At 39.8% G+C, this 72,089-nt stretch overlaps 1 protein-coding gene across 2 annotated transcripts; it reads right to left on the reverse strand.

Annotated features, from left to right (window-relative positions):
* Window positions 1-11,388: 11,388 nt before the first annotated feature.
* TXNL1 (thioredoxin like 1) lies at window positions 11,389-54,525 on the reverse strand. Of its 2 annotated transcripts, XM_061400299.1 has the most exons (9): window positions 54,156-54,458; window positions 43,753-43,849; window positions 41,697-41,870; window positions 23,783-23,905; window positions 22,058-22,127; window positions 20,024-20,196; window positions 17,619-17,723; window positions 12,965-13,007; window positions 11,389-11,546 (listed from the first exon to the last, which is right to left on the reverse strand). In XM_061400299.1, the coding sequence occupies exons 1-8, from the start codon at window positions 54,251-54,253 to the stop codon at window positions 12,969-12,971; spliced, it is 879 nt and encodes a 292-aa protein (XP_061256283.1). In that variant the 5' UTR covers window positions 54,254-54,458; the 3' UTR covers window positions 11,389-11,546; window positions 12,965-12,968. The 2 variants fall into 2 exon arrangements, with proteins under 2 accessions (XP_061256283.1, XP_061256284.1); XM_061400300.1 differs by lacking the exon at window positions 12,965-13,007 and having other exon boundaries at window positions 54,156-54,525.
* Between the last annotated feature and the right edge of the window lie 17,564 nt (window positions 54,526-72,089).

The raw sequence follows: 72,089 nt of genomic DNA on the forward strand, positions 1-72,089 counted from the left end.
GCCCCGAGCCTGGCTCCGTGGGAGCTGGCCTTGAGGTTGGGGCTCTGAGGGCTGGCTGGGCACTGGGGTGGGTGACAAGACTGGTTGCCGAGCCTGTGTTCTCAGGAGCCCGCCTGGAGCCTGGTGTCCACGGAGCTGGTCACCTCTAGGGTTGGCGAGGAGCTTGGGATCCTGGGGAAATCTTTTGGGTGCCTGAGGCTACAGGAGTCCAAGGGCGCTGGGATACATGGGGGTCTAGGAGTCCCCTGGGAGCCGGGGGACCCTGAAGCTAGGAGGGCTTCTGGTGCTGGCGGGCCCCGGTGGACCAGCAGCCTGGGTCTGTGGAGGAGGGAAGTCCGGCGCGTGGGAGCCAGCCTGGCTTGGGCGCACACGTTCCGGTCCCCTGCTCCCATGGGGAGGGTCTCTCTCTCACTGGACTATCCAGGCCTAGGGCCAGGGACGAGGGGAGGGGGCAGCTTGAATCTCTTTCCCATCCGCCTCCGTGCAGCTTTTCTTGGGTCTGTGCCTCACCCAGCACTGTAAGCCCTCACTTGGTACCCTTGGCTCTTGCAAAGGTATTTTCGAGTGCAGATGGTTTCTGAGGGAGCAGCGGCATGGCATGGTGAGCACTAGAAATTTCTATGACTGCCAGTTTGCCGACTTTCGTATTAATAACATAACTCAATAATAAAACTACAAATAAAATTTTAAATAAAGAGTCCTATACTAAAGACATTCCTCCAACAAACTGGCTAATAAGCACATGAAGAGAGGCTAGACATCACGAATCATCAGAGAAAGGCACATCAAAACCACCATGAGGCATCACTTTGCACCTACTAGGATAACTACAATCAAAAAGTCTTACAATAACAAGTTTTGGTGAGGGTATGGAAAACCAGGGCTTTTCTAGGTGGCACTAGTGGTAAAGAACATAGGAGACACAGGTTCGATTCCTGGGTCAGGAAGATCCCCTGGAAGACGGCATGCCAACCTGCTCCAGTATTCTTGCCTGGAGAATTTCATGGACAGGAGCCTGGAAGGCTATAGCCATGCGGTCACAAACAGCCAGACACGACTGAGTGACTGAGCACTTACCGAGAACCAAGGGCCCTCATACTGTTGCTAGGGGTGTAAAATGACGTAGCCACTGAGGAAAAGAGCCTGGTTAAGCATAGAATTACCATATGAACCAGCAACTCCATTCCAAGGTATACACCCAAGAGAAATGAAAATATATGTCTACACACACGCTGCTGCTGCTGCTAAGTCGCTTCAGTCGTGTCCGACTCTGTGCAACCCCATAGACGGCAGCCCACCAGGCTCCCCCGTCCCTAGGCTTCTCCAGGCAAGAACACTGGAGTGGGTTGCCATTTCCTTCTCCAATGCATGAAGGTGAAAAGTGAAAGTGAAAGTGAATTCGTTCAGTTGTGTCCGACTCTTCACGACCCCACGGACTGCAGCCTACCAGGCTCCTCCGTCCGTGGGATTTTCCAGGCGAGAGTACTGGAGTGGGGTGCCATTGCGTTCTCCGTCTACACATACACTTGTACAAAAACTTGTACATAGATGTGCATAGCAGCGCTATTTACAACAGGCAAACATGGAAGCCTCCCAAATATCCATCAGTAGTGAATGCATGAATGAATGTGGTACAGCCATACAACAGACTACTATTCAGCTACAGAAAGAGAGTGTGTACTGACACATACAGATGCCCCTTGAAAAGATGCTAAGTCAAAGAAGCCAGCCACAAAGACCGCATATGATGTGCCTCCATGTATAGGAAATGCCCAGAACAGAGAAATCTATCTAATATAAAGGCAGAAAGTAGATTAGTAGTTATGAGGAGTCATTGTAATGAAGGGATGGGATGTTGAGAGCCAAAGGGAATGGAGCTTCTTTTTGAGGTGATGAGTATGTTCTAAAATTGACTATAATGATGGCTGCACTTTGTGACTATACCAAAAGCCATGGAAGTGTACAAGTTAAATGAGTGAATTGGATGGTACACGAATTATATCTTAAAGCTGTTGTGTGTTTTAAGTATCTTTAAAAGTTTCTCCTATCCGAATCCATTCCATCACAAGTACATGCATCTTTCCAATTTGAATATTTCCATTTTCTTGTAGTATTTCGAAACCTTATTTTTCATGAACATAAATTTTTACTCACCTAAAGGATGGTTAAAATATAGCTAGCGTTAAGGGACCTGACTTCAGATTCAAAACTGTTTTTTTACCATGGACGAAACAATCTCAGGCACAGTTTATACAAAACTGCCTTTATCTGAAACTTCTCCTTCCTATAATGACCCCCCAGGTAGTTCAGTTGAGCCGCTCACTGGTGACAACTAAAAATGCTAGACAAAATTTTAACAAATTCTTGAAACTATCAAAAAAGATTAGGTCAAATCAGCAAGGCCAGTGTGCCCCAGGGGAATTTGCCCATCCTGGGGGAGAAGCCGTGTGACTGAGCTGCATTCCTGCATCCTCTGGTGGAAGTAGATGTGAAACCCGAGCATGTCAAAGGTAAGAACGATCAGAAACCAGCCCCAGACCTAGGCAGGAACTGCAAGGACATGGTCCTTGGGGGAGGAGGGGGAAGAAGGCTTGAAATAGAAGTAAATGTACGCTAGTCGAAAGAAAGATAATATACGACATTAAAAACACACCAACTAAACTTTAAAGCAAAAAAGCATAATTAGAAACTAAATTCACTCCCTAAATATAAGGGTTCAATTTAGAAGGACATTAGGATGATACAGCAGCTCTAAATGTATCCAGTAATATGACATCAAAGCTAGAAATTAAACTCACCATACATGTATATCTATGGCTGAGTCCCCTGGCTGTCCACCTGAAACTGTCACAGCGTTGTTAATCAGCTGTACCCCCAATGCAAAATGAAAAGGTTAAAGTTTCAGAAAATTAATTCAATAAATAAGCAAAACAAAACAAACACACGCACAAAAGACTGTTATACGTAACAGTAGGCAGATCTGCAGAACAGAACAAACTGTCCAAAAGCAGGCTTGTACAGTCCCTTCATTTCAGCGAAGGATATCAAGTTACATGTCTGTAAAAACAGCTAATTCCTGCAGTGTCATGGACGCACTGAAGAGTTCTGATAACAATTGCATTAGAGTACTATGACAAATGGGCTTCCCAGGCGGCCCTAGCAGTAAAGAACCTGCTTGCCAATGCAGGAAATGCAAGACATAGGTTGGATCCCTGGGTCAGGAAGATCCCCTGGAGGAGGGCATAGCAACCCACTCCAGTATCCCCGCCTGGAGAATCCCAACGACAGAGTAGCCTGGTGGGCTACAGTCCATGGGGTCACAGAGAGTTGGACGAGGCTGAGCACACACACGCACTTACCAGGCCCTCTGCCAGTTGCCCTTTTTTGAGTTAAATAACCCCTTTCAAACTTAAAAGTCACCTGCAGTAAAGGCTACTTCTCATTCCTAATGCTGTCGCTGTGCTCACTCACTCCTTTGAGAGAATTGTGTGGTCAGGGAAGTAAAACTGCCCCACTATTTTAAAGTGCTTGGTCACAGGAAATCATAGGGACCCAGGGAAGGAGTTCTGTCTGCATCAATGACTGGAAAATGCAGAAAAGCAGGTTTTGACCATTTGCACATTCAATACTGCCCTACAATATTAGAAATCTTATCACTAAGGAATGACCCATCCGAGACTCTGACAGAGGAATCATCTTTGTGAAATTAAAAACTTCCAAGAGAATAAAAGCAGTCATGAAAGAATGTGCTAGAATGACAGATGGGACAGAATTTATAATTACAATCAAAATACAGGAGGAAAAGCACCTGATTATAAGGAAAGACTAAAGCCTTTAATGGCATCTTCAAAGCCGTGTTTTATATTCCTCTTATGGAACGTTGCCATCCATCCCCACGCCTTACTAATTGTCATGTAAAACTGTGTTCAGTGGTAGACCATGAAAGCTCAGGATTCCTTTGCCGGAAGCGTTTCAGAATCCAGCTGTCTGCTAATGCTACCTTCAACCAAAAGATTATTAATATAATTAATGGTTCTAATAATTAAGCACTACAAAGGTTGTTACCACAACTTACTGGGTTGACAATTGGATATCCTCACCAATTTCACTATTTCTACTTTTGATAATGACTACCCCCTCTTGAATTTAAAACCATTTTAACTCCTCCTGTTTTTCCATCCTGCTTAAGTCTGCTTTCAGACTCCTCTTTCCCTAATTCTATAATATTTTTTAGTATTTCCTAGTATTTGCTGCGTAGTTTCCTTCTCCCCTTTTCTATTCTCTCTAGACACTGCCGATCATACACCTATTTCAACTTCAGTGTCTAAATGATTCCCAGTTCCCTAACTCTAGCCCTAAGATCTAAGACCACATTCCTGCTGAAAAGGAGTGGGATCCTATGGTCCTTGCCCCACGTCCTCAGTCGATCTTTTGTCTGTGGAAAAACTTTAACCAAAGAGCTAGTTTAATCAGAGAAGTGAGAAAATGCAGAGAAAAAGGAAAACAGCCAAAGGAAATCAAATAATAAAAGTTTAGTCCGTAAGCATGGTCAAAGACGTTTAGTTCCTTCTCAAGGGCTATATACACTATTCTGAACCGTATCCTGGGAGCTGTCTTATAGATACCAAAATTCCCACCAAATGGAGAAATTAATGCCATGATGACCAGACTGTAGCCATGATATCAGTTCAGTTCAGTTCAGTCGCTCAGTCGTGTCCGACTCTTTGCGACCCTATGAATTGCAGCACGCCAGGCCTCCCTGTCCATCACCAACTCCCAGAGTTCACTCAGACTCACGTCCATCGAGTCAGTGATGCCACCCAGCCATCTTATCCTCTCATCCCCTTCTCCTCCTGCCCCCAATCCCTCCCAGCATCAGAGTCTTTTCCAATGAGTCAACTCTTCGCATGAGGTGGCCAAAGTACTGGAGTTTCAGCTTTAGCATCATTCCTTCCAAGGAAATCCCAGGGCTGATCTCCTTCAGAATGGACTGGTTGGATCTCCTTGCAGTCCAAGGGACTCTCAAGAGTCTTCTCCAACACCACAGTTCAAAAGCATCAATTCTTCGGCACTCAGCTTTCTTCACAGTCCAACTCTCACATCCATAACATGATCACAGGAAAAACCATAGCCTTGACTAGACGGACCTTTGTTGGCAAAGTACTGTCTCTGCTTTTGAATATGCTATCTAGGTTGGTCATAACTTTCCTTCCAAGGAGTAAGCATCTTTTAATTTCATGGCTGCAGTCACCATCTGCAGTGATTTTGGAGCCCAGAAAAATAAAGTCTGGCACTGTTTTCACTGTTTCCCCATCTATTTCCCATGAAGTGATGGGACCAGATGCCATGATCTTCGTTTTCTGAATGTTGAGCTTTAAGCCAACTTTTTCACTCTCCACTTTCACTTTCATCAAGAGGCTTTTGAGTTCCTCTTCACTTTCTGCCATAAGGGTGGTGTCATCTGCATATCTGAGGTTATTGATATTTCTCCCAGCAATCTTGATTCCAGCTTGTGCGTCTTCCAGCCCAGCATTTCTCATGATGTACTCTGCAGAGAAGTTAAATAAGCAGGGTGACAATATACAGCCTTGATGAACTCCTTTTCCTATTTGGAACCAGTCTGTTGTTCCATGTCCAGTTCTAACTGTTGCTTCCTGACCTGCATATAGGTTTCTCAAGAGGCAGGTCAGGTGGTCTGATATTTCCATCTCTTTCAGAATTTTCCACAGTTTATTGTGATCCACACAGTCAAAGGCTTTGGCATAGTCAATAAAGCAGAAATAGATGTTTTTCTGGAAACTTCTTGCTTTTTCCATGATCCATTGGATGTTGGCAATTTGATCTCTGGTTCCTCTGCCTTTTCTAAATCCAGCTTGAACATGAGGAAGTTCACGGTTCACGTATTGCTGAAGCCTGGCTTGGAGAATTTTGAGCATTACTTTACTAGCATGTGAGATGAGTGCAATTGTGCAGTAGTTTGAGCATTCTTTGGCATTGCCTTTCTTTGGGATTGGAATGAAAACTGACCTTTTCCAGTCCTGTGGCCACTGCTGAGTTTTCCAAATTTGCTGGCATATTGAGTGCAGCACTCTCACAGCATCATCTTTCAGGATTTGGAATAGCTCAACTGGAATTCCATCACCTCCACTAGCTTTGTTCGTAGTGATGCTTTCTAAGGTCCACTTGACTTCACATTCCAGCATGTCTGGCTCTAGGTCAGTGATCACACCATTGTGATTATCTGGGTCATGAATATCTTTTTTGTACAGTTCTTCTGTGTATTCTTGCCATCTCTTTTTAGTATCTCCTGCTTCTGTTAGGTCCATACCATTTCTGTCCTTTATTGAGCCCATCTTTGCATGAAATGTTCCCTTGGTATCTCTAATTTTCTTGACGAGATCTCTAGTCTTTCCCACTCTGTTGTTTTCCTCTATTTTTTTGCATTGATCACTGAGGAAGGCTTTCTTATCTATATAAGCTGCCACAATTTGAGAGCTGGCCTCAAGAAATGGAGATAAAGTGACGCTGGAACTGAAGACTAACTGTACTTAATCAAGATGATGCCAGTCAGATCACCAATGACCAACTTCAGGATGACTGTCAGAGCTGACTGTACTGTTTCTGCCTGTAGCCCCCACCTTCAGCCTATAAAATCTCATGCCCACGGATTGTCAGTGGCAGGGGAGCTGGCCTCCGGACAGGCATTCCCCCCACCAACCCTGGTTGCTGGCGTCCAAAACAAATTTCCATTCCATTTCACCCTCCTGGCCTCTTTATTGGCTTTTGAGTGGCAAGCAGCCGGGCCTGGGTTTGATTACACACGCTATGTACCTAATAGACATTTCCACATTAATTCAAAAAAACACACAAAAAAACAAAAAAAGCATCTGATACATCATTGCTCAAGGCAATGTTGTACCCCAAGCTGTATTTCTCTTCCCTTCCCAACTTGCTGCTTTTCCTAAGAACCAGTATGCCTACCACATGTATCCAAGTCACTGTGGACTCCCCTCTCTGCTTCTTCTCTCCTCCCATAAACTGAAGACAGCCTGATCCCCTTTCACAAGCCAATGGTTTCCTCTTGCTCTTCTAGCTTCATCTCCTCCCTCATCTAAGAAATCTTATTTAATTCTCAGTCCTTTTATGTACACAGCATGCGCTTATTCCGTTTTTCAGTCGCCCAGTCATGTCTGATTCTTTGCGACCCTGTGGACTGCAGCATAGCAGGCCTCCCTGTCCCTCACCATCTCCCCAAATTTGCCCAAGTTCATGTCCATTGTATTGGTGATGCCCTCTTCTCCTTCTGCCCTCAATCTTTCCCAGCATCAGGGAGTTTTCCAACGAGTCAGCTCTTCGCATCAGGTGACCAAAATACTGGAGCTTCAGCTTCACCATCAGTCCTTCCAACGAGTATACAGGGTTGATTTCCCTTCACTGGTTTGACCTTCTTGCTGTCCAGGGGACTTTGTCCAGCACCACAGTTCCTTACTTCTGCTAAATTCTCTTCCTTACCTTGTTAAAGTGCAAATTCCTACATTCTCTCAGATGTACCTCAAGCATCTCCCCTTGGAACCTGAGAATTTGTTCAGTATGTTTATTGACGACAGAGATCAAAGTAACTTAGTTTGGCACTAGGAACAAGTCCTTGCACTACTCCTCATAAGCCTGGTAAATAAGAGCCTACTTCCCGCTCTGGACCAGGAAGAAGTGACCACAGGGTGCTACGGCAGCAAAGGAGGCATACAGTCACTAGTGCGAACTTCTTTCCGTTTTTCTTGTACTGAGCCTTGTAGATAAGCAGGAACTGGACAGGTGAACGTTAGGTCAGAGGAAGGCATTAGTTATCAGAGCACATGCTGGTAACTGCTAGTAAGGTGCACCACGCGAGGGGAAATGGGTGGAGGTCAGGGCACAGGGAAGGCTGGGGAGGGAGGGCCCACGCGAAGAAATCCACAAGCAAACTAGCAGCCATGTGGAGGACACGGGGTGGAGGCCAGGTCAGAGGCAAGGAGACAGAAAGGAGGCTGCTGCACCCTGCTTAGCAAAAACCAACGCCCCAAAGCTGCGGCAGCGGGATGGAGGGACAGGGCAGGGAGGACGCCTTATCCTTGTTCGATCGAAGTAACACACATTTCATCTTCAGAACAAGCCTAAAAAGTTATGTCTTGACCCACTTTTCCTCAAGAGGAAACTAAAGCTCTTGGACTACTTGTTCAACATGACACAGCTTACAAGTAGGATGAGCAGAGTCAAACTTCAGGACCCTGCTCCTGAGTAGCACAATGTGCATCTCAAATGCACATCCCAGTGTAAGGAGTAAGTCATGTTTCACAAATAAATCTGGCCTGTTCAACTTATAAAATTCATAAATAAACTTCCTCAGAGAAATACTCTGGCAGGTTTAGGGTAGTAATCAGGATTTTAATATTACTCCAAGCTGTGTACAATTTGAGAATACAGGAATTCTACAGCGATCCTATGGACCTAGTTCCACCTTCTCCACTTCTTAATGTGGCATGGACCAGAGTTTAAAAGTATCTTACTAACCTGTAAAATCACTCTGCCCATTTAATCTTATCGAGGTAGGGCATCTTTTTTAAAAGCACTGATCTAAAAATAAAACAGTGCAGAAAACAAAGTTAACGTTTACCAGGGGGTAAAGGGGCGAATTGGGAGACCAAGCCTGACATACACACACCACTGCGTATAGAACTGACGACCTGCGGTACAGCACAGGGAGCTCGGCACTCGGTAGGGGCCTGCAGGTGAAAAGAATCTTTAAAAAGCGGGGCCTTCTCGGGCAGTCTAGTATTGAAGACTTGGCCCTCCAGTGCAGCGGGTGTGGGTTCAATCCCTGATCTCTGGCAGGGAGCTAGGATCCCACATGCCTCTCGGGCAAAAAACCAACATAAAACGGAAGCAATACTGAAAAAATTCAGTCAAGACTGAAAAAATGGTCCACATTAAAAAGAAATCTAAAAAATAAGAAGGTAGATATATGCATAACTGATACCCTTTGCTATCCACGTAAAACTAACACATTATAGATCAACTATATGCCAATAAAATTTTTTTAAATACATTTAAAAAAATCTAAAAACCTGAAGTTAAAAGATGCTTAAGATGAGATCAATATTCTGCCATAGGCAATAGGCTTTAGTGAAGGAATAAAACATTTGTATGTTAAAATCACTTACCTAACATACTATATATTACAAAATACAATGTGTTTGGCAAACTTTATAGAATACACTTTCACTTCTAAAAATGAGGTGTTAGAGCTAAGTGAACACAGTATTCCTGTTTTCCTTTAGTATGTAGTATATGGCCTCCAGCCTTGAGACAAAGATAGCAGACTGTTTTCAACTCACAGATTAAGTAGTTTCTAGAACACAATGCAAGCCTAGGGGAAAATTTGGTCAAAATGGACCATAAATGTCTGCCACAGGCCTAAGAGTAAGATAGCCTGTCTGTTACTCCTGCCCTCAGCCTCAGGGTGACAAAGACTGTGTATTGAAATATTTTTGTTTCTGTTATAGATAGGCTATTTCATTATTGTTTCACACCAGATAATGCATGCATCCTGATGTAAAATGTAAGTAAAATCAAAAGAACAGTTTTGTGAGTTGTTTGTGGTTGTTTTTTGCTACGTCTGACAAACAATAAACTTGCTGTTTTCTAGAAAATACTATCTATGGATGGTTTCAGTTACAATAACTAGGGTTACATTTTTTAAATGCTCTTCCTATTCATTTGAAAAATTCAGTGTTACATATACAAATGTATGTACGTATGTGTGTGTGGTATACACACACAGTTATAGGAGAAACATCAGCATTTCAGATTGGTAATTTATGTCAACTACGCATGTTTATTTGTAAAACTTCCTGTAGTGAAACATGCTACAGTTACCTATAAACATTCACTTCTCACTGTTTACAATTTGAATAATTATGAAATGTTTGTATTATGCAATCAACTGAGTTATAGGAAATTCACATAAACAATATAAATCTGATGTCCAATCCTGTACAAATATGAAATTATTTTCACTGGACTTTCAAATTGGTAAGCATAAATAAAATGAGGTCAGCAATACTTAAGGTGAGGCAGTTTCAACAATTACCCGAAGAGGTTTTGTTAAATGTACAAACTGTAAAACAAAACTTCTGATATTAATCTCGCCCTTAATTCCAGGCATGATTAATCTGAGATGGTCTCTACTAAGCAGTGTTTTATAAACTTTTATTTATTTTATTTCTTGCCTTTCTGTTTCCATTTGATCCAAGGCAACATAATCAGGAAATACAGATACTATGTAGACATCACCACAGACCAGCTCATGTGCTTCCATACAAAGAAACTAAACATTACTTAGCGACACTAGGGTTTCAGAAAGTGATTACCACAAAAACTTGGACATAATTTTTATTTTTCAGAAACACGTATAAATACATTGGTGTCTCAAAGGCAAATCAGTATCTTGATCATAGTCCTAGACAAATAGGCCCTCAAATTTACTATTAACTGAATCAAAATTAAGTCTTATATATTCTTTTCAAACACTGAATTTTTAAAATACTCAGAGAAATTTAAAAATCAAATTTTAGTTTTAAAAATATAAAAATTAAAAAATTAATCCTTTCTAGATTATAGTTTAAGATTCTTAAGTCATACGGAACAGATGGTCTTGCCAGCCTTTTGTAAAAGACCTTTTAAACATACACGTGGCCAATTCATTTTCAACCTTAAACCAAGTTCTCTGTATATTTACACTGCATCATTTGGTAGTTAAAATAATAAATACTTCATTAAAAGATATCAATTCCTGCTGCTTCATGAATGCACAGTACTTTTATTTTTTCCTACTGTTGGATTTCAACATGTATTTTCAACATACCTTTCAACATACGTTGATAAAGATGACTCAAGTTTTAAGTCTATCCAAAAGGGTATCAAATCTGTGCTCCCTCTGACAGTCTTAGGTGGGAACAGTTAAGTCTCGTTAAACTAATCTATTTCTGGTAGTTTATAATGTGGGTGTTTTCTATAGCCCAGATGCCCAACTGCTGTTGAACAAACTATGAGTCTAACACAGTTAGCCTTTCCAAGTCCACCTGTCAGAATCACGTGCTGTGCGCACATGAACGCGCACACACGCCTCAGTTCCTAAAGCACTTCTGCTCCTCTAAGGAGGGAAACAGGCTTTTGATCAACACACTATCAGACACTGAAGTCTCTGCTAAAATCAGAAGGTGTCCAATTTTCACATAAATGGAAAGAGAAAATACTTATTTAGAACAACAAAAATTAAGCTTGGCAAAAGTAGTTATTTTTATTTACAACTGCATGTATTAAGGTTACAAGAGAAACACTAGTGATACCATCTGAACAAAAGCAATGATTTATTGGTAATGGAAATGAATGAAATATTGAAAGTCTCTGGCGAGAATCAAGCAATTATCCAGGAGCTGTAGATCTGATTGCAACATGGTCTTCCAGTGTCTTCTGTACCTTTAGTGGCTTTCTCCTTTTTTTCCAACTACCTAGGAAGAACAAAAATAACTTTATATATACCTCTTATTGATTTAGACACACGAGTTATTTTCAAAATACTACTGTTATCATTTTTAAAACCTATATTAATTTTTGTATTTGCATTTCTTTGGCATGCAGTGTATCTTCACTGTTGAAGCAAACCGTGACACTCCCTCCCCTCCCAGCCTCTAGAAATTAAAACTAAAATACATGCAGGCTATTTTTGGTATTTCACACTGTTTTAAGAAAAAGTAATGCAACTTTTCAAAACAAGGTTGACAGTTTAGAGAAGTTAATAAAAAGATGATGCTACATGAGTGAAACATATTGGCATACTATTTTTAGGCAATTAGATATCAAATGTTGATCACAAAATAATGTAGAATTAGAAGAGTATGCTAAACTTATGTCTTCATGCCCAAGATGACAGGTTTCTAGACTTTTCTATCAATATGTAGACATGCAATGAAAACAGATTAAAAATGACTAATTTTGCCTAGTTTCTATTTAAAAAAAATCCTGGTTACTAAAATATACTACTAAAATATAAAGAATAAATATAGGTTCAGTCAATGATTAGAAAAATTTTCTATGGGAAGGTTTAAAAAATGTCCTAGGTTGCTATAAACGTGGTAGCATGAAACTGTAATGAATAAATCTGATTTCTAACAATGGTTCTAGAAAACAAAGCCTCTATGGGAAGGTTCTAAAACTACATTCTAATCAAACAATTTACTTTAAACCTAAAGTTCATAATAATGTATTCTCATGGCAGAAATGCCTCTAAGGAAATCTACTTGCAAGCCACTGAACATATATTTACATATAACAAAATTTCTATGTACATTTGTAAGTACAATTTTCATATTTTAAATGGACTCTGATCCAAAAGGCAGTGTCTGAATCAAGCAAAACTCACAAAGATCTTCAGTACAAATCTCGTCTAAAACAGAACTTGGGATTCTGGGAATCCCAGATTCATGGGAAAAGATGATAAAAACCCATCCTACTGAATTCCTAATCACATTTTACAAGAAATGCTGTTTTCCCCATCTTGAGGAAAAACACTTTTATTGCTTTAAAATAACTCCTCTTTAATCCAAGGAAACCACGTGCTACAAAGTCCAAAAAGCCAAAAACGACACAGAAGACAGTCTCATAAAAGAGTATGTAGACGAGAGTAAGAAGTTCAGGTTTTAAGAGCCGGGGGAGGAGGGAGTCTTCCTAAGAAAGAAGGGGAGGTGGCGCTATTTGTACCACAAATGAATTTAAGCAGATAAACACTGAAAGCATTGTTGATCATTATATCACTTGGGAACACACAAACACAGAGCTATTAGATTAAGCAAAAGAAAACAAAAACAATTAATATTAAAAATTAACATTTTAGCAGATGTGATACAGTAGAAGACATGAATCTGCATACTGTTTCACAGGCTGATAACTCTCAACTTGCCAATGTGTATTCTCTGGAAAAAAGAAGAAATTCAGCATTCCAATAAGGAGTTTCTCACCCCAACAGTAAAGCTCTTTTATTCACTTTAAAGTCTTTATATTACACCTCTGACAAACAAAAGTTTTGGTACATCAAAATTAGGTGTCAAAAATATTTATTCAATAGAGTCCATTGATTGTCTATGTTAATATTTTAACTCAGCCTAACTTTTAGTCCGTAAGTCTTTCAACTGGCCTTGAACTCACTTGTGTTGGCAAAGCAGAGGACAGGCCCATAATTAATCAGCAAAAAGATTCTAGGGCTACAGTTCCAATGAGAAAACCCGTATCTCTCAATTTCAGCCTAATCAATATATTACACTAGCTCTGATGTAAAAGAACTTGGTGAAACTGCTCATATTTCATTTCCAAAATGATTCTACCGTTTCTAAAAAATACAAACTTTAGATCGGATTAAAACATTATCCAACTATTTAAAAATATTTATGACAATGTAAGTTTCACTGCAATATTATTTCTCAAAATGTAGTACAAAATTAAATGAAACAGGAGAAAGTAAAAACAAACAAAAAGTTGGGTGAGTAACCTGGTATGGTAATGAAACTAAAGCGCCCAGTTGCAAGATCAGAACAAAAACTCAAACTAAATAAAGCGAACTGAGAAACATCGACTAGAAGAGATCTGAAGACAGAGATGGTTGAGGCAATCTAGGTAACAAGGGGGTTGATCCAGATGACAGAAGCTGTAGAAATCTTGCCCCAGCAATGGCGAGAACGTGAGAAGGGTGAGAGCAGACAGGTGCTAGATGAGCAGAGAAGCAAGGAGGGGAGTAGAGTGAGATAAGGTCAATCTTTATATTACTTCATTTTTAAAAATCTTCTGATTTTAGTTCATTTGAGTTGGATTAAAAAAGCTGAAAAATAAAGACAAAAATGTTACAAAAATAGCTGATACGGTGAATGGCCAGTTAAGAAAAGTCTATTTCTATTACCACGACAGAAAATCTGCTTTGCTGTTCACATGCACCTCATTCCCTAAGAAGCAGAAGCCCCTTCACTTTTGCTCAGTTCTGAATACTTCTATTACTTTTGTATTAAAATAAAGCAAACCATGTGACGAGCATATTTTTGCAAAGAAAACATCTACTTCCAATTTAAATGGCAAGCTTTCTTCATGCTGCAATATACAGAATACATTTACTACAACAACAGATAGCCTAAATATATATTATAATCTGAGCACAATGCCTCCTATGAGCCAAAAACAGAAAAACAGAAGGTATGTTCTAGCCTCCCAAATCTGCCAAGTATGACCTTCTAACACTGTAAGAGTAGGCGAGGTGGTCTAAGACTTCTCTCCACAACCAAGACTCAACAGCATTACCTTAGCTTCTGTCATCTTAATAACCTAAGGAGAATATCAATGACATTCTGAGAACTAAAATTAACTAGGAACAACTCATGCAACATAAAAACAGAAACTGAAAATGCTACATAATTCTATTTTATCATTCATTAAAATCATTTTATACAATTCTCTTCACTACACAGAGAGGTAACTCTCCTGTCTGTGCTGATAAAACACTTGCCAAATCTATATTGAAATTTTAAATTCTAATTACTGTGTGGAATGCCTTTAAAAGTCAAACTGACTAAATAAGTAAAGAGAAAGTGCCACACTTGACTTGTCCTTGAATGAAGGACTTGCACCATCTCAGTTCCATGCCCAGGGTTCCTGTTTTCCATTCTACCTAGAGTGCCCACTGCTGCCCTGAACTAAGCTTTGATTTATATTGATTAACATTCCAAACATTAGGGCATTACCCTTTAACAATATAAACTTGTTACTATCAGAGATTATGACTACACATAACACAGTACCACAGGGACTACAAGGATCAGAGCACAGATCTATTACTTCCTTCACTAGAATCCAAACTCACTGATGGCTTTTAATAAGTGACTCTCAATAAGGCCAATTTCAGTTAAACATAAGCTGCTTTTTAACTGTAGCTTTCCTACACTAAAGTTGCTGGCTTAGCACAATATGAAAACTACTAAAATATTAGCTTACTTTTGAGAAATAACACTACAGGACAATGAAGGACACAAGCAGTGCAATCTCATTCAGAAACTACTGGAACAAAATGTAACATTAATATACATAAGAAAACCATTCAAACAAAATTTTTCAGACATTATAAAAGCAAAAGATTAAGAAGTCCAGAACACCAAGAAGGAAGTCCATTACACTGTTACATAATTTTTGCAGCAGTTCTCAGTGTGATCCAAGCTGGGTGACCTTGAAACCCATTCAGGGAGTCTTCAAGGTTAAAAGTGCTTTTATAATCATGCTCAATAAACTGTTATTTGCCTCTTTAACTCTCATTGTCTCACAATATACAATGAAGTTTTCCAGAGGCTACATCACTTATGATAGCAAAACTGACTGAATGCAGAAGCAAATATGAGAATGAGAGAATTCTACTAGACTGTATACAGTAATTTGTCAAAATGTACAACAATGTTCTTCTCACAAAATTGGTTTTTGTTTTGGAAAATAAGTATTTTAATTTTAAAAAATCACTTGTGCTAACACAATAATTTTAATAAATGTTGTTTAAATTTCCCAGTTTTAACTTCTAAGATGGTAAGTATTAGATAAATACTGGCCCACAACAATCTTTAACAGTGTAAAGGTGGCCTGGGACCATGAAGTTTTGAGTACTACTGTTCTACAGTCATTTTTAATAAGGTAAAAAAAGTACCTAGTTAAACATATAGTATTATAGAACAAACAGAAATACTCTCAAGAAGAAAAGAAAAATACCTCTACTATCCTAAAGAGTCAAAAAAGGTAGTTTGGTAGTCAAAAAAGAGAATAGGCTGGAAGAGATGTGAACTGTTGTTCAGTTGCTACATCATGTCAGACTCTTTTGTGACCTCATGGACTGTAGCCACCAGGCTCCTCCGTCCATGGGGTTTCCCAGGCAAGAATACTGGAGTGGGTTGCCGTTTCCTTCTCCAGAGGATCTTCCTGAACTAGGGATTGAACCGCATCTTTTGCATTGGCAGGTGGATTCTTTACCACTAAGCCACCAGGGAAGAGCTAGGGATAGGAGAGGGGATGTTAAAGAGGTGGACGCACCCTGAGATGGGCAATTATTAATGCACACTAGAAAAGCTGTAACTGGATGGCAGGCTGGTAAGAAGATAAGTAAGTGTAGGGGTTACCTGGAGGAAACATGGAAATCAAGTAGCATAAGCTGAGGTGAGAAGCCAGGAAACCAGAGGAAATAATGGGATTTAGAGTAACAGATCTTAGGAAAGAACTGCGCTAGAAGCAAACTACGCAAGGCACGGTTAAAGCCAAATCCAACGGCATCTGACTCAAACAAGCAAAGGAGCAGAGCAGGCAGCCAGAACGTCTTTGCTGCTCACAGTTTCCCAGTGCAGCACACTTCGTATCATAAAAGCGTAGATGTTTAATCTCTGCTTCTTCTGACCTGTCATTATGCGTATGTCAAACATCCCACATGACAGATCTAAGAACAAAACTGTTCCTACAGCTCCCAAAAGTTAACTACGCTGTGAGACAGGAAGACAGCAGTTGGAAAACGATGTTAAAATATCTATTGTCAGTGTCCAGTTTCATAAGTTCATCCACTGTTAAGAAATTTTATTTTCCTGCAACTGAATTAAAATCAAACCTCATCAAAAAGAATGAGTTTTCTGGGTGTTTCATGGCTTCAATTCCCAAAACAGGGGTCTAAATTGGTAAACCAGGTGCCTCTTCCTCCACACACTGGCAGCCCTGGGGAAACGCTTATGTGCTTCCTCTCTTAGTAATCATCCCAAGTTCTAGACCACCTGCCAGATGCAGCCATCGGAAATACTGCAATACCTACATCTCATGTGCTGCTGCACACTTAATCTGAGTACAGCAACTGGGTTCTGTACTGATAAAGTTCTTGATGGCACATCTATGCTCTGTGGTTGTATATTTTAAGAGTCATCCTCAGGAATCGTTACCAGCTAGAAGTACAATGCTCTCATTTCTAAAGGTCCCATGGTAACATAAATTCTTATGCAAACCTTAGGAGTATGTCCTCAAAAACAAAAACCAAACCAAAAAAGCCACTGAACACATATGCCTGTTCACTGAAGAGTTATTTGCTGAAATGTGTTCTTCAGCACAAAGACATGGTTTGAAAGCATATCGGTGAAGCAAAGGAGCCCATTCTTCTTGATTAAAATCATTGTCATTTTAAATGTTTTCATCAGAAACAATGATAATCAAAATCTTAATATAAGCAAGCAAAAGTTCTTAAAAAGTCACTAATAATGACTTAATGTACTCCAATTTTTCACTATCCCTAACTACCTTCTATAACAAAACAATAATTTATACCTTCTTATCTGGATGCCATTCATTAATAGACACTGTGTCAATGAGACTTATCTTTATTAGAGACTTCTCTTAGTAAGAAATCTAAAAATGTGATTAGAAGACCCTACTGTTCTGTTTATAAGATTTCATGATATAATATGATTTTGATAATTTTAAAATTATTTCTTTAAAATTACTATTTTTATTTCTCCTAGATATCATTTAAACAAACTTACTCGTTTGAAGTCATTCATATTTGTTGCCTGGACTGGAGTCCCAATAAAAGTAAAATATGAAATTCTTGTTGTTTCTTCTTCACCTTGATTGGACTGAACAAATATCTACACACACAAATAATTTTACCATTAATGATTACACTTCTTTTTTGATAAACATGCTCAAACATTTAATCAATTTTCTTAGGTTATTAATAAAAATACCTTCCATTCTTTATAAGGATTAGTCCAAATTACATTTACACTAGGATTCCTATAGCATCATTAATTCTTCTGTCTGCTCAGCTGTTCTTACCTTGTCCAGGGGGATCATGGCAGGATACTTATATATGTAAGCTCTGCATGATTTGGCATGATAATGTTGAAGGGTCAAAATTAAATTATTTACAGGGAATACTGAAAGAGTATGAAACTCAAGATTACAATGGGCAGAATGTTACTGAAATTTTACCAAAATCACAATTTTTACTGAAGAAAATCTTGGCAGTTATATTCTTTCTGATACGCCATCATTCATTCTATTCCCTAAAATGTTAAAAGAAAAAAGAGCATGCTGGAAATCAGTTCCTAAAACTACCCTCTGCTTCTCATGTTTTTTTAAGCTCATCTCTGTACGTGTTCAGTAGCTTCAATCGTGTCTGACTCTCTGAGACCCCGTGGACTGTAGTCCACCAGGCTCCTCTATCCATGGATTCTCCAGGCAAGAATACAGGAGTGGGTTGCCATGTCCTTCTCCAGGAGATCTTTCCAACCCAGGGATCAAACCTGCGCTTTCTGCATTGCAGGCAGATTCTTCACCCACTGAGCCACCTGGGAAGCCCATACTGTGCCTTGCATGTTTTATTAAGCTTGCTTCTTTTATACTTTCTATTTAAAATTTCCCTCAGCATGTTAGGAGACAGACGCTTTACTCATAGGTTCTTCTTCAATACACTGGATTATTTAAATTTGCTCCATTTTTAAAAATAATACTCAAGATGCTGTCTACTTAAGAATATTGCCTCTCTTGATTTGGGCAACATTCTTTTTCCATTTTCAGATGAAAATCAGTTTTGTTGCTTTTTTAGGCAACCACAGGTTCATCTCGAATTGAGCTGATCAATTAAAAACTTCAAGTCTATAATAAGCAGACTATTAAAGTAGTTCTCTATTTATTTGCAATGCTTTTTTAATCTAAGCACAACAGTTTATATTTACTCTTTTAAAAATTCATATACTTATTTTGATTAGACTTTCTGATCAAAACTGTCTCTTCGATTTCAACTTTATCATCAAAAGTGACAGGTGTGCTTTGTGTGTCTGGACTTAAGTCACTGACTAAAATGCTGAGTTTAAAGTATGATTTAATAGGACACAGTAAAGACTGTGAACCTATCACAAAGTAACTATGTTCAATGATCTCAACGACAGAAGAGATTACATTAGGATATCTGGGTTTAAAGGGCTTTTTCCAATAAGCAAATGCCTTCCTCCCATCACTACATAAAGCAATAGGTGTTATTAATTGAATGCTACAAATATGTAACAAATATTTGTAAATATGTTACAAATGAATAAAGTCAAGAAAATATTTCATAACCAGTGTTCCAGTTTGATATAACCATTTTCTTTAATTTCATCCAGGTAAAATACTTCTACTCAAAACTCAATATAATCCTTTATCTTACCACTAAGTATATTCTGTGAAATTCCACTGAAAGCTTCCCAAAATGAACACAGCTATAGCATTCTTCTAATTTACAAAACCGGAATCTACTGACACAAAGAAATTACACTCCTTTGGCAAGTCTGTACTCCGGTGACTCTGTGCTGGTTCCAACTCCTTTTTCTCGGCATTCTACTCTAACCCTCCTAAACCCCGGCTCTGATGGAATGGGCTCTGGTTGACAGGTGGTTTAGAAGCATGTGCTGGGTTTAATACTAGAATTCAAAAAAGCAATTAGTAACTGCTAAAAAGCTGCTGATTTTGTAATGTAAATTAAGGTAATACAAAATTATGCTTTTAAAAAGTCAGTTTTTACTGAGATCATGGCCACTACACGATTCAAAAGTAAATTGGATTTTAGAAACGTATCCTCACTCATTACCAGGTACGAAGGAAGAATGAGTATCTGGTTTAAGAATAAATGTCCTAGCATAAACTTTTAACAAAAGTTGGCATATACATGCCATATATATATATGTTTGACAAACCTATAAATTAAAAAAATCCACCTTCCTTTTTAGGGCACACAGATGAATTAAAAAGAAGAAAATTCAATTAGCTCATTAGACATTTTTATGCATTTCAAGCCAAATGGACAGTGAACCATTTTTAAGAATAACTTGAATCAGCTAGGACACTGAAGATGGCATAAATTGTCACCCACAACCCGTTGCATACATCTGAATGAAACACTACTTACGGTTACACTGTTAACGTTCTGAAACTTAACGTAACGAAGAGGGACAATACCATCTTCTTTAATATCATCCTCTGTTAGTTCCAGAGCTTGAGTTGGCTCACTTCTTTCTGCCTCTTCAAAATCCATAGATCGCGGTAGATTGATAAAAATTTTTACGTATTTAGGACCCTGACCTATAGAAAGGTAGAATAAAATTAAATGCTAACATCAAACATATAATACTTTGTCCTCTTTATCATGATGTTCACTCTATACAGACGTGCCCACATATGCACACACCTACCTCTCTTTAGAAATTTTAGGAATGTCTGAGTATTTTCACAGCCATACTCCTCCTTTCTCAACAGACATTTAGTGGTATATTCTTGGCCTGCTGAAACTACACTAACTACTAGGAATACCAGATTAAAACACACATACACACATGCACACGCAAACATATACACAGAGTTCCTGCCCTCAACTGTAAGAGACAGGCAATGAGGGATGTACAGCTCCCAGGGAGGAGGTACTGGCAAGGCGGCAGTGGAGTCTGACAGCACATGCAGGATGATGAGAAGTTTCATAAAAGAAACACTGAGCTGCGTCTTGCAGTTGCCATCAGCTGGCACCTTTTGTTGTTTAGGAGAAAAGCATTATCAGTGACAATATTTAGCCAGAGGAAATTAACTACACAAACTGCCAAATTTCGTCTTAGGGATTAGGCTGTGCTCAGTGCTAAAACCACTCTGTAGAATGTCTTAGTCTCTCTAGCTTCAGACCAGTATCCTGTGACTGACTGAGGAATCTTAGCATAGCCACACTGCTTACATACTCATTTCTATGGCATTTGCTTTTACAAATACTTTGTATTTTCAGAATAAATTAACAATTTTATTAGTGAAAAAATCATTAACCCATGGAAACTTAGAATAGTAAATGACTTAAGGGAATGCCATCTGATGAACAGGGTTCTCTCAATCAACTAAGAAAGCAACAACAAATCCTAGCCCCATCTCCCCACCTCAGGCCCTCTCCCATGTCCATTCCCAGCAGCAAAAAAAAAAAAAAAAAAGAAGAAGAAACAGAAAAAAGGGGGTGGGGTGAGTAAGGCCAACTATGTATTGAACAAAATGAGAAATGCCAAATTTGCACAATCATGTTTGCAGCATCATAATATGTATAAAGAAAATGCAACTATAATTAGCGCACACACAGGAGGATCTAGGGCCTTAGTTTTATCACCTATAACAGGAAGAATGTGAAATAAGTCTCCCCCAGTTCCCACCCCGAGAACCAGCTACCTCAAACCTAGAACTCTTAGTTGGAAGAAAGGACTCCCTTGTTTTCAGATGAAGAGGAAAACGGTAAAAGTTGACTTTTTTTCAAATTACTTTTGGCCCAATAATCTTACATTATATGTCACTGCTTTGTTCCAAGAACAATTTCACTCTTTCCCAAAACAAGAGCTCTCTACCTCCATTTAATAACAAGTTTTAACCTAAGGGACCAGTAACAGGATGGATAAAGAAGACGGAGTATATACACATACACAATGAACTACTACTCAACAAGAAGGAATGAAATTCTGCCATTTGCAGCAACATGGATGGACTTATTATGCTCAGTGGAACAAGTCAGAGAGAAAAAGACAAATACTGCATGGTGTCGCTTATTATGTAGAATCTAAAAATAAAACTAGTGCATCTAACAAAAAAGATACAGACTCCGAAATAAAGAAAACAAGCTATTTACTAGGAGGGAAGAGGGGAAGGGGACAAGCAAGATAGTGTTAGGGAATTCAAGAGGTACAAACAACTATGTATAAAATAAATAAGCTACAAGGATACACACAGGGAATACAGCCAATATGTTAGAATGACTGTAACTGGAGTATAATCCTTAAAAACTGTAATCACTATGTTGTACGCTTGAAACTTACATACTGCTGCACATCAACTATGCATCAATTTAAAACAAAGAAAAGTTTTAAATATAAGCCAGCAGGTCTATAGAGCAGAAAGTTACTTTATAGAAAAGCTGCCCATTACTCACCGTTATCTGGCCCTTGAAATTTCATTGAATAAAGCTTAACAGGCTGATTGAATGCCACAGTAATAAGAAGCTGTGAAAAAAATAATTGTCTTATTTTTAAAGGCCTGTTAAACATCTTAAGTAACACAACAGCTAAGGAGAATTAAAATCATTAAACAGAAAAAATTTAATTCACCTAATATAACCAATGTAATACAGAATATCAGTAAGCTGAAAGTAACTTGATTAGTTTGACATTTGAGAAATACAATAATCTATTCTTTTTATAAAGGAATAACAACAAAATTTAACAGAATTAATTAAAATTATATGTTAAGAACCTAAGGCCTCATGACCTAAAAACTGGCAACATCCACCCTGCCCCGAAAAACAAATTAAACAAAACCCCCAAATTAAAACTTAAACTATGTATTTTAACATATTAAGCTTAATATTTCCTGCAACAGTTTATCTGTGGCTGCATCTACCCATGTCACTTGACAATCTGGAGACGATGCACACAGGTTATGTGGAAAGACCAGATCTCAAATGGACTCTATTTGATTCAAAACTCAAGACAACAGGACTCACAGCTCTATCAGTCACCTCTAAACTGCCATCCTAAATGAATCTGACTCACTGAATCTGGAAAGCCACCCGAGGGAACTGAAATACAAAACTGCTGAGACGCCTCTCTCTGATTCATTCACTCAATCTTCCTTCCACCAAAACTGTCTGATGAAGATACCTCTACGTTTCCACCCTGGGAAGAAGGTTTCCTCAGCAGGAAGATTTCAGGGAAGCTGTAGCCAGCCCTTCTGATACACATCATCACATTACGTTTAGGGCACCATTTACAAGGTGCACAACATGACGGTATTTTCAAGCAATAAAATAAGATAGTTCTGGTTGGAGCAAAGGAAGATGGCATTTAGATTTATTTCAAATCACTGTGGTCTATTTGCTTAAGAAAATACTTAGACTACTCTCTTTAGTTATGTAAGTACTTTTAATACTTGACCTGTATTTGGGTGTCAGGAGATAAACATGACCCATTTAGGGACCTGAACCATAGGTGAAGAGGATATGAGAGTAGAAAGCTGGAAGTAGATAAAGTTAGTAAGCATATGACATCCTCTTCCTGAAGCCACTGAAGAATCATTTGACTCTTTTAAGAAATCAGAATATAAATACAATTTATATTTTAGAGAAGTAACTTTTGTGAACATATAAAAGATATACTGGAATGGGGACAAAGCAGAGGCAATGGTACAGTAATTAAATAAGAAAAAAATTTTTAAGAATAAAATTTTAAATAACAGCTAAGATAGAGACAGCGTGATCAAGGCAGAACTACACTACCCCACTTCCTCTGTGACAACACTGCAGGAAAATACAGGGAAACACAACAGGTTTACACTGGGAGTGAGGGCTAGACATAAAAGGAATGTCTCATTTAGGTGGGTAGAAAGTATGAAGGCAGCTCAAGAATGAACAAAAGGACTTAAGAATAGTGAAGGCTCAACCCAGGCTTCCGGACAGTCCAAGACTTCTGTGATTCTCTGCAGCGCAGCTGGCATAAACAAACGAAGAAAGGGGGTGAGGTGACAGGGTCAGAGGACAGAGGTGGTTATAAAAAGTAAGAAAAAAGTGATCATCTGGAAAGGAGAGACATGAAACCATGAGATGGAAACGTGTGTGGACACAAATACTGATAATCTCTACAAGCCCTAAGCATTCAGTTACCTGTTCATCACAATCAGATTCCAAGAAGGTCATGTCTTTTCGTAAACAGTTGTCAAATCCATGCTCATCACTTTCATTCAGACATTCACAGCCAGCTTTGTTAATAAAAGGCATTAAATCCATCTGAAAATTTAAACCAAAACTTTAGGCAAAGCATTTGGATTTGGTATAAAAATCTTAGTAAGAAATGTAAATATGTAATTCTCTTTTAAACTCTAAAAAATTATGTTTTCAGTGTACAACACCTGTGGTTAACAATTTTTAATGGTTATTTTCCACTTATCTTTTTAATAACCTGTACTGTATTGACTTTATCCCCTGTGCTGTACAATACATCCTTGTGATTCTCTTTTTTTTAAACGTTTTATTTGTATTGGAGTAATTCTCTCTTGACTTAAAAAATTGCTATCTCATTTAAAAGTTACTAAAACTTTTGTAATAACCCTTTTGTCTAAACTTCTGATATCTACCACTAATAATTAAAGCCAAATTGAGGCTTAGCCCACTTAATAAGTATCTAAAACCAAGTCTTTAAAACAAAGATTATTAAATGCTAACTTACACTTTTTTAGTAACAGTGTTTGGCAGTGTAAAATATGCAAATTAAAATAAATATCTACAAAATATCTAAAGAAAGCCTACCTCCCTCTTCTAGTGATAATGCACTCTTTAAACCTATATCCAAGAAGAGTTTAGATTAAAGATGAACTAGGGACTTCGCTGGTGGTCCAGTGGCTAAGACTCCGAGCTCCCAGTGCAGGGGGCTCGCGTTCCATCCTTACTCAGGGGAACTAGATCCCACACGCTGCAACTGAAGATCCTGCATGCTGCAACTAAGACCCCAGCACAAGCCAAAGAAATAAAATAAATGGTTAAAAAAAAAAAGGATGACTAGCAAATAAGTACTTAAATTATGTAACAGAAAAGTGTAAACATACATAAACAGACCAACACAGTGATCCTCAGGTGCCCGCTTCCTGGATACAACAATCAGCAATTCCCAGCCACTCTGGTTTCACCTTTACTCTGCAACCAGTCCCAACCTTCTTCCCGATTATTTTCATGTAAATTTTAGACGTTTTTCTCATGTTATTCATGAACACTTCAGTGTGTTCATAGCATTTCATAAAACATGTCTTTAAAAAAAGAATCCTCAATATCATTACCATGACCGTAACACTGGTAATGTTTTAGTATCATCAATATCAATGTTCAAATTTCTTCAACTGTTTCAAATATTTTACAGTTGAATCAGTTTAGACTCAGAATAAGAATCCAAGAAAAGTATAAACAAGTATATTTGGTTAATGTCTCTTAAATCTCTTTTAATCCAGTCATTCGGCCTAGCGATTTCTCCTATTTGGATTTTGCTAACTGCTCCCTGTGGCGTCCTTTAGCATTTTCCAGCGTTACGTGCTGGCTAACGCCTCCGACACCACACCACAGAGTACAGTGACGGTGGGCATCCCTGCCCTGTTTCTGACTTCAGTGAGAATGTCTCCAGTGCCTTCCCATTAAAATTTTACTGAATGCTTTAGGAATAAATGGATATTGCATTCTGTCACATATTTTTTCTGGGGCTTCCCTGGTGGCTCAGTGGTAAAGAACTCACCTGCCAATGCAGAAGACACAGGTTCGATTCTTGATCTGGGAAGATCCCATATGCTGTGGAGCAGCTAAGCCTGTCTGCCACTACTGAGCCTGTGCTCTAGAGCCCCGAGGCGGCAACCAGTGAACCCAGGAGCCACAACTACTGAAGACCACGTGCCCTGGAGTCCGTGCTACGAGGCGGCAACGAGAGAAGTGTCAGGAAGCATTTAACAGGAGGCTTCCTGTGTGCTGTTTTGGATCTGTCATGAATCCTCTGTTCAAGAGGGGTGGCAAACCGCTCCCGGGCCGAGGAATGCATGCATTTCCTTCCTTAGTTTTTCCATATGGTGATAAGTAACTATGCTCTTCCTTTTTATGAACCATACGGTAAAAGTGATTATTTACAACCCTCTCTCTTTGATATGGATTGCCTTATGTTTCCTTGATAATCTGTAAGTCTGGACTTTTGATCTTTATCTTTGCTGAAAATAGCTGCCTTGTAAGACAGTATATATACCCACACTATGTTAAATAAAACACCTTTGCTCCATCAGAGCTTGGGTCCCCGTGTCTGTCTGTCTTTCTCTCACTCTCTCTCCACCCAGCTAATTCTCTGGAGGGTAGAACCCCATTGTGCTCACTCTCCTGCCTGGGCTTCTAAGACCCTCTCAAGAAGGCGCACTGTGCCTTCACCCCCTCGAGAGGGCGCCCGGTGCCTTCGTGAGCGACACAAGCCCTGTGTCAAGAACTTTATTGGTTTTCTGCGTAAACCAGGGAATGTCGGCCTCTCTCTCTCTCTTTCTTATTGCTGACTCCGGACCACCAGGTTCCAGTCCATTAAACGACCTCAACAAGTGGCGCCCGAACAGGGGCCTGGTACCCATGGCAGGTTTGAACGGAGTGACCCCAAGGGCCTATTGAGGTCGGTAAGTACTAAGACATGGGTCAAACAGCTGGAAAGCCCCATCACTTTTCTACTTTACTTCATCACTTATTTAAAGTTCAGGGACTTCCAGTTTCACGCCAGCGAATAGAAGCTTGCCTTCAGACAGTGGTTGAATGTAACCCTTGGTTTCCTGATGAAGGTAGTTTTGATTTAGAAATTTGGCACCGGGTCAAAGAGAATGTTGAACGAGCCACCAGACAGGGAAAAAATATTCCGATAGATTTCTGGCCCCTGTGGGCTCTCATTAAAGCTGTGATTCTGCCATTTCAAGGTAATTCTAGTCCTCCTGATATTCGTCAACAGGCAGAACACTTATTATATGAATATGAATTTGATGATGAAACCTTACAAAAGGCACAATTAGAACAACATAAAATATTTTAGATTTTCCTACAAGCCCTGCCCCAGTTGCTCCAAGCGCTCCTCCCCTGCCAGGGGGCAGAAATCTCAAAGTCTCTCTCTTGCTAGAAGCCATTAGCTTCTGGCAATGACTCTCCTAAGACACCTTTTGACATTAAAACTGACAACACCTTTCTGAATAACAATAATAAGTTTTTAACACATTCTCTTAATTGTAAGAATTTGCTACCTACTCACTCTCCTTCACAACAGAGGCTTTCTGAATTGCTGGCTTTGCAATCACAAGTCTCTGAAGCGCGTGGTTTTTCCGCCTTTCCAGTTTTTAGAAATCCTGATGCTCAAGGGCACATAATACCTCAATATGAGGGTATTAACTTTTATCACAAGCAACAAATTTAAAAATCTATAACTATGTACTGCCCACATTCATCTTTTACTAAAGCACTTCTAAATTCTATAACATCCTCTATTGGAAATTTTATTCCCCATGATTGGCGAACTTTAATAAAAGCTCTCCTTAAACCAGGATAATATCTTCAATGGATAACGTGCTAGCAGAGATCAGGCTAACAGAAATGCTCGAGCTGGTGCTCCCCAAATGCTAACTGGTACAGGACAATTTGACAATATAAGAAGCTCAAATACAGTGCCATCCTTTGTTACATGAACAATTAAAACAGTAGCCCTTGAAGCTTAGGATCAAATTACTCCACAAGGGGAGCCTACAGGTAGCTACACTAAAATATTGCAAGGACCTAATGAAACGTATGCTGATTTTCTAGCTAGATTAGAAACTGCTATTTCCTGTAATGTAATTGGAGAAGCCAAAAGGCAACTAGAGAAATTACCTGCTTCAGTTCAGTTCAGTCGCTCAGTCATGTCCGACTCTGCAACCCCATGAATTGCAGCACGCCAGGCCTCCCTGTCCATCACCAACTCCCAGAGTTCACCCAGACTCACGTCCATCGAGTCAGTGATGCCATCCAGCCATCTCATCCTCTCGTCCCCTTCTCCTCCTGCCCCCAATCCCTCCCAGCATCAGAGTCTTTTCCAATGAGTCAACTCTTCGCATGAGGTGGCCAAAGTACTGGAGTTTCAGCTTTAGCATCATTCCTTCCAAAGAAATCCCAGGGCTAATCTCCTTCAGAATGGACTGGTTGGATCTCCTTGCAGTCCAAGGGACTCTCAAGAGTCTTCTCCAACACCACACTTCAAAAGCATCAATTCTTTGGCACTCAGCTTTCTTCACAGTCCAACTCTCACATCCATACACGACCACTGGAAAAACCATAGCCTTGACTAGCCAGACCTTTGTTGGCAAAGTAATATCTCTGCTTTTCAATATACTATCTAGCTTGGTCATAACTTTTCTTCCAAGGAGTAAGCATCTTTTAAATTTTATGGCTGCAGTCACCATCTGCAGTCATTTTGGAGCCCCCAAAAATAAAGTCTGACACTGTTTCCACTGTTTCCCCATCTATTTCCCATGAAGTGATGGGACCAGATGCCATGATCTTCGTTTTCTGAATGTTGAGTTTTAAGCCAACTTTTTCACTCTCTTTTTCACTTTCATCAAGAGGCTTTTTAGTTCCTTTTCACTTTCTGCCATAAGGGTAGTGTCATCTGCCTATCTGAGGTGATTGATACTTCTCCCGGCAATCTTGCTTCTTCCAGCCCAGCATTTCTCATGATGTACTCTGCAGAGAAGTTAAATAAGCAGGGTGACAATATACAGCCTTGACGTACTCCTTTTCCTATTTGGAACCAGTCTGTTGTTCCATGTCCAGTTCTAACTGTTGCTTCCTGACCTGCATACAAATTTCTCAAGAGGCAGGTCAGGTAGTCTGGTATTCCCATCTCTTGAAGAATTTTCCACAGTCTACTGTGATCCACACAGTCAAAGGCTTTGGCATAGTCAATAAAGCAGAAATAGATGTTCTGGAACTCTTGCTTTTTCGATGATCCAGCAGATGTTGGCAATTTGTTCTCTGGCTCCTCTGCCTTTTCTAAAACCAGCTTGAACATCTGGAAGTTCACAGTTCACGTATTGCTGAAGCCTGGCTTGGAGAATTTTGAGCATTACTTTACTAGCGTGTGAGATGAATGCAATTGTGCGATAGTTTGAGCATTCTTTGGCATTGCCTTTCTTTGGGATTGGAATGAAAACTGACCTTTTCCAGTCCTATGGCCACTGCCGAGTTTTCCAAATTTGCTGGCAAATTGAGTACAGCACTTTCACAGCATCATCTTTCAGGATTTGGAATAGCTCAACTGGAATTCCATCACCTCCACTAGCTTTGTTACTATTGATGCTTCCTAAGGCCCCCTTGACTTCACATTCCAGGATGTCTGGCTCTAGGTTAGTGATCACACACCATTGTGATTATCTGGGTTGTAAAGATCTTTTTTGTAGTTCTTCTGTGTATTCTTGCCACCTCTTCTTAATATCTTCTGCTTCTGTGAGGTCCATACCATTTCTGTCCTTTATCGAGCCCATCTTTGCATGAAATGTTCCCTTGGTATCTCTAATTTTCTTGAAGAGATCTCTAGTCTTTCCCATTCTGTTGTTTTCCTCTATTTCTTTGCATTCATCACTGAGGAAAGCTTTCTTATCTCTTCTTGCTAGTCTCTGGAACTCTGCATTCAGATGCTTTTATCTTTCCTCTTCTCCTTTCCTTTTCGCTTCTCTTCTTTTCACAGCTATTTGTAAGGCCTGCCCAGATAGCCTTTTTGCTTTTTCGCATTTCTTTTCCATGGGAACGGTCTTGATCCCTGTCTCCTGTACAATGTCACAAACCTCAGTCCATAGTTCATCAGGCACTCTATCTACCTACCTATCAGATCTAATCCCTTAAATTACGTGCTTATGAAAATGCAAATCAGGAATATCAAAAGGCTATAGCTCCAATTCGTGAGACAGGGACTATTATTGATTATTTGAAGGCTTGTCGCAATCTAGGATCTGAAACTCAAAAGATGCAAATACTGGCTGAAACAATGGTCGCTGCCTTAAGAAAGGGAAATGAAGGATGCTTTACATGTGGAGATAGGAACCATTTAAAAAGGGACTGCCCTAAGAAAGCTGGAGGAGGGAAGAGGGTTCAGGATGGGGAACACGTGTATACCTGTGGTGGATTCATGTTGATATATGGCAAAACCAATACAATATTGTAAAGTTAAATAATAAAATAAAGTTTAAAAAAGAAATAAAATAAAAGTTAGAAAAGAAAAAAAAATACTTCCAAAAATCTGCCCTTGCTGCCGTAGAGGAATGCACTGGGCCAAAGACTGTAAATCTAAATTTGACATTGAAGGGAAACCTATTCTGGGAAACTCCAAGCAGGGGACCCCCTCCCACCCCGCCCCCCGCCCAGGTCCCCTTCAACAAAAACCAGGGGCAAATTCCATCTTCTCCCTCAAACCCTCAACATCCAGCAGTGCTGCCGTCCGATACGCCAGGCCTAAATGACCTTCTCCTTTGCCTCCAACCATCCCCTCTAGAATACCTACTCGACTTTTTGGACCCCTGCCTCCACAAACCTTCGGTCTTTTACTTGGCAGATCTAGTTTGACTTCTAAAGGAACTACTGTTCACCCTGGAGTAATTGATTCAGATTATAAAGGAGAAATTCAAATTATGATGTTATCTCAGACTTTACGGCAACTCAAAAGGGGGATAAAATTGCTCAATTACTTCTTTTACCTTACATTTCTATCGACACCTCTAATGATGTACAGACAGGCGGATTCGGCAGTACAGATCAAAAACAGCCCTTTTGGACATCATTAGTATCTGAATTTGCCTGACTGACTATAAATATCAAAATTAATGGTAAAAGATTTTCTGGTCTCCTCAACACTGGATCTGATATTACTATTATTTCCAAACATTTATGGCCCCAATCCTGGCCTGTACAAAAAATTTCTTGCCAAATTGCAGGGATTTCTTAAACCAAAGTACAAGAGGTTTATCAGAGTACTCAAATCTATCCATGTGAGGGACCAGAAGGCCAACCTGCAACATTAAGACCTTATGTGATAGATGCACCCCTTAATCTAATAGGAAGGGACTGACTTATGCAATGGGAAACTCAGATATACATTTCACATTTTTCCTAGGGGCCACTGCTTATTTAACAAACAATACAATTATTAAAATAACTTGGAAGAATGACGAGCCTATTTGGACAGAGCAGTGGCCCCTCACAAAAGAGAAATTATAGGCGGCAAAGGAACTTATAGATACACAACTAGAATTAAAGCATATTGAGGAATCTTGTTCTCCTTGGAACTCTATTTTTGTTATAAAAAAGAAATCTAACAAATGGCATCTCCTAACAGACCTTAGAAAAGTTAATGCATCTATGAAACCTATGGGTGCATTATAACCAGGAATCCCATCACCTACCATTATTTATCAAAATTGGCACATTATTATTATTGATTTACAAGATTGCTTTTTTAATATACCTTCACACCCTTTAGACAGAGCCAGATTTGCTTTCTCCCTCCCTTACCCTAATCACATCAGACCTCGTAACCGGTACCAGTGGACTGCACCGCCACAGGGATGACGGATTCTCCCGCCACGTGTCAGTCTACGTAGCCAAAGCCCCGGAGCCTGTGAGGAAACACTTCCCTAACTTTCTTGTTATTCACTATATGGATGATATATCATTTTTGGCTCCATCTATCTTAGAAACTCAACACGTTTGATATAGCTCAACTATGCTTAAAAAATTCTGGATTAATCACTGTCCCTTAAAAAATTTAAACCTTACCATTACTTGGGGTTTGTTGTTAATAGGCAACATATTACTCCCCAACTAACTCAGATCCATACTGATAAATTATCAACCTTAAATGATTTTCAAAAGCTCTTAGGCGATATAAATTGGATTAGACCTTCTTTAGGCATTGCTAATTATCAACTGAATAACCTATTTAATACTTTAAAAGGAGATCCTGATTTAAATAGCCCTTGTTCACATTCTCAAGAGGCAGGAGAGGAACTCTATTTAGTGCAAAATAAATTACAAAAACAATTTCTTACGCTCATCAAACTAGATTTACCTCTAGAATTATTTATACTCCCCTCTCTTCATTCTCCCACAGGACTTCTTGCCCAAAAAGAACACCCAGTAGAATGGATCTATACCTGTTTTAGGGGAATAAAGTCACTTACACCCTACCTTGATTTAATTGCTCTAGATCATTATCAATGGAAGAAATAGGATTAAAACTCTAATTGGCTCTGATCCTCATAAAATTGTAATACCTATCAATAAATCTCAATTTGAGAACGCATTACAAACTTCTACCGATTTCCAAATAGCTTTTTTGGAATATTATGGAGAAATTTCATTTCATTATCCTTCCGGTAAGCTGTGGAATTTCTTCAAAAATACTGAATTTATTATTTCTCGCATTATCAGCTCACAGCCTATACCACAAGCTGAGGTTTTTTTATACAGATGGGACTAAAAGCACCAAAGCTTCATTCTGGTCTCTTAAGGAATGAAAGTCTTTTATACTAAATTTCATTCTGCTCAACAAAATGAATTATATGTTCTTATTCAATTTATTTGCCTACATCCTTACCCCATTAATATAGTCTGACTCTATACATTAAATTTTTGTATTAAAAAATATAGAAACCTCCACCACAAACTCCAATCAACCTATTTTTCAACAACTCTTTTTTGAACTACAATCTGTTGTTAGAAACCTCAATTCTCCCATTTATATTACACATATTCAAGCACATTCTTGCCTTCCTGGCCGCATGACTTACAGTACTGAGCAGGCTGATAAAACTGGTTTCCTTTGCTACTCGCAAGGAACAGCATGCTCTGTTGCATAACAACGCTGGCTCCCTACACAAGCTATGGACGATCCCATACCGCCAGGCTAAAGAAATTATTAGTAACTGCTCTACTTGTAGACCCCTACATCTTTGACCGATCGCACAAGGTATTAATCCTAGTGGTTTGCAACCTAATGAACTATAGCAAATGGATGTAACTCATTGCCCTGAACTTTCTCCATTTTCTTTCTTGCATGTCTGTATCTACACTAATTCTTTTATTTGGGCCACACCTCTTCGCGGTGAGGCTATAGAATATGTTATAACTCACTTACTAGCTTGTTTTGCTGTAATGAGAACTCCTAGTTCTATAAAAACAGACAATGGCCCTGCCTATACTTCTAGGCACTTTAAACAATTTTTACAATCTTTTTCTATTAAACATATTACAGGTATTTCTTATAATCCACAGGCACAAGGCATAGTCAAACGTGTACATCACACACTAAAGTTGCAAATAAAAAAATTAAAAAAGGGGGAATACACAGGAACACTACTGTCTTCCTTATATAAAGCAGACTTTACTAGATTCCAACATATTTCCTAAACCTCTAACTATTATTAATACAGCTTTATTTGTTTTAAATTTTTTAAACTTACCACAGGGAGATACCTTAACAAGAGCAGAAAGGCATTTTGAGGAACTGAAGGACACTTCTCTTCCTCTGCCCATTTGGTACCAAGATGGGTTAATGTAACAACAGAAATCTGGGAAGCTAATCTTACAGGGAAAGGGGTATGCTTGTATTTCCCCAGATGGATCCAACGAACTCACATGGCTTCTTCTTCGGAAGATTCAACCCAAGGGGGGCCCCTGGCCTTCAAAATGGAGATGGGACAACAAGGACCCCAGGAGGAAGAAATTCCAATACGGGCCATGGCGGCTCTAAAGATCTCCAGGAAGCGCCGCCCTTGGAGGCATCAACCTTCCGATCTCCCCAATTGGGGACGAATAAAAACCCTTACTAATGGAGCTGAAAATTTGGTCTCTCAACAGGGAATGCCTCGGAGTCCTGAATATACTCTCCTGGCAATGCTCAGTCTCTTGACCTGTGCCTCCCCTGTTCGAGCTTTAACTAATCATACTTACTGGGCTTACATACCCAATGCCCCTCTACTACAGGTAGTCGAAAGGAAAGAGAGAGGACCAATCGTTTCAACTAATGACTCTATTCATATGCCTTCTCCCTGGAGCATTATAGGGCCCTCACACCCTGAAGAAGAAGGAAAACTACGTAATATTTCTCTAGGTTATGAAGTGCTTCCTTTGTGCATGGGCCTAGCAGAATTATGCATAAATGTTAGCCAACAAACTTGGGCTTTCGCCCTGTTTCCCAAAAAGGATTTTTGGATGTTGTTTGGATTATTTACTGCCCTTTCTTTGTCTGTGAACCATGTTTATACTACTGAGACTTGTGGGAAAGAGTTAGGGAAAGAACAAAGAACATTATGCAAAGTGTTTACTTATAACAACTTTACACATACTCCTGTTCGTTGGGACAAATGTCAAACCAAAACAGGAAAATTAATGTTTGTGGCTAAATCATCCAATTGTTGATTGGGGACCCCGTGGTATGTGGTTATCTAACTGCTCAGAAGATGTTAACAGCTGTGTGTGTGACTATGCTACTCAAGTCGCATGGAACATTAATGACACTACAATGGAGCATTACCATGACAAAGGACTTCTTGGGTGGCTTGATGGTGGATTAGCCCCACCTCATCCTAGGATCATCCTCGATAAACAGAGTGGGCCTGAACAATGGGACATTTGGAAACTTATTGCACTGAAGAACTTGGGACTTGGACCAGACATTTCACAGGGACAAGTCGTAGTCATAGTAACTATTTCTTTCACTATAATCAGTCATATTTTATATAGGCTTGTGTCCCACTTCCTTTTGTTATAGCCATAGGAAATTTACAATTCAATAAGACTTTACGTTCTGTAACTTGTATTAATTGCAAACTATATACTTGTCTTAACTCCTCTATCTCTTTAAGAAATGATTCCCTTTTGATTCTTCGATCTCAACGAAATGTGTGGTTATCAATAAATCTCCAACGACCCTGGGAAGATGGTCCCAGGGCTGGACTTGCTTCCAGATTACTTACTAAACTGCTCCAACAATCTAAACGATTCGTTGGATGGCCGATTCTTGGCATTGTGGGGTTAACAGCTATTTGCACCACTGCTGCCGTTGCCGGTGCTGCTTTACATACCACGATTCAAACACATAATTTTATCCAAAACTGGACTGAAGATGCTCATAATATGTGGGCTACTCAGGCTCAGGTAGATGAGGGTATTCAAGAGGAAATACAGGAACTAAAAACAGCCATCAAATGGGTCGGAGATCAATTAATAGATTTGCAAAAACAAGTGATACTAAAATGTGATTGGAATTCTACTCAATTTTGTGTTGCTGCTGCTGCTGCTGCTAAGTCGCTTCAGTCGTGTCCGACTCTGTGCGACCCCATGGACTGCAGCCTACCAGACTTCTCCGTCCATGGGATTGTCCAGGCAAGAACACTGGAGTGGGTTGCCATTTCCTTCTCCACAATTTTGTGTGTGTGTGTGTGTTACTCCTGTTCATTTCAATCATAGTGCCTACAACTGGGAACAAATCAAATTTCATTTACAAAACATACATGATAATGCCTCTCTGAATGTACAATTATTGCAAAAGGAAATCTTTGAAACCTTTTATAAACGTCTGACCTCTTCCACTAATTTGGAAACTTTAGCTGAACAACTAGTTGATCAATTATCTGGACTAGACCCACTAGGATGGTTTCAAAGTATTACCCACAGCACTGGGTCTGGAACTGTAAATTTGGTGATTGTCTTGGTAATTATATTTGTTATTTATCATTGACTTTCTATAAAGTTGGTTAATACTAAACAAACTCAATTGGTCAGGACCTTTTTTACAAATACAATAAAATAGGGGAAATTGTCAGGAAGCATTTAACAGGAGCTTCCTGTGTGCTGTTTTGGATCTGTCATGAATCCTCTGTTCCTTATTAATAGGAATTAAGAGGGGTGGCAAACCGCTCCTGGGCTGAAGAATGCATGCATTTCCTTTGTTAGTTTTCCCATACGGTGGTAAGTAACTATTTCCCACCCTCTTCCTTTTTATGAACCATACGCTAAAAATGATTATTTACAACCCTCTCTCTTTGATATGGATTGCCTCATATTTCCTTGATAATTTGTAAGTCTGGACTTTTGATCTTTATCTTTGCTGAAAATAGCTGCCTTGAAGGTATACCTTCAAGCTACCTTGAAGACAGTATATATACCCACGCTATGTTGAATAAAACATCTTTGCTCCATCAGAGCTTGGGTCCCCATGTCTGTCTTTCTTTCTCTCTCTTTCTTTCCACACAGCTAATTCTCTGGAGCGTAGAATCCCGTCGTGCTCACTCTCCTGCCTGGGCTTCTAAGACCCTCTCGAGAGGGCGCACTGTGCCTTCACCCCCTCGAGAGGGCTCCTGGTGCCTTCGTGAGCAACACAAGCCCTGTGTCAAGGACTTTACTGGTTTTCTGCGTAAACCAGGGAATATCAGCCTCTTTCTCTCTTTTACTTTCTTATCGTCGACTCCGGACCACCAGGTTCCAGTCCAGTAAAGGACCTCAACAGAGAAGCCACCACAGTGAGAGCCCATACAGCACAACTAGAGTAGCCCCTGCCCAATGTAGCTAGCGACAAGCCAGTGCAGCAGCAAAGACCCAGTACAGCCAAATATAAATGAACAAAAAATTCTTAAATGCTTTTCCTGCATATTAGTAGATCATAAATTTTCTCCTCTAGATTGCTGGATTTTGTTTACTAATATTTTATATAAGATTTTTACACCAATATTCCTAACTGGAACTGGTTGGTAACTTTTTTTGTTTTTACAAACTCTGTCAGATTCTGGGATCAATGTCATACTTCAAAAATAAATTTGGAAGTTTTCTCTTTTGATATGGTCTTAAGTAATTGCAGTAACACTAGACTACCTGATCTTCATAGAGATTTGCTAGAATTTCCCTGTGAAGTCATCCTGGTATTTATGGAAGGGCTCTGTTACTATTTTCTCTATTTCCTCAGTGGTGACTTATCTATTTAGGAGTTCTGCTTCTAGAGGAACTGATTTTGATAAACCATTTTTCTAGAAAAGTATCCATTTCTTTGACTAAACAAGAACTGCTTTAAAGTTTACCAAGTAATAAAGTTTACCAAGTATCAGCTGCATGTTCTATCAGTCTTCATTAATAATACTAATATATACACTAATACATGTGTATACAGTTCTGAAAGACTAAAGAAACAAATTTTTACAGGTCAAATAATTATGAATATGGTAAAAAGTCATTAGAATAGACCCTTAACTATGCACAGACTAGCCTAAATGCTTACAAAGCCAAAATATTCTATTATATAAATGTTATACTGCATTAGATGTTAAATATATTAGTCAGGGTAACATATTGTAACTAATTCAAAAAGAGAGGTAGGAAGAAAAGGAGCATTACAGAGCCAAGTTCTACTTCTATATTATTCTGAACTCCATAAACATGTCTTGAAAATGTGACAAAATCTTACAAACATTTAAATGTCTACCATCCTACCATGATGCCTCTTCATACTGTATGTAGGATCAAGACCTCAAGCTTGAAGGCAACATTGCAGTCATACTTCCAATACTTTAATGATGAAAATAAACTAAATAATTTAAATTGTTTTTTAATTTATCTTGGGACACACAAAATAAGTAGTGTAGCTGAACAGTTGCATTAAGTGCTCTGTTAGTCAACACTATCTGGGACAAACTGGCATAATATTATATATTTGACATAATTGCAAATTTACATATTCTGGAAACATGTTACTGGAAATAAATATTACTACTTATGCAATCAACTTGCCAATAATGAGGAAAGAATCATGAGAAAACAATCTCATAAATCCAGATTGTGGGACAGTGCATAAGACAGATGGTCCAGACCTGCACTGTACAATGAGACAGCCATTAGCCACATGTGTCAATTCAAAATTAATTAAAAATAGATAAAATGGAAAATTCAGTGCCTCAGATGCCCTAGTCACATAAAAAATGCCACATGTGTCTAGCAGCTATTGTGGTAGACTGGTGCTGTTTTAAACTTTTCAAAAAGGCAGTCATGAAAGGAAAAAAGGTATAGAGAAGTTTCTAGACTAAAGAACACTAAAGAGACTGACAAAAGCAATGCATGACCCTTCCAAAATCACTGTAGATGGTGACTGCAGTCATGAAATTAAAAGACACTTACTCCTTGGAAGGAAAGTTAGGACCAACCTAGACAGCATATTCAAAAGCAGGTATTACTTTCCAACAAAGGTCCGTCTAGTCAAGGCTATGGTTTTTCAGTGGTCATGTATGGATGTGAGAGTTGGACTGTGAAGAAAGCTGAGTGCCGAAGAATTGATGCTTTTGAACTGTGGTGTTGGAGAGGACTCTTGAGAATCCCTTGGACTGCAAGGAGACCCAACCAGTCCATCCTAAAGGAGATCAGTCCTGGGTGTTCACTGGAAGGACTGATGCTAAAGCTGAAACTCCAATACTTTGGCCACCTCACGCGAAGAGTTGACTCATTGGAAAAGACTCTGATGCTGGGAGGGATTGGGGGCAGGAGGAGAAGGGGGCGACAGAGGATGAGATGGCTGGATGGCATCACTGACTCGATGCACATGAGTTTGGGTGAACTCCAGGAGTTGCTGATGGACAGGGAGGCCTGGCGTGCTGTGATTCATGGGGTCGCGGAGTCGGACACAACTGAGCAACTGAACTGAACTGAACTGGGGAAAAAAGCTATGAAGTACATTTCAGAGACAATTAAGGAAATTTTAATATAAGCTGTACATTATGGCACCCCACTCCAGTGTTCTTGCCTGGAGAATCCCAGGGACAGGGGAGCCTGGTGGGCTTCCGTCTACAGGGTCGCACAGAGTTGGACAGGACTGAAGTGACTTAGCAGCAGCAGCAGCAGCAGCAGGGATAAGTGAATCAATGTTAAATTTCTTAGAAGTGATAATGGCATCATGGTTATACCAGAGAATGTCCTTATTCTTAGGAACTACGTGCTGAAATATTTACACATGAACCATCATGATGTTTGTAACTTATTTTGCAAATGATGCCGCAAAAACCAAAGCAAATACATACATACTGAGATAGAACAAAAACAGCAAAACATTCACAACTGATGAGCATAAGTGAATGGTATGCATGTCTGTAGTACACAGTCAACTTTTTTCGTTTGACTATATTTCATCTATTACTTTAGGGGAGGAAGGAATGGAATCCAACAGGAGACAGACAGGAGTTACAAAAAAGCTCTTCATGCTTCAAGTTTTTGGTTAAAGAAATATCTATCCTACCTACTACGTAAATTAGGGGCATTCCTGTTCTATTTATTTTGATGTATGTGACAAATTTGAAGACCAAAACCTACAGTTAGGATGTTGGAATACTGAAATACACTAATGAGCCTTAAGACTTAAACAAAACACACGCAAATACGTGTTTGATTCTAGAATGCCCAGCAAGCAAACTTCTGAAGAGGGAGACTTGATACAGGTAGCCCCCTCATGCTATTTGAAGCCATACAAGGTACACTTAGCAAATATGGGAAAGAAAAAAATAGAAATGTTTAACATTTTTCCAATTCAGTCAACATATTAAAAACCGAAAGTCATTATTTTTACAAAAATACTGCCTTCTTGGAGAAAGAAATGGCAACGCACTCCAGTGTTCTTGCCTTGAGAATCCCAGAAACGGAGGAGCCTCGTGGGCTGCCGTCTATGGGGCTGCACAGAGTCGGACATGACTGAAGAGACTTAGCAGCAGCAGCAACTGCCTTCTTAAAAGAATCTTTTTGATTCTTAACTTTTGAGTATCATGTTCTACATCTTTTGCAATATTTCAACTCTCCCTAGAAGACATACCTATTTCTTTAACTCTGGCTCCCGTCAAATCAGGAGTTTCAAAACTGTAGGATGTGTGAAATCAGTAGTTATATAGCCTTTCAGTGTTAAAACCTAATGACAAAAAGTCTTTAGTCTAAGGAACCCAATATTATTTTAAAATTGTGCATAGATTTTTGCAATGCTTCTATTTAAATCTACTTTAAGACACAGGTTTTCATTCAGTTTCCATTTATGTTGTAAAAACAATAACGTTCCGAGAACAGACTACCAGTTTTAAACATTGAATAACCCTGCAAGATCTATAGTTCAAAACTTTTGCAGTCTTGACACCTGATGGAAAAAAATGAAACTGTTTTTTACAGTTTTTCAGTGTATAATAACATCTAGATGAAAACTAAATTTACTTATTAAAACTTTATTTTTTCCTGCTTATTTCCAACCAAAACCCAAACCCTGATATCACACTCAGCTGATATAAAGAACAGAGCATTCCTACAGTTAAGCACCCAGACTGTTGTGCCCATAAGACTTCTTCATGGAAAAATCCTTAGTAATAAAGGAAAAAATACAAAGAGGTAAACACAACAGTTTACAAGTCAAATGATATCTAAAATTTTCCTAAAGGTGTTACAACCCTGACTTACACATGCTCATACTTTCTAATTGAATATTACCATTTCAAATTATTATATCATAGTTCTAGTTTAAATAAATATTCGTTATTAAAATTCCTTAACTTTTTTGAGGACATAACCCTGCCACTCACACATATAAAAAGAACTGCTCCTATTTACCTACCTACAAAGTCTCCTTATTCAACACGAATTTAGGAGCCTTACAGAAAGACTGGCAGCCCTGTGACAGCTCTGTTTTATTGCACTTGGTGTACATGCTTTCATATAGCAGCTTTAATTTGAGGTAACACTTACCTTTTAAAAATTCATTTTTAATCTGCCAATACATTTACTTTATAACCAGCAAAATTTAAAAAAATATATATACATATATATCTTTTGCTATGCAGGATTTACTAATTTGCATAAGTCAGTCAGTCACCATGAAGTAGTAGCTACTTTTGAATTTTACTTTCCTTCTCAAATAGCTCTCATACGATAGATACAAATTATAACTATTCATGTTATATATGAATATATATAATTCCAAAGTTTCAAAAACTTTGGAATTCTTACGTCATCAAGCTATTATTTAAAATAATTCTTAAAATTTTTAAAATATATGCAATACTAAAGTCACATTTGGTTCCAAAATAAAATCAGTAACTAGGATTTTTAAATAAGAGTGCCAGAAAATAGGGGGTATATTTAAAAAGAGAGAAAACTTTAAAAACTGGTAGAAAGCAAGTTCAGTATGTTAACAGTCACACATAAAATTTATGTGTCATTTTACATAGTTGTCAAAAAGTGAAAAAATTTTCCAATGCAAACTTCTTCACTTTTGGGGGAAAAATAGTAAAAATCAAATGTTTAAAAGTGGCGATTAAAATAGTTCAGAAAGCAGATTAAAAACAAGTGGCAAATAAAATTAGAAGACGGACTTCCCTGGTGGCCCAGTGGCTAAGACTCCCCGCTCCCAATGCAGAGGGCCCAGGTTCATTCCCTGGTCAGGGAACTAGATCCCACTAGCCACAACTAAAGATCCTGTGAGCTGCAACTGAGACCTGGTGCAGCCGAATAAATAAAAATAATTATTAAACAAAAAGAGAGAAAAAATTTTGAAAAAAAATTAGGAGAAGAAATTTTGGATAAAGTTTATGATGGGGACTTAAGGGTATAATGGGCTTTCCAGGTGGCGCTAGTAGTAAAGAACCTGCCTGTTAATGCAAGAGACGCGGGTTCGATCCCTGGGTCAGGAAGATTCCCCTGGAGAAGGGAATGGCAACTCACTCCAGTACTCTTGCCTGGAGAATCCCAAGGACAGAGAAGCCTGGTGGGCTACGGTCCATAGGGTCACAAAGAGTTGGACACGACTGAAGTGACTTAGCACACATACAAGTAAGGTTATAATACATATTACACAGACAAAACCCAATAGTCAGCTACTGAATTCATTTTTAAAGTTCTTACTGAAAAGTATTCTTAACTAGCGAAAGACAAAACATGAAAAGAGTAAATTTCATTTCAACCAAATAATGACAGACGCAAGTGACATCATTTCACTTCTAAGATCACATACATAGCCTTTCGGAATATCGGTGTCCTCGTTGCTCCCAGGGTCGTTCTCTAAGTGCTGCTTGATTTTTTCCTCTAGTCCCACAGCATCGGCTCCTTGATACTGATCAATTCTCACTTTGTTTCGAAAAAACAGAAATGTAGGTGTTGCTGATATATTGTTGGTGGCAGCTGTTCCCTAGAATTGTCAAGTTAGACAGCATTACAAATTAAACTACTCGGAATATTCACTCTGCATCTGTATGGAAGTTAAATATCACAAACATGAACTAAAAACATGTAAAATAACTTACTCCTAACTGTTACTTAAGAAAGAGCAAGCCTATTCTGAAAGGTCACAACTATATTACCCACATGTCCACACTGAAGAATAGCCCCGTATTTTCATGTTTTAGTGTTAAAGGCTTCATTCATTCATTCAGTAGAACAATCAGTTTCCAGTACAGAAACTGCACTTGACAAAACCAGATACTTCTCTCATAAGCACAGACTATTTCTCAAATGGAGAAACCGAGAAGGGTATTGAGATTTGTCAACATAAAAAGTACACATGTGAAAAAACAGCAGCACATCTGTCCATGAAACATCCTCACCTAGTTTTACAGTTAAAGAAATGATTTCTGGTCTCCCATCAAAAACACTGCAACTGGTATCTTTTCAAATTCTGCTCCAACTCTATGATATATAAGACTAGCCACCAAATGAAAATCAGTTAACCACTGATTCATGGTTTAAGTTCTTCATGAGAAGTGTACAGAAAACAAGTGAAATAAATATGTCCTCTTGCATATTCTAATGCGAGGAAGAGGTATGACTATTAAAAAAAAAAAAAAAAGGCATAAAGTTTACAAAGACGTCTTCTCTAAGCCTCATAAGTGGGAAAAAAAGAAGACTGACAGTGCCATCCAAAAGAAATACACAAATGTGAGCTGTACATGAAATTTAAAGTTTTCTAGAATCCACAAACAAAGAAGAGAAACAAGTGAAATTCATTTTAGCAACCTGTCTTGTAAATCCAAATATGCACTTTAACATATAGTTGATATAAAAGTTAATGACATATTTTACATTTTTTTGGTTCATATTAAGCCTTCAAAATCCTATATTACACTCACAGCACAACTCAATTTGGACTTGCCATATTTCAAGTGCTCATTTCAACTAACTACATGTGGCTACCATACAGGACGACACAGCTTCAGAAGACAGCACTTTCAGATTAGAGACGCAGAATACTGGTATTAAGGCCAGAGCTACTGTCCAGCAGCATGTGACCAGAGTACTAAACAATGAACATGGAACAGAATTTGCACCAAATCCCCAAACTGCTTACCTATGTAACATTTAAGATTTTTGTTTTTTCAACCCAGAAATGCAAAGGCAAAAGCCTCAATGGAAAAAAAAAAAAAAAAAAAAAAACAGAGTCAGGATTCTCAGTCAAGATTACACTTTTGTAGTCTTCTGTGTTGCAAGAAGCCTTCAAAAACTTTTCTGGCATAACCACTCTTTCACACTACACACACGTAAACATAGAGCTGTCACACTGCCATGCCAACTAAGTAGCCAGGGCAATCTACCGACCTGTGGCTCAATCAGCAGCAATCAATGTTTTAAACTTTCTGCTGAGTATGCAGCTTTGGAGCTAAGGTCATACAATGATCAATTCAAATCAAACTCTAACCAAGAATTCTCTCCCATGGGTTTTTAACCAAACAATGTGTCAACAGTATAAGATAAGATATAATTCCAGATTTGCAAAAAAATAAAGAAATGTAAAATAGAACAGCCAAGTGACCTACTAAGTTTAACAACATACTATTAGTTTTATATCAAAAAAATATGAATATAAACAAACTCAGAAGCAGTTAATATCAGACTACTTTTCTTAACTAATACAGCCGTAACAACACTTGCATTCACCACTGCAAGACAGACATCATCCTACCTCCAAATAAACAAGTACTTAGTACATAAAGAGATAAATAAAGGATGACATTAATGTGAATTTCAAGCCAATTTGTAAATTTTCAAAAAATTTTAAAAGGGCCCTCTTGCCTTACCTGACACTGATGTACATCTACTTCCAAGAAAACTGCCTGTGGATACTTATTACTCATAGAACTGAATGCTGGGGCAATCCTTAAACACGGCCCACACCTGTGAAAAACATAAGAGATACTTTGTAAGTAAGATAACACCAAAGACTATACTAATTTACACTCTAAAGATTTCATCAATTAAAACATAAACTTAAAAAGTTCTGATCAAATTGTCTTTAGACTTTCTCCTTCCACTGTATTATTTAGACAAATGCTTACAATAGTATCACACTACCTTAATGACTACAGATTTATATTGTCTTTAAGTCTAATAGTGTTATATTCCAGCTTTCTTCTCACTGAAAGAAATTAAAGGCTAAATAAATATAGGAATATACTACACGTATGAATTGGAAAACTCAATACTGTCAAGATGTCAAGTCTCCTCAATTTGATATTTAAAGTCAATGTAAAATTCTAACAGGTTTTTGAGAAATTAACAACTTTAAATTCTAAAATTTATAGGGAAATATCAAGGATAGCCCAGGCAGTCTGGGGTTCAAAGCTGAAGGAATTCCATTACCAGATATTAAAAACTACCAAGAAGCTTTATAAGTTAAGAGTATAAAGGATAAACAAACTCACCAATTTTAAAAAAACGTTCAAAGGTAGACCCATCCCATACACAGTAACCTAACTTTTGAAAAAGCTGACACAGTAGTACAGTGGAGAAAAGACAGTCTTTTCAATACACATTGCTGAGTCAAAATGGATACCCACCTGGGGGTAAAAAATGACTCCTAACTCACAATGTACACAAAAATCAATTCCAGATGGATTATAGATCTAAAGTGAAAGGTAAAACTACGGTTTTAGGGTAAAAAAATACAGAGAATACTTTGAAAACCTTGAGTAAACAAAAATTTATTTCTTAAAACACTGAAAGCACTAAAGAGAAAAGGGAAGAACTGATATTTGGGGATATACTTGATAAGCTGGAAAATATTACGCTTAAGACCTTTTGTTCATCAAGATAACAAAGGGTGAAAAGACAAACCACAGATTGGTAAAAAAAAAAAAAAAAAAAATGTGTAAAACATATCAAACATATGACTTATACCTCTAATATGTAAAAAAGCACTTACAAATCAATAAGACTGTTATCCAAAAGAAAAAAGAGTTCTCTTGAATAGGACAAATGAGGTTATCCAAGCAGTCAGTAGGAGAAGGCAATGGCACCCCACTCCAGTACTCTTACCTGGAGAATCCCAGGGACGGGGAAGCCTTGGGGGCTACCGTCTATAGGGTCACACAGAGTCAGACACGACTGAAGTGACTTAGCAATAGCAAAAAAAAAAAGCAGTGAGTAAATAGAAAAAGACTTCCTCAGTCACTAAGGAAACAAAGGATGTGCAAATTAAAGCTACTCCCACTAAGACAGCTAAAACAACAAAGAAGGAAGCACTGTCAAGAACTGGGAGCAAATGACCTGTTAGTGACAGTGCAAATGGGTATAAGCACTTTATCGGGTAAGAAAGGAAACTGAAGTTACCTGTTAAAGTAAGATTTATGCCTACCAATGACCACGTCCAGGGTATACAAAACAGAAACATCTGCATGTGTGCCTTTAGGGCATATGAAAAAATATTGGTAGAAGTAACATTTCTAATGGCCAAAAACTGGATACCACCCAAGTTCCTCTCAAGAACAGAATGAGTAAACTAACTGTAGTTAATCACGCACTGGAATACTATATAACAATGAAAATGAGTGATGTAAAACCTCATGCCAAAACATAAATGAACCTCACAAATAACACTGAGAAAATAAGTATAGTCTATTATTCCACTTAGTTTAGTTCAGTTCAGTCGCTCAGTCGTGTCCAACTCTTTGCGACCCCATAAATTGCAGCACGCCAGGCCTCCCTGTCCATCACCAACTCCCAGAGTTCACCCAGACTCACGTCCATTGAGTCAGTGATGCCATCCAGCCATCTCATCCTCTGTTGTCCCCTTCTCCTCCTGCCCCCAATCCCTCCCAGCATCAGAGTCTTTTCCAATGAGTCAACTCTTCGCGTGAGGTGGCCAAAGTATTGGAGTTTCAGCTTTAGCGTCAGTCCTTCCAGTGAACACCCAGGACTGATCTCCTTCAGAATGGACTGGTTGGATCTCCTTGCAGTCCAAAGGATTCTCAAGAGTCCTCTCCAACACCACAGTTCAAAAGCATCAATTCTTCGGCACTCAGCTTTCTTCACAGTCCAACTCTCACATCCATACATGACCACTGAAAAACCATAGCCTTGACTAGACGGACCTTTGTTGGAAAGTAGTATCTGCTTTTGAATATGCTGTCTAGGTTGGTCCTAACTCCTTCCAAGGAGTAAGCGTCTTTTAATTTCATGACTGCAGTCACCATCTGCAGTGATTTTGGAGCCCAAGAAAATAAAGTCTGACACTGATTCCACTTATGTACAGTTCAAATACAGGTAAAACAAATCAATGGTATTATAAATCAAAACAAGTCACTTTTGTTAGTGACAGGATAGGGCATGAGAGATATTTTGAGAGGTTAGTAATGTTCCATTTGTCCAGAAGCTAAACAAACATGCGTGTGTATTCAGTTTGTGAAAATTCTCTGAACTGTACATTTATCCTTGTGTACTATGTATATTTCAATGAAAGTTCCAAAAAATTAAAATTAAGAAAAATCTTGGCTTTAACAGACAGGAACACAAGGAAAAGCAGATTCTAAAGCACAAGATGTTCAAATTCACAAATGTTCAAACTCAAGTTGTGATTCTCTTTCCATTCTTAATATTTTAATCAGCATTTTCATCTTCTGCCATCTTTAAGACTCACAGCAATAAGAAAATAACTATTAATTTCTTAAATACTAAACTTGATGCTTCTGAAAATAAATTTTTGGATCTAACAATTTTAGGCCCTGAGACTAAATTTTAAAGGAACAAACATTTACAGTTGATGAAATCTATCTTTAGGTTAGCAAAATACTACTGGCTTTTAATCAGTCTTAAACATTATGGATAGGAGTACACACTGGTAGATCCTTTTTGAAGGGTCACTTGGTCATTATCTGCCAACTTTAAATGACCACAATTTAAGATTCAACAACCTTTACTCCTAAAAGTCAATCCTATCTTAAGAATCAATTTCACAATAATATGTATAAAGAAGTTCAATGAAACATCTGAAATAGTTTTTTAAAGATAGAAATAATCTAAATGACAATCAATATAAAAATATTTTTAAAAATTATAATATATAAAATAAGCTATGATATATGGTACAACACAAGGAAACAGAGCCAGTATTTTGTAGTATCTATAAATGGAGTGTGATCTTTAAAAACTGTGAATTACCATATGGTACATTGTAACTTATATAATACTATGTATCAACTATACTTCAACAACAACAACAAAAATTATGACACATTCACACCAGGGGATAAGGATAAACTGTACTGTTCAAAAGAAAACTTAAGTCTCACAAAAAAATGTTCTCTGTGACCACATTTAACACACGCCTTTATATACGTTATCTACATGTTATATATGTATACAAACACATACTTACAACTTAGGTGTGTCACACAATAAACTACTACTTCTGAAAAATGGGATTGGAAAGGAAGAGAAAGTTTAGGGGAGACTTTCAGAACTGCCTATACTCCTGCATTCTCCGGTTTCTCTGATAGTTATTTTCCTTTTACGATAGTGAATAAACTGACAGTAGGCGATTAAGTGTTTGCTGCATGTAAACAGAGGCCACAGGAGAAGCGCAAGCATCACGCTGCGTCACAGAATACACCTGGCATACGCACAGTATCAGAGTTTCTCATTCCCGAAAAAAACCTCCTTTCTGCAGAAGCATGTGCCCAAAATTACGGAAAAAATAAGATTGGTGTCAGTCATTTAAACCCATGCAACTTTGTAAACATATTCCTACAAAAAAACAGCAACTGGTACTCAGGAAATACCTGAGGCAGGAGCCTCAGACCTAGAGGCTACCTCAGGGGACATTTAAATTGTACAAAAACGATCAAATGGAAGTGCCTGCTGTATTACAGGTGCTGTGAGAATCAGATGCAAGGGAAGCTCGGAGCCAGCAGGGCGGCCAGCCAGGCAGGGGACAGGAGGAAGGACAAGACGAGACTGACCTCCGCTGGGGAACCAGGGCTAGGAGCTGAGGCCCAGGTTTAACTTTATTAATTTAGACTTAAACAGATCCTGAAAGGGAGCCTGCCTCTGTGGCTGAGGGCTTTTCTGCTTCCTGTTACAGGCTCTATTCCTATTCCTGGCCCTCACTACCTAAGAAAAACATTAGAATATTAACACAACCTCCACCCTTGTATGGACGTCATCACTCCACTCATCAATCATGTATGAGCTAACCTGAAGCTAAACAGACCGCTAAATAATGACTGTCTTGAAAATAAATGTTCCCTTTCAAAATTTAACCTTATCTCGATCCTGTTTAATTTAGTTAGTTGTCGTGTAAGATGGAACGTCTTATATGATGTCTTTAGTCAAAAACCAAAATAAGTCACAGAACACAGAAGCACAGAAATATACAGCAGCATACTTTCACATTATAATCACTCAAGTGAAATTACTTGCTATTTTAATAAGGTCCTTGCTTACCACTAGCATCTAAAGGTAAACTTAAACTTCCAAAATTAGCTGAGCTCACAAACAAATCATTTGATTTCTCTGGAAAACAGGAAGGGACTAGATTCCTCAAGGGCCTTTCCTATCTCTAGAACATTATGCCCCCAAACATGCCTAAATTTCAGGACTGTACTTTTTTGACTTTGCAAAGCCCTTAATTTGAAGCCCTTAGATAGTAGATTACCTCAGTACCTTTGAACTTGCAAGAGACCAGGGACCATCTAGTCCAGAGATTTAAAAAAAGGAAAAAAAAAAAGGTTATTTTTCCACCTCTGAACTCTTTGATGGAAAGCTTACCTGTTAGATCCAGTGTGTAAGAACTAAACTCACAAAGCTGAAACTTTAAAATTGACCTAGCAGAACACAATTATTTGATAAGAGGCAAATGCCAGAAAGGAGAAGGAAATGGCAACCCACTCCAGAAATCTTGCCTGGAGAATCCCATGGACAGAGAAGCCTGGCGGGCTGCAGTCCATGGGGTCGCAAAGAGTCGGTCACAACTTAGCAACTAAACCACCACCACCAGATGCCAGAAAAGTTAACTGACTTGATCAAGATCAGACACTTTAGTTAGTGGCAGGGCCACAACCAGAACAGTTAACTCCTGAAGCCAATCCAACATCAGTTTTCTTTGAAAACAAGCTAGGTTCTTCTTAATAAGATTTGTATTTAGTCATAATACAAACAGATTCTATTTCAAGAACTTGCTATTCTTTCCCACTTGCTAAAGTAGTCAGTTCTCTCCATCAAGCGGTAATGTGTACAAATACACTCAGCTGGTATATGGGTGTGGAAAATGTGCATGCCTTCTGAAGATGCATTTTAAAAGTATGCTTTCTCGGAGGCATGCCTGTAGAACGGGTTGTTTCTAGACGTATTATATTTACTAATGAACAAGCATGGTCAAAACTGATCCTGTTAGGGACACAGAATTGCTAGCGTTCACTAAGCGTGTATCGTATGTTATGTAATTTATAAAACCTTTAAATTCATTTAGGCTTCACAATTCCTCATTTTAAAGACAAGAATAATGAAGCACAGTGCTGAAATCCGATCACAAAACCCAACTCAACTGCTATTCCAAAACCTGCACAACAGTGGCCCACACTGTGCTTTTTGCTTTGTTTTGGTTGTTATTTCTAAGTTCACCGCCAAGATTAAAATTACTTACACACTCTTGAAAGGCAACCAGACAGATTATATACTGCATAATACCATCTTTATAGTGTTAGAATTCAAGAGTGACAGGAGCCTGCAGGAGGATGGGGGTTGGGGGTAGTGAGGGATTGTGCAATGCAGGTATTCCTGACTGGGTATTGGTTAAACAGGTGCAATCATTTCGAAAACTTACCAAACTATGCACCTAAATGGTTTGTGTACATTTTCTGCATGCCTGCTATACTTCAATAAAAATGTTTATTTAAAAAAAAATCTCTATATATTCTCTAGGGCCTGAGGAAGCCCTAGTTATCTTTCTGCCACCTGTATCACTTCCTAATATTATTTGCTTGGTCCGTATGGACCGCTGGGCCTGTATTACGGTAAAGTACCTTCAGTCCACAGCAATTTCACAATACATAATTAGTACTATTATATAGCGTATTATTGGGACAAACCACCACAATCATTGCATCTCACCATCCTAATACACAGACATTCTTCTTTGTTGTTGTTGTATTAGTCGCTCAGTCGTGTCCTACTCTGTGACCCCATGGACTGCTGCCCACCAGGCTCCTGTCCATGGGGATTCTCCAGGCAAGAATACTGGAGTGGGTTGTTATTCCCTTCTCCAGGGGATCTTCCCAACCCAGGGTTCAAACCTGCGTCTCCTGCATTGCAGGCAGATTCTTTACCGTCTCAGCCACTAGGAAAGCTATTCTCAGACGTTCTTAGACAGTAGCAATAACACCTAACTACAAAGTAAAACCTGCTTGAAGAAAACTGAATATATGATAAACGTATCTACAAAAGTTGTACACTCATGAATTCATGATAAAAATCACTCATTGCTGAGTTTTATGGGAAAGAAAACATACATCCTTTTAAACTTGGTGTTAATCAGTGATAACAACTGTTTATGACCACTTAAGTGTATTTGGGTATATTTAAGATATATCAGTTTGGAGACACCAGTTACAAAAACAAGTTATCACAGTATATAATCCACATACATAATTCCATCCTCTGAACAGTATAGTTGGGTTACATGTTATTATTCCCATTTTACAGGTAGGTAAATGAATATTAGAATGTGAGCTGAACTGTCCTCCATTGAAAGTTTTGCAGGCAGAGCTTATTCAAGGCAGCATTTACTGAAAAATATCAGGCTCCATGCAATAAAGAGGTGAATTTGCATCACCCTCTGCTTAGGCTGGAAAGAACAGGATAGCACTTTACAATTCAAACAATGCATTCAACAAGGGGACCTTAAACAAGGTATCTTAAATAGATCTCTTTGTGACTCAACTTTCTTTTAGTTTATAAAATGGAGATAATACCAAAGATTATTTTGAGGACTGCAGGAGTCAACAAGTGCTTAAGTAAGTCCCTCACACAGACTACCTTAAATGTATTAAGATGTGATGATTATTTTAATTGCTTAAAAAAATACTAGAGAAGGGTGCCATTCATTGGGTTAAAGACAGTTTTTCCAATAAATGGTGTTGGCAAAGCTGGAGAGCCACACGGAAAAGAATGAAGCTGGACCCAGTAAGAGTATAAGTTAAACCATATACAAAAGTTAATTACAAATAGATCACACACCTAAAACTTAAGAGCTAAAACTAGAAAATTATTTGATGAAAACACAGGGAGGAATATCCATGATACTGGATTTGGCAATGACTTCTGGGATATGACACCAAAAGCACAACTTCAGCACAATTTTCCAACTCTGCTTGTGCGTCAAAGGACACTGTCAAAAAACTGAAAAGGCAACCAATGGGAGAAAATATCTGCAAATGATACATCTGAAAAAGGGTTAAGATCTCCAATATATAAAGAACTCCCACAAATCCACAACAACAACAAAAAACAAATAACCCAGTTCAAAATGGGCAAAGGACTCCAACAGACATTTCTCCAAAGAAGACAAACGGACAGTAAGTTTGTGAAAAGATGCTCAACATGATCAGTTATCAAGGAAATGCTAATCAAAACCACCAGAAACCACTTCACACCCATCTAAGATGGCTATTAAAATATTTTTAAATGTTGACACATAGAGAAATTGGAACTCTCCTGCGGGGCTGGTGGAAATGCAAACCTGTGCAGCCACTGTGGAAAATACTTTGGTGGTTTCTCAAAAAGTCATACACAGAATTACATTATAATCCAGCAATTCTGCTCATAGGTATAACCCAAAAGAACTGAGAGCAGGGATTAACAGAGATCCCTGCACACTAATGTTCACAGCAGTGTTATTTACAATAGCCAAAAGACGGAACCATCCAAATGTCCATCAACCATTCATCAAAAGGTGAATAAACAGTACATGGTATATACATACAACAGAAAAAGGAAGGAAAATAGGACACATGCTATAACACCGGTGAACCTTGAGAGCATGCTAAAATAAGCCGTAAACAAAAAGACACATATAAATTTCTAGTTAAATGAGTTTCAAGAATACGCAAATTGATAGAGACAGAAAATAGAAGAGAGGTTACCAGGGGCTAGGGGCACTGGAGAGAAGGTATGGGAATTTCTGAGATGATGAAAAAATTTCTAGGAGATAGGGGTAATGGTGGTACAACACTGTGGGTGTGCTTAATGCCACTGAATTGTACATTTTAAAAAGGCTAAAGTGGCAAATTTATGTTACATATAACAATTAAAAAAACAAATGAAAAATAATATTGGAGAGACACAGAAATTCTTAAACAGAAGAGCAACAATCTGCATAGTAAAATTAATAGGATGGATAAAGCATGGAAATTGAGAATAAGGAATATGGCTTAAAATAGAAATGGAAAGGAAATTAAGAAATAGGTGCTTTAGAAAACTATGTTCTTGGCCTAAAGTTGGGATGACAGTAACTTTTCTCATGTCAAATAAATTATGTATAATTCTGTCATGTCTCCTCCTGCTATGGTAAGAGAAAAAGAGAGTTTATCATAAAGGCTCCAAAGTATAAAACCTCCCAATGACTAGAATTAGAAAACTGAATTAGAAAACTGAACTAAAAATGAGATCTTTTGTTAAAATCACCTCTTCCTTTCCCCAATTTTGGCCTAGGACTTAAGAAATGTCTAGGTATTTCCTCATATTAAGAATACTGTCACTATAAAACCAACAAAACCGGGAAGACACGCTTTAAAATCTAATGCACTGCCCCTTTCCGATTCCATAAGAGATTAGTCCCAAAATAACTCTTGTTTTCATCTCTATCTGCTTCCCTCCATTCCCTAAAATGAATCTAATCCTAATGCTACCGTTTAGATAGTCAACATTTATTGAATCATGTTCAACAGGTTTGAAGCACTTTTTGCTCTGAGAGTCAAAACACCCGCCTTACGTTTATGTAGTTTGTTGTTGTTTAGCCGCTAATTCGTGCCCGACTCTTTTGCTACTCCATGGGTAGCCTGCCTGCCAGGCTCCTCTGTCCATGGGATTTCCCTGGCAAGAACACTGGAGCGGGTGTCATTTCCTCCTTCAGGGGATCTTGGACAATAAAATGTGTTATGTGAAACAGTGATACTTGTAGGAGATTTCTCCAAGTTAGAGTGTAAACAACCACCAGGATGGTCAAGGTGTCAAGCAGAACTTCTAATCCTTCTATTTGGGTGGGCACGGACATATGCACGGGGAGGTCAGTAAAGGCACAAACTCGCTGAAACCTTGGTTCTGAATATCCACTTCCACCGCGGCACTCTCACACAGAAACATACCACACACCCAACGTGGAAGATCCACCGGCTCTGCAACCTATGAATTACGTCGAGATTTACGAAAGCCAGATAACACCTTTCAAGTTCTCTCTCCTCTTAAATCACCAAGTCAAAAATGGAGTCTATTCGGTCAAAGCCAGATGTGTGGACACTTGTCTACCTGAACTGTATATATATAAATATATATATATATCTACTATAATTGCCCTGATCAGACGCAACTTCTTACACAAGGCGGCCTAAGATTACTAACCAAAGGACTAACAAAACCCTTAACAAAAAGAAAAAAAGTATCCTGACCCAACATCTTAATTTAAAATGCATTAGCTGAGCCTCAGGTCTAAGCACAAGGCGGATTAGTTGCATAGCTGAAATCTTCCTTCACGTTTTCCAGACCTGCAGGTGGCGAAGACAAACCATTTGGTAAGTTAAATCTGGGGCGGAGGGGGGGTTCCTAAGATACAAGTGACAGCTGGACCCCAGGAAAGAAGGGGACGGACGAAAGCCAGGGTCCGCTGCGGGAAGACGCCCGCAGAGAAAGAAAAGAGCCGGGCCGCCCGCGAGCGCAGAGCTCGTCCCAAGGAGCGGGCGGGGACCGCGGGCCGGGAGACGCGGCCGCCCAGGCCTGCGAGCCCGCCGGAGCCGCCCCCCCGGGGCCACGAGCAGGGACTTCAGTCCGAGGGGCTGAGGCCTCACCCGGCAGCGGCCTGGGCCCTGGGGCCGCGGCCAGGGCCGGACACTTCCGGGGGCGGAAGGAGACGGCAAGGCGGGAGGGGCCGGGAGGTGAGGGAGCAGACGGCCGCGGCGCCCCCCACCCCCAGCCACGGGCTCGGGCCCGGCCTTACCCCCGCATGGTGAACTTGACCACGGCGAGTCTGGAGCCCGCGCCGCTCAGCTCCGGCTGGAAATCCGGGTCACTCCCGACCGGCTTCACGCCCACCATTCTCGGGGAGCCTGGGCAGGGCGGCCGCGACGCCGCCGGCTTCAAACCTGACGGAGGAGCGGCCCCGGGGGAGGAAGCGGCGGGAGGCGCGGGAAGGCCCAAGCCTGGACTGAGGAGGCGGCGGCCGCGGCGTCTCCTCCCGCGGCGCTCTCTCAGTGTCGAGTCACGCCAGGGAGCGGAGCGGCCGAGGGGGCGGGGCCGAGGGGGAGGGGAGAGGCGAGGGACAGGCCGGCCCGCGGCACCCGGCAGCCACCGCGCGGCAGGGCCGCCTGCGCTTGCGCACGCTGGCGTTATTTCCGCTCCTTCCGTTTGGGCTCCCGCTGCCCAATCCTAAGGCGCGACTTGTGGCCCCACCCTCGACTGAGGGCTCCTTCATTGGCTGGAGTGGCGCAGGCGCGGACGACGAGTGGTCGCTTGCGCAGGCGCACGTTGAGCCTCAAGTTCACGTCTTTCTTCGCGATGCCGAGACCTGGGTTTTTTTTTTTTTTTTTTTTCCTCCACTGAAGAGTTTCCTGGGTTTTTTACCGAGGGGTGAGAAAGTGAGAAAATAACCTTCACTCCCCGCCCCGCCGAGGTTCTTGGCTGCTGCCTTAGGTCTTAGGTTCCCTCCGGAAATACTAAGAGTGTAGTTCTGTCTCACACTGGGGACAAACCGCCGCATTAGATAAAAGACTGTGGCGACCCCATGGTCTGCAGCGCGCCCAGGCCTCCCTGTCCCTCACCGTCTCCAGCATGGACTTTAGGAACATGTGTTAACGAATTTTCGGTACACTCGGGCTTACTCTGGGTAGTCCTCCAGAAGATATGATGCGCCTTTCACTTGTGCCTGAGAACATGGACCTTGTGCCTCAGTTGTTCGGGTGCTAAGTCCTTTTCTGAGTCTTCGCGACCCCATGGACTTGGTAGCCCACCAGGCTTGTCCTCTGCGGTCTCAGAGTTTGCGCAAATTCATGTCCACCGAGTCAGTGATGCTGTCTAACCATGTCGTCCTCTGCCACCCGCTTCTTTTGCCCTCAGTCTTTCCCAGCATTAGAGTCTTGACCAGTGAGTCAGCTCTTGGCATCAGGTGACCGGAGTGTTGGAACTTCAGCCTCAGCATCAACCCTTTCAATGAATATTTAGGGTTGACTTCCTGGACAGAGGCGAGCCTGGTAGGCTACAGTCCACGGGATCGCAGAGTCGGAGACGACTGAGCGACTTTCACTCCTTTAGGATGGGCTTCCCTGGTGGCTCAGATGGTAAAGAATCTGCCTGCAATGTGGCAGACCCAGGTTCGATCCCTAGGTTGGGAAGATCCCCTGGAGAAGGAAATGTGAACCCACTCCAGTATTCTGGCCCAGAGAATTCCATGAACTATATAGTCCATGGGGTCACTAAGAGTCGGACACGACGGACACGACTAAGTGACTTTCCCCTCTCAAACTACCCCTATCCCTTCCTTACATGGTGATGGGAGATGCCACTATTAGACGCTAAGGTTTCTGGGAGTCCCCACCTCAGAACTGCATTTGGCAGTGCCTGTGACCAGAGTCAGCCCTCTGCAGACAGCTGATCCAGCCGACAGTTATGTTTTGTTTGATGTTACCTGTTAGTATCTGTGTGTGTGTGTGTGTGCGCTGATGATGTGATATTTGGGACTTTCTATTACACATTTTGTTTTCCCTGGTATTTTTCTTTTTTTGGCCATGCCACATGGCTTGTGGGATCTTAGTTCCCCAACCAGGGATTAAAGCCAGGTCCTGGCAGTGAAAGCACCTAGTCCTACCCACTGGACCATCAGGAAATTCCCTCCCTGATAATTTCTAATTGCCTTATATCCTCACACCATTTATCTTTATTGTGGTGGTGTTTTAAACTTTCCAGCATACTGAACATTCTATAATTAAACCTTGAGCACTGTCAGGGTAAGGGGCACCAACCCTCCCTGCAATGGAAAATCTGAGTAAAACTTACAGTCAGCCCTTCATATGCACAGTTCTGAGTCTGTGGATTCAGACAATCATAGTACAGATTTAGTGAAAGAACTCTGCATATAAGTGGGCCCTAGCAGTTCAAAACTATGTTGTCCCAGAGCCCATTGTATTTTGTCTCTCAGTTTTTGTTTTTTGTTTTTTGTTTTTTTGGTTATCTCCTTCCTGGAGCCTTTTATCCTCATGTTTAGTCTAGATTGGTTGCCTTATATTACCTACTACATGGCTGTCATCTGGGATTTCCCTTCACTGATCATTTGAGTAAGCACTACAAGTCCCTAAATCCACTGCTTTCCTTTTCTATGATACTGCTCTTGGGTAGTAGAATTGTTAGATCATATGGTAATTCTTGGGCTTCCCAGGTGGCAAGGTGGTAAAGAACCTGCCTGCCAATTCAAGAGACGCAAGAGATGCGGGTTCTATCCATAGATCGGGAAGATGCCCTGACGTAGGACATAGCAACCCACTCCAGTATTCTTGCCTGAGAAATTCCATGAACAGAGCAGCCTGGTGGGCTACTGTCCGTGGGATCACAGAGAGTTGGACCTGACTGAGCACCTGAGCACTCAGCGTGGCAGTTCTAGGTTACACTTTTTAAGGCACTGCCAAGCAGCACCATGTTACATTCCCACCGGCAATGCTTAAGAGTTCCGGTTTTCCCACATCCTTGCCGGCACTTTTCTTTTCCTTTTTTGGGGGAGGGGCAGTGGACGGCCATCCTAATGACTGTGAAGTGGTGTATCATTGTAGTTTTGATGTGAGTTTCCCTAAAGACAAGGCGTTGAGCATCTTTGCCTGGGCTTTGTGGTCATTTGTTTTCTTCGGGGGAGAACTATCTATGTAGTTACTTTGCTCATTTTTGAATTGATTTTGGGGGGGATTGTAGGATATATGTATATATTGCGGCTACTAATCCCTGTCATATATATGATTTGCAAATGTTTTCTCCCATCTTATATGTTGTCTTTTCACTTTCTTGATAGTGTTCTTTGATGACAACAGTCTTTTAATTTTGATAAACTTTAATTTGCCTATTATTTCTTTCGTTATCTGTGCTTTTGGTGGCATATACAAGAAATCTTTGCAAATCCTGCATGATAAAGATTCCTTATATTCTCATTAAGAATTTTATCATTTTAGCTCTTATATATAGTTCTTTGATCCACCATCCACCATTTTTGAGGTGATCTTCAATTTGATTCTAATCATTTCAAAGCATTCTGGTATAAAAGATAGGTACAGTTTTGCAGTTTAATACACATTTGAATGTTTGTTGGGCAGGCATTATGCAATAACTGTACCATCTCTGATCTTCATTTACCTTTAAGTTTAATCCTTTTGTAAAGCCAGTTTTCGAAAAGCAGGGGTAAGAATTTAATGAGGAAGAACTTTTATTCTACAAAAAAAAAATTCCCATAAATTCCTCTGAGATATACCTCTTTAAATAACTAAATTTTTATTAGCAGAAATCCAGGGATACAAAATTATTGATGAATCAGATAAACTATATAAAATCCTCATTAACTTATAAAAATTACACCTACCTCAATATTCTACATACTCTTGCTTAATAGTTCATTGTTAGCTTGTACCAGTAGAGAACTTAAAAAAACAAAGCTTATTGACTGGGTAACTTTTTAAAAAAATAATTTCAGGTGAGAAACTTTGCTTTATTTTTAAATTTTTGAGGACAAATTATGTAATTTATATAGTATAATGATTAACTAGAAAGGAAATCCTGCTTCATAATTTCTAAACCCTTTCTGGTTGGAAGCCATTGAATTTGAAAACTGAAAACATTTCCCATAGTTGTCCCTAGGTGGTGCAATATCTTTTCAGTCTAAGGGGTGTGATCTCCCCTTAGACAGCAAATCCTTCTATTGACCAGATAGACAACTTGTCCCACTGAATTCTTTAGTGTTGGAAATCAGGTGTTGTCTTGGAGGAGTTTCCCAGGATGTCGTTCAGTGATCTGTCACTGTCGTAAATCTGCTCCTCCGTGAACACACTGGAGAAACTTGCTGACAATTCTGAGTCAGTTTTGGGTGTTTCCCAGAAACACAAAGTAGTTTTTTCTTCTGAAACTTATATCTGAGGTTCAGAAGTCATTAAGCTATCTAGAGTTGCTATTAAGAAAGCCAGATAGTTAGACAAATATTTCCATCAACTCAGCCTCTGAAATGAAAAATCCACATTTTAACGTTTAGAAAGAGTATGCTGGTGTTGGTAAGTCGTTGGAACTGAAAAATTAAACAGAAGTACACATAACTATGTTTTCACTTAGTTACTTATAAAGAGAGTTATAATTCCTGTGGTAGTGTAGTAGATATTGTCCTGCTAGAATATACAAATAGAGAAGAAATTAAGGTTTTCACTGTATTCAAAGCCTTTTCTCTGGCATGTCCTCAAACACACACACACACACACACCCCTAAACATATGCATCCTCTTCAGTTAGTCCATTCTTGAGTAGCAGTACCTACATACTGTGAGTACACCTGAGAACCAAGCGCTGAAGACATTCAATAAAAACAAAACATATGTTAGTGGCTTTCATACAATAAGGAAGTGGTTATTTAAGGTTAAAAAAAACATTTCTCACCAAAATTCAGAATATTAGAATCAGAAAGAAGTAGGGATCAATGCTAGGCATCGTATGATTTTACCTGCAAATATTTCAGCCTGCACATCTAGAAGACAAGGCTTCCTTTAAAACTTATAACCAAAACACCATTGTCACACCTAAAGCGTTAACAATTCTTCCTTACTGTCATCAAATATCCACTCAGTGTTAAAATTTCCCATTTTTCTCCTAGTTTATAACTTATTTGAATTAGTATCAAAATCAGATATATACATTGCATTGCTCGATGTGTCTGTTTTTTATCTCCTACTGCAACTTTATTTAGGGATTTCAGTGGTTACAATTTTGTGCTTCCAACAAGACGGTTTGATCTCTGGTCAGGGAACTAAGATCCCACATGTCTTGTGGTGCAGCCAAGAAAATAAAACAGCACAAAACTTTATTTAGTCTTTAATTCTTTTTTCCAGCTTTTTTTATCAGAAAATATTCAAGTGAAGAGAAAAGTTGTAGAAGCAGAAGGAGGAGGAAGAGGGAAAGGAAGATGGTGCAGTGGGACTAGTGGGTACCCCTTCTTGCTAGTCATTGATCAGGGGACTCTCCAAGAAGAGTGTGCTCTTGACTAACTTCAGCTTGCTCAAGCATTCACCAGGAGCTGCCCCAGGGATAGATAGGTGAGCTCGGGTGGAAAGCTGAGGAGACCCTGGCGAAGCTAATAGCACAAGCAGTGAGCAGACCATTCTCCATGGGGCTGGGAAGTGGGTTTTTCTCGAAAGGGAATCTGACACTATTTGTAGCACACAGATCCTCTTAATCACACAGGTTTGAGGAGCAACCCTTCCTGGGCTCTGATGGGCCCCTAATCCTGACAGGAAACAGAAGTGGGAGGCTGGCAGGGCGAACCTCAGCCCCTGTTGCTGCAGCTGGTGACAGAGCTCCACGTGGCATCCACTGCTTTCCCCCTCAGATCCTAGTTTCCCCTTGATGATCTCAATGAGGGGCCCTGAAATCCTCAGTTGAGAGGAGCCTGAACACCCCCAAATCTCATCACCTTCCCTCCTTCCAGTTCAGAAGGCATGGGTCGGGAGCACATAGAGATGTTTCTGGAAAAAGACATCCAGTTATTGGAAAGAAGTGGCTAGATTCGGTGGAAGTCATGAGATGGAAAAAAAAAGAGAAGTCTCCCCAGTTGATTTTCATGTCATGTGAGAAAGTACAAAGGGAAACTCTTAAAGGGTTTTACAATTACACAAAACCATGCAAAGAACACTTAACCCACTAAGCTGCGACAGGATGATGAGTGAGTTCTCTAAGTGCCCACGTGAAGACCCAAACGTGATGTGACTTTTAGGGCAGTGGGTCCATTAAGGAAAGGACAGAATTAGCAAAGTGCTAGGCACTGTGGGGAACACCAAACCACAGATTTACAACTAGATGAGGAAGGAAAGAACAGCACGCATGAAACAGTTTGAAAATGATAGTTGGAATGAGGACAACGCTAGACCGCTGGGCAGCGCTTGACCATCTCTCTCTCTCTTCCGAAAATCATTAGTTTGGAGGAACAGATCTTGTTGCTTTTTGGAGAACCTGGAACTTAGGAAGTCCAGGAAGTTTTGGTGTGCTGTAGGGGAATAGCTACTAAATTCTAAAGACAGAATGATACTGGAGTTTTTTGTTTTGATACCTATAAGCAATAAAATGTAGCATGTTGAAGTTCCTGACCCTTACCCTGTGGGTTCCATGTATATAATTCCAGTCACAACTGTGTATTTTTGGTTAAAACATCAACAACAATGACAACTTCCTCGTTTCATTGTCTTTCTTTCCCATCCAGTTCACATGATGTATTGCTGCTACGTTAATATTTGTGGCTGAAGCACCCCACAGTGACTGCCCAGTGACTCATGCCCTGCATAATCCTCTCTCTGCGTGCAGATGAGACCTGTGACTTGCTTCTAAACGAATAGAATATGGCAAAGGCGATGGACTGTGCCTCCCCAATACAGACAGGTTATGACAGGTTACTGTCTGCATCATCTGTACCTACAGGTACGTGACCCCATCTTTCTTGTGCTCAGTAGGGAGATGCTCTTTACAGACTTTGAAGAGGTAGGCTGCCATGCTGGGAGACAGTCTAGGCAGCAGGGAACTGTCTGTAGGACCTGAGGAACGGGATTCTTAGCCATGTGAGTGCTGAGCGCAATCGCTCAGTTGTGTCTGACTTTGCAATCCCATGGACTACAACCCGCCAGGCTCCTCTGTTCATGGAGTTCTCCAGGCAAGAATACTGGAGTGGGTTTCCATTTCCTCCTCCAGGGGATCTTCCTGAACCAGGGCTCAAATCCACATCTCCTGAGTCTCCTGCATTGGCAGATGGATTCTTTACCACTGTGCCACCTGGGAAGCCCTAGCCACAGGGAAATGGATGAGCCTGAGTGGGCTTGGAATCAGATTCCTTCTTAGTCAAGCCTTCAGATGAGAATGCAGTCTGTCTGACACCTTAGTAGCAGTCCTGTGAGATCATGAGCAGAGGACCCAGTTCATCTGTGCTTAAACACCATTCCCATGGAAACTGTGAGGCAATAAATGCATGTCATTTTAAGCCACTAAATCTATAGTAATTTTTAATACAAAAAGAAAAACAAATGTCACAGTGTATTGGTCAAAAATTTTCCATGATGGACTTCTCTGGTGGTCCATCAGGTAAGACTCTGTACGTCCAGTGCAGAGGGCATGGGTTCAATCCTTGGTCAGGGAACTAGATCCCACGTGCCACAGCTAAAAGATCTCGCATACTGCAAGGAAGATTAAGCGTCTCCTGTGCCACAGCAAAGATCCAGTGCAGTTAAATACATAAAAATATTTAAAAATCCAGTGGCTTTTTGTTGCCTTTAGAATAAAGTCCAGGGAATTCCTTGGTGGTCCAGTGGTTCAGACTCCAGTCTTCTATTGCAGGAGGTCTGGGTTTGATCCCTGGTCAAGGAACTAAAATCCCACAAGCTCTGCAGTGTGGTGAAAAAACAATAGAATAAAGTCCATAAAGCTGCTCAGGACAGTCAAGGCTTCCTGTTATCTGAATTTACTTGACTTTTCCCCAAGTTATTTTTCTATTACTGGGTCTAGGCCCAGTCTCATAAAGACTACATCAAGCTAAGAGAGTGCTTTCAACAAAGAGAGAGTCTTTCAACAAAGACTGCCTGTTGAAGGAGTCCCTCGTGGGCCAGAAATAACTGAGTCCTTATATCATAGTTTCTCGTTATGTATGTCTACTCTATGTCCTCTGAATTAAGCTTCTTGTTTATTATATATATAGTCATGTCTTACATTTCAGTACCAGCAACAAAGTTGTTTTCCTTTCCAAGTTTTTCTTAGTCTAAATCCTGCCCATTTTTGTAGATCTCCATAAAATCAAATGTGATTATCCAGCATAACCCCAACCCAGAAGTAATTCATCTCTTTCTCCACTACTCCTTATGGTGTGTATTTCTCACATTCCACTATATTGTAGCCATATATCTTGATGGACATGTGTCATTCAATTTAGTTGCCCATCATCTAAACACTTTTTAGGGAATTCTGTATTTTGTGAGTCTTGGTGGGAAGCAGAGACTGCCTTCTGTAGAAATTAAATCTGCCAAATTCCTGCTTCCTCACTTTGCTTTTCAGTTAAGGTTCAATAACCATATATTGCAGCAAAAAATTTTATTATTTAAGTCTTTCAAGATTTTTATGGAGAAAGCAATGGCAACCCACTCCAGTACCCTTGCCTGGAAAATCCCATGGAGGGAGGAGCCTGGTAGGCTGCAGTCCATGGGGTCATGAAGAGTTGGACACGACTGAGCAACTTCACTTTCACTTTCATGCATTGAAGAAGTAAGTGGCAACCCACTCCAGTGTTCTTGCCTGGAGAAACCCAGGGATGGGAGAGCCTGGTGGGCTGCCATCTAAGGGGTCACACACAGTCAGACACAACTGAAGCAATTTAGCAGCAACAGCAAGATTTTTATATAATTCCTCAAGAGTTATGGTTAGGATTCAGTTCCGTTCAGTCGCTCAGTTGTGTCCGATTCTTTGCAACCCCATGGACTGCAGCACAGCAGGCCTCCCTGTCCATCATCAACTCCCAGAGTTTACCGAAACTCATGTCCATTGAGTTGATGATGCCATCCAAATATCTCATCCTCTGTTGTCCCCTTCTCCTCCCGCCTTCAATGTTTCCCAGCATCAGGCTCTTTTCAAGTGAGTCAGCTTTTCACATCAGATGGCCAAAGAATTGGAGTTTCAGCTTCAATATCAGTTCTTCCAATGAACACTCAGGACTGATCTCTTTTAGGATGGACTGGTTGGATCTCCTTGCAGTCCAAAGGACTCTCAACACAGTTCAAAAGCATCAATTCTTCAGCGCTCAGCTTTCTTCACAGTCCAACTCTCATATCCATACATGACCACAGGAAAAACCATAGCCTTGACTAGATGGACCTTTGTTGGCAAAGTAATGTCTCTGCTTTTCAATATGCTATCTAGGTTGGTCATAGCTTTTCAAGGAGTAAGCGTCTTTTAATTTCATGGCTGCAATCACCATTGGCAGTGGTTTTGGAGCCCCCAGAAATAAAGTCTGACACTGTTTCCACTGTTTCCCCATCTATTTGCCATGAAGTGATGGGCCCAGATGCCATGATCTTAGTTTTCTGAATGTTGAGCTTTAAGCCAACTTTTTCACTCTCCTCTTTCACCTTCATCAAGAGGCTTTTAGTTCCTCTTCACTTTCTGCCATAAGGGTGGTGTCATCTGCATATCTGAGGTTATTGATATTTCTCCTGGCAATCTTGATTCCAGCTTGTGTTTCTTCCAGCCCAGCGTTTCTCAGGATGTACTCTGCATAAAAGTTAAATAAGCAGGGTGACAATATACAGCCTTGATGTACTCCTTTTCCTATTTGGAACCAGTCTGTTCCATGTCCAGTTCTAACTGTTGCTTCCTGACCTGCGTATAGGTTTCTCAAGAGGCAGGTCAGGTGGTCTGGTATTCCCATCTCTTTCAGAATTTTCCACAGTTTGTTGTGCCACACAAAGGCTTTGGCATAGCCAAAAAATCAGAAATAGATGTTTTTCTGGAACTGTCTTGCTTTTTCGATGATCCAGTGGATGTCGGCAATTTGATCTTTGGTTCCTCTGCCTTTTCTAAAACCAGCTTGAACATCTGGAAGTTCATGGTTAGCATATTTTTGAAGCCTGGCTTGGAGAATTTTGAGCATTACTTTACTAGCGTGTGAGATGAGTGCAATTGTGCAGTAGTTTGAGCATTCTTTGGCATTGCCTTTCTTTGGGATTGGAATGAAAACTGACCTTTTCCAGTCCTGTGGAAAATGGTTAGGGTTAGGGTATAATATTGGGGGTTTCCCAGTTGGCTCCGTGGTAAAGAATTTGCCTGCCAAAGCAAGAGACTTGGGTTTGATCCCTGGGTTGGGAATATCCCCTACAGGAGGAGATGGAAACCCACTCCATTATTCTTGCCTGGAAAATTCCATGGATGAAGGACCCTGGCAGGTTACAGTCCGTGGGATCACAGAGTTAGACAAGACTGAGGTCAGCACATATAGTTATATAATATTGAAAGTATTAGAATGCTGAAGATAAAAATCTTAATTTACAGAAAGATTATATGTGTAATATATATGTGTGTGTGCATAAAAGTGAATTTTTCTGAACTCAATATCTGAAAATTTATTTTAGTCCTGTGGTTTAGGAGATTACACACATATACAGATATTGGCAATAAATTTTGTAAACTGGTTGGAGAGGGGCCAGAATGTTAAAAGTTGGAAAGTTTCTCATTAATGTTCCAATTAACCTTTCTATTAATATTTCAAGTAATATTAATATTACTTGAAACACAGTAAGTGTACAATTAATGTTTGTTGAATAAAAGGGTCAACTTTGTCTAGGAAATATAACTTACAGATTTTCTTTACAAAGCAAAGAAGCTTTCACACAACCTAACATTATCCTTTGGTAACACTCTGTCCTTCCTTTATTTCCAAAAAGTCCTTACAGAGTGTAAAGGGGATTATGGACTTAACGGCTTAAATGTATTCATCGTCACAACAGAGAGTAAGTGTATTTAACCCAGCTAGCCAAGGAATTAATTTCTTCTGTTTAACATCATTTTTCTGCTCTTCCCTCTTCTCCAATGTGATTGCCAGGCCATTAGTCAAAGTAGAAAAAAATCATAGAAGTCCAGTTTGCAGTGTAAGACAATTTCAGAATTATTGATTTTCAAGTGTTCTATTGACTTTCTAGGTCATCATTATGATTTAGTTTTTCTCATTATGGTCGAAGCAGAGCTGGTCTCTACAAATCAACAGAAACAGCATCTCAGAAACAACACCTGAGACCTAAAGGATGCTGAATGGCCCAGTGAAGGAAACGGGGTATGCCATGTAGGACGCTGATGGATCTGTAACGTGTCTGTGGGAAGAGAGTGTCTAAGATGGGAGGAGGAGAGGGAGAAGTTTGCCACAGCAGCTGTAAAGAAAAAGAACAAAGAGTCTCCCTCATTACTCAGTTCTAAAAAGGGTTAAGTTGCAACTCACTGCAGCTGCCCACAGTGTGCACTGAGGGGAATTCAGGATGAAGAATAGGATGAAGTCTTCTTGCTTTGAATATATGGCCCCAAAGCAGTTAAATGCATATTTAAGAAAGAAATTCAGTGATGCCAGATTCTTGCATAGAAAAGCACTAAAATAATTATTTGAAATTCTCTGTTTGTGTTTGTCATTAGCAGTAATGTTTTTACCAAGATATATGTTTAACTGCAAGTATTTTCGAGCCAAAAAATTCACATAGGCTCCTTCCCTGCATCCCTACTTCTTTGCAGCAGTGCCCTCAGAGTTACTTACATGCTGTTTCTTGGACTATAGTTCCCAGTAAGGTCCGTGAATAAAACTCAACTCACAACTTCTACATTATTTTCCTTCCGGTCAACAGTTTTGGTGACCATGGAGTGTCCCACAGCTGACTGCTCTCCTTTGCCTAAACTCTGCACGGATCCAAACACTTGCTACCAGCCAGGCCCCTTGTCCCTGTCCATCTCCTAAATGAGCCCAGATGATACGGTAAGTTTCTCCTAGTCTGGAAACTTCTGTCTTAGATGATTGATCCTGATTTTTATTATGTGGTGTATAGACTCCACACTAGTAGAGTTTCCCTGGACTTAAGGTAATTCAGGAAGGAAGTACCTTGAATTCTAAGTTGGAAGATGCTGGGAAGACTGCTCAGTTGAAAGACACTGGCGAGGTTTGGACTGGGTGATTAGGTAGGAGACGGTCCTGTTCTTTTCCTTGAATGGGTTGCTTTCATAGAGTTTGTTGGAATAAAAGTTAACATGCCATAGGTGAGCTTTCAGTTCTGAAGATAGGGGCAGAATTCCTCCTGGCCGGTTTACGGCTCTCTCAGGCAACCGAGAAACTTGTGGGAGTGGTAGAGGCAAGTCCTCCCATAGCACAGCGGGCCCTTGTGACACTCATCTATTAAAGAAACTTGCTTGTCTGGGACTTCCCTAGTGGTTCAGTGGTTGAGAACCTGCTTGCCAGTGCAGGGGACATGGGTTCAATCCCTGATCCAGGAAGATTCCACATGCCGTGGAGCAACTAAGCCCGAGCACCAAAACCGTGGGGCCTGGAGTCCATGCTCGGAGACAAGAGGAGCTGCTGCAGTGAGTAGCCCCCGCTTGCCACACTAGAGAAAAGCTGGTGTAGCAACGAAGACCCAGCACAGCCAAGAATAAATTTAAAAAATTTAAAAAAGAATGTATTTTTAAAACGGAGAGAGAAGAGACCTTTTTAAATTCAAGCTGCTAGAAAGGCTCCCTCACCCACAGTCTGATTCACAGCCTCCTTCAGATTCTGTCAAAGATGAATTGTTCAGTCACTATCTTGTCTGACTCTTGTGAATACAAATTTCAAAACTCTTTTCTGCAAGTAGTAAAAATCCATAGCCATTTGAGTGGATAAACTTAACTTATTCCACTTTTTTTTATAAACTAGTAAGTTTTATATTGTAATACATGTTTCTTGACTGAGTTTTAAAATGAAGCTGTGAGATCTCCGGTTGTATCTGTTTATCTGTCTGTGTGTACATTATAGATATATGTCTCTACCTCCAGATGGTATTATCAAATCAATTTGTTAAAGAGCTCTATTTAATTCACTTAAAAGTAAGTCCTCATAAATTAAATATTTATAAATGTTACAATAACTAACCCAAATGAATTTCAAGTTTACATGATCTGGGAGATATTCAATATTAAATTAATATACAGTATTAAAGTTTATTGGTTTAATACAGACATGTCTTTTATTGAACCTAGGTTTACTAAAAAGTTATCAAATATTATCTCTGTTATGAAATTTATTAGCAAGAAGAATAGCTTGGGATGATGGCTAACTTGGTCTAATGTCTCATGAAGGATTTCATGCATAATCTAAACATAATTGTTGGGAACAAGTAAATAAATATAAATAAGGTAAGAGCTGTTAGGGGAACTCTTTCTGTTTTATGGTGGTGGGCACAGGGAATGTTGTCTGCCATTCTAATAAGTAAATTATGTCGCCTGCCATTGCAGTAAACAAGGGTCAAGTCATCAGCCCCTATAGCCCCCTCATATCCACCACCCCAAATGGTGCACCTTGAGGGGAATTCAGGATAGAGGAAGACAAGAAGCAGTATTTGCTTTGGATACTGGCCCTCAGTAGTTAAGATGCGTATCTAGGGAATGATTTCAGTGAGCCCAGCTTCCCGCGTCTTCCTATAGATAGACAAGCACTAGAACCATGAACTCCTGGTGCCTGTTTGTGTGATTAGCAGGCATTTTGGGATGTTTGACTACTGTTCTTTTTCCCTGCCAAGCAAAAAACTCTTATATATCCTGGCTCCTCCCTTACTTCTTTGGAGCAGTTTTTCAGTTATTGGAGAGGTTTTCCCCTGGGTTATAGTCTTCAATAAGGTCCCCAAATAAAATTTAACTGAAACTTTTAGATTGCCTTTTTTCTTCAGTCAACTGTATGTCTGCTTACAAATGGTAACTGAGCAACTTGAAACTTTAAAGTTTTGCTAAGTTAAGTTAAATGATAGAAATTTATTAAATATATAGATGATTGTCAAGTAAAAAAGATACTGAAACATTAATTACTGAACGTAGGCTTCCTTTTACAGAGAAACTAAAGACATTCAGGACTATTATGGGGATGCATGGATAAATTTTCTATACAACATTTTTAGAAATCACAAATAGTATTTGTAAGTTTGCCTATTTATAGAGTGCTAATGTGAAAAGAATTCATAATTGCTTACTTCTTAATTTTCACTACAAAGGAAGGTTTTTAAAGCTTAAGAACTCTATTATATGTAATCAATTTAATTAAAGAAAGAAAACATCTTCAGAGGAAAGGAAAAATATAAAGATTGGAAATGCATTTCATTAAAGGAAAAGAAAGTGATTTTTATCTTAAATCTGATTATTTCTAACTGGGGAGGAAAGGGACAGACAAATAAGGATATAAAAGATTTGTGAGAAAAAAAGGAATCTTTAAAAAGGAATTCTATGTGGGGTCAGGATTATCTAAGAGAATAAATTTAATTACGAAAATAAATTTTAATATTAAAGATAAGGTGGTGCAAAACTAGAAATTTATTTTCTTTCTTTGCTACGAGGAAATTTTTTTGACGTATTGATCTGCTTTTTGATAACAGGAAAAATTTTCTTTCCTTTTAAGTGGTCTGTTAACTTTCTGTAAGGGCTTCTCTGGTGGCCCAGTGATAAAGAATCCGCCTGCCAATGCAGGAGACATGGGTTCGATCTCTGGGTTGCGACGATAACCTGGAAAAGGAAATGGAAACCCACTCCAGTACTCTTGCCTGGGGAGTCCCATGGACAGAGGAGCCTGGTAGGCTATAGTTCACTGGGTCGCAAGAGTCAGACACGACTGAGCATGCACGCACACACGTAACTTTCTGTATTTTGCCTTTAAAATCTTCTATTGTCACTCTGGTTAACTGAGTAAGTATTGTTTCACAGTGACCTATGATTCTACCTGACCAAGTGTTTTAAAACATTTTTGATATCTTTGACAAGCTTCCCCAATCAAGTTCTAAATGAAATTTAAAAAAAATATACACTTTCATCCATCTATTTACTGGGCTGCGCCAGGTCCCAGATGCACGAGAAATGGAATATTTCCTGCCACATCTGTAAACGAGGATGTCACCATCATCAGTGACTGCAGCCCTCCACTGTGAGCTGGTGAGCCCTCAGAGAACTCAGCAAGGAGAAGAACACCTGTGATCTAGCAGCCATCAACTACAGCCACTCCCTATGGTGAGCCTTGAGGAAAGGAAGCCCAGAAGGTGAAAGATGCAGGATCCTGGCCAGAGACCCGAGGTGCAATCAAAGAAATGATTTCAGTAAGCCTAGACTTTTGCATCTTTCCATACACAGAAAAGTGCTAAATTGCTTGATTTGAGATATCTGGTTTTCTTTAATTCACAACCATCTTTTAAAAAGCATTTACTTGTTTATTTTTGGTCGCGCTGGGTCTTTGTTGCTCTGCGCACGCTTTGCCTAGTTGTGGTGAGTGGGGCTTCTCTTCACTGTGGAGCACGGGCTTCCCACTGCAGAGCTGGGCTCTAGGCTGTGTGGGCCTCGGAGGCTGCAGCACACAGACTCAGCAGAGCGATGTTTTGATGTTCAGACTACCTGCCCTTTGTTGCAAAACCTCTGTGTAACCTGGTCCTCTCCTCACCTCCTCAGAGCAGTTCTCTCAGGGTTACTTGAGATACTGTCTCCTGGACTTTAGTTGTAAAAATTTCCCTGGAATAAGACTGAAGTCTCAACTTTCAGGTTGCGTGTACTTTCTCAATCGGCACTCGGGATCTTCAGTTGCAGCATGAGAACTCCTAGTTGTGGCATATGGAATCCAGTTCCCCGACCAGGGATTGAACTCAGGCCTCCAGCCACTGGACCACCAGGGAAGTCCCCTAAATGAATTTCTTTTGATCTCTAGCAAACTTTGGGATGCTTCAGAGGGCTTCTGAAACATCTCAAAGAGAGATACTAAACTAATGAGGCTTATGTAGTATTTTAAACTACATGGGAAACATTGTCACTGATGATAAACCTTCTTAGGTTTTATCGTGTGGGTATATGTTACTAATATAAAATTACTAAACTTTGGATATATCCTAGTATATTATCAATCATAAATCTAATTCTTGTCTCAATATACTGTGTGTCACAGACATAACCAAATTTCCTTGTCAGTTGTAATTAGATCTTTAACCATCCCATTTTCAGTCTTTTGTCGTTTATATAGACAGTTATTAGTTTGCTCTATGCTTTAACAAAACTGAAGACCTTCAGAAAGATTCATAAAAAGGACTTTTTGACAATATAGGCATCTGATAACTTTCTTTCTTTTTTTTTTTTTTGGCTGTGCTGAGTCTTCACTGCTGCGTGGGCTTTTCTCTAGCTGCGGCAGGCGGGGGCTACTCTTGACTGGGGTGCACGGGCTTCGTGTTGCGGGGGCTTCTCTTCTTGTGAAGAACAGGCTCTAGAGCATGTGGGCTTCAGTACTTGCAGCTCCCAGGCACCAGAGCACAGGCTCAGTATTGTGGCGCATGGGCTTAATTGCTCCGCGGCATGGACCAGATCTGGGATCAAACCCATGTCTCCTGTGTTGGCAGATGGATTCTTTACCACTGAGCCAGCCACCAGGAAGCCTGGTTTCTGGTAACTTTGAGATCATACTACTGAACTGAGTAAGAAATACCAAAACTCAAATGGAAAACCTCATGGCTTTGTAAAACTACTAACAAAACAATCTAAATCAACAAGAATTAATTGCATGGGGCTGAATGACCTGATAAATAAAATTTATAATTTTATGACCTTTTCTCTTAAATATTAATGGCTTTTACTGTTTGTTTTCCGGAGAAGAGTAAACCTTTCCTTTTACAGTAACTACAACAAGCAGCAAGTTGATACAATATCCCTTGGAGATGAAGATGAGACATTTACTTTTTTCCCCTTTACTGAGTCTCTCCAGAATTTGCCTTCTACAGCAGGCTCCCCTCTGGACTTGTTGGCTTATCGTGATCCTAGTTACAACTAGTTACACTAATCAGCGTTGTGAACTTTTCTCTGTTGTTTTCAGACTGTTTATGTTTTATGTCTCTTGATGCTATACTGTGACTTTATTAATGTTATTAGCTACATTACATATGGGCTTCCTAGATGATGCTAGTGGTAAAGAATCCACCCCCTGATGTAAGAAATGCAGGTTCGATCTCTGGGTTGGGAAGATCCCCTGGAGGAAAGCATAGCAACCCACTCCAGTATTGTTGCCTGGAGAATCCCATGGACGGAGGAGCCTGGTGGGCTACAGTCCATAGCATCACAAAGAGCTGGACACAAGTGAAGTGACTTAGCACAGCATATCAGTGCTAAATATGCCTGTCTTTTATAAGATTATTGTTCTTTACATTACTTGATGTATAACAAAACTAATGATGGATAATTGTCTTGAGGCAACTGATCACATATATAGCTCTATACACAATTACTTAGGAAAAAGCAACAGGAGAGAAGCAATTCCTGGATCATAATAGACTGCTGCTGCTGTTACTGCTGCTAAGTTGCTTCAGTCGTGTCCGACTCTATGCGCCCCATAGATGGCAGTTCACCAGGCTCCCCCATCCCTGGGTTTCTCCAGGCAAGAACACTGGAGTGGTTGCCATTTCCTTTTCCAATGCGTGAAGGTGAAAAGTGAACGTGAAGTCACTCAGTCGTGTCCAACTCTTAGCGACCCCATGGACTGCAGCCCACCAGGCCCCTCCGTCCGTGAGATTTTCCAGGCAGGAGTACTGGAGTGGGCGCCATCCAGAGAAGTTTAGATTATTCAGTTCAGTTCAGTCATTCAGTCGTGTCTGACTCTTTGTGACCCCATGAATCACAACACACCAGGCCTCCCTGTCCATCACCAACTCCCAGAGTTCACTCAGACTCACGTCCATCGAGTCAGCGATGCCATCCAGCCATCTTATCCCCTGTCGTCCCCTTCTCCTCCTGCCCCCAATCCCTCCCAGCATCAGAGTCTTTTCCAATGAGTCAGCTCTTCGCATGAAGTGGCCAAAGTACTGGAGTTTCAGCTTTAGCATCATTCCTTCCAGAGAAATCCCAGGGCTGATCTCCTTCAGAATAGACTGGTTGGATCTCCTTGCAGTCCAAGGGA

The sequence above is a fragment of the Bos javanicus genome, chromosome 24 (assembly GCF_032452875.1).
Source record: "Bos javanicus breed banteng chromosome 24, ARS-OSU_banteng_1.0, whole genome shotgun sequence".
NCBI classification, from domain to species: domain Eukaryota; kingdom Metazoa; phylum Chordata; class Mammalia; order Artiodactyla; family Bovidae; genus Bos; species Bos javanicus.

Coding starts and splice junctions, on each gene's coding strand:
- TXNL1 (XM_061400299.1), bottom strand. CDS start 54,253: ATGGTGGGCGTGAAGCCGGTCGGGAGTGACCCGGATTTCCAGCCGGAG. Junction 41,871..43,752: donor TAGATGTACATCAGTGTCAG/GTAAGGCAAGAG, acceptor TGACAATTCTAG/GGAACAGCTGCCACCAACAA. Junction 22,128..23,782: donor AATCTGATTGTGATGAACAG/GTAACTGAATGC, acceptor TTTTTTTCACAG/CTTCTTATTACTGTGGCATT.